The following is a 72,089-nucleotide window of genomic DNA, read 5'->3' on the forward strand; positions in this document are numbered from 1 at the left end:
ATGTTTAATCACTCGTAGTCGATTGGCTTTATGCTTTTCGATGAAAGGTGTAAAGTTGACTTGAACGGTTCCAAGTTCCCAAAAAACTTGGTGGCAACTCTAATTTGTCTTAATTCGATTCGAAAGAACCTCGAGTCGATTATGCCTAGTGTGGATCCCGCGAACACAGTTCCCGAGGGCCTTGTCCACAGTTTGGCGACTCCGCTGGGCAAAAGAGGACTAGTTACACTTTGTTTCTAGGGTCTTTTCCTTCGAGGTGAAACTTGAAAAGAAAGTGTTGGAAAGTAAAACATTACTCATAGTGCTACGATTCATGCATAAACCCTTAAGGATTTTCCCGGGCCGTCCCAGCGTTTCTTTGTGATGCGTGGGGGGCGACGTCCCACTATGCCAGGAACTCGCACATTGCTTGCTTCCGCTCAGCCTCGCGTGGTTCTTGATGGTGGGGATGCTCTTCTAGGTACTCTACCTAAAGGCCCTTGCTCTATAAGACCGCAAAAGGATGGAGGGCATAGACCTTCTTGTAGAAGACTTGCCGAGACTTAGAGATGTCTAGGAGCATACATCATTATAACATGAGAATGACAATGTGCAAGGTGTTTTCCCGAGTCTTTTCAAAATTTTCCATATCGATTTCAAAACCGAACTTTTGAAGAACTTACTTTCAAAATAGCATGGTTTTAAAAACGCGGAATGCTGCCCAAATAGGACTAGAATTTTCGGCCAAAAATAAGCTTTTATAGCCGGCATGCTGCCCATTTCAAATCTCATTTTCAAATCAATTATTCGTTTTTTTCAAATTCAATCCAAAATGTTTCTCGAACTTTAACCAAGCATGAAATGCGTCGAGTCGTGTCCAGGTCCTGGCCGTGTTTGGCTAGTTGTGTTTCGTTCTAACAGTCTAGAACACGACCTTGTTGGGTCACCCAAGCTCACCTCTTGGGCCTTGAGTCATGTTGGTCGACCATTTGGTCTAGGATAGTCCACAGAGACGCCCAAGCTAGGCCATTTAGGGCGTTTCACCCGAACCTATGGGCTATGTTAGTCCAATCACGGTTTTAGTCACACTGAGTCCAGTTTAGAATCGTGCTATGACAGTTTGAGTCATATCGTTTTGTCGAGTCTAAAATGAACCAAGGTCTAAATCCAACCCTGAGTCGAACCTTTGGTTAGTCAGTCTCAAGTCGAGTCTTTGTTTGAGTCAAGTTGGGGTCGTGTCCTTAAGTGTGCAGGGGCTCTTACTTTCGAATATTGACTCAGTTCGGGGTTTTCTTGTAGAAAGGCCGCCAAAAACTCGACGTCAAGCAATGGAAGATGCTGTTAACAAGCTCACTGAGGCCGTGAACCTCATGATGACCCAAATGGATGCAATCGAATCAAAGCTGGGTGAAGATTCCCCTCCATTTACCCCACCTCTGATTGATCTGGAGAAACGGTTCAAGTTCATCGAAGACCGTCTGAAACTCTCCCAGGGGAAGAACATCCACTATGAGAATGCTAGGGCCTATGCCCCAGTTCAGGATAAGTTGCCCACCAACATGGTACTTACTGACATCCCAAAGTTCAAGGGCACCGAAGATCCAGTCCACCACGTTAAGGCCTATAAAGGGTACTTAGCACTGAAGGGAGTACCTGCTGATATGCTCTCTGAAATTTTTGCCCAATCTCTGGATGAACACCCGAAGGCGTGGTTCTATAATCTTGACCTGAAGAACTTCCCCACTTTCGAAGATATTACGGTGGAGTTATGTAAGCACTACGCTGACAATGTTGAGATTCAAACCAACATAAGGACTTTGGAAGTAATGACACAGAAGGAAAAAGAGGGCTTTACTGAATTCCTCGCAAGATGGCGCGCTGAAAGCGTGAAACTAGCTAAGAAGCCTGATGAAGTTGAAATGGTAGATAAGTTCGTGAAGAATTTACGACCTATTTACCGTAATGCTCTGAAATACCAGAATTTTGGTTCTTTCAAAGAATTGATAAGAATCGGGATAAAGGTAGAGGATGATGTCCGAATGGCTGAAGCTGAGAAGCCAAAAGGATACCAAGGGGCCTCGTCATCTAAAGCAAAAGCACCTGCAACGGCCCACTTTGTTGAAACTGTCAATCTCTTAGATGGACAATCAAAAAGGCCTCCGCGCCAGGCTCCGAGGGTATTCACCGATATCGGGTGCACTTACGCCTACGCTCTCAAAAGGCTCATGGCCCAAGGAAAGCTGAAGCCCATTGGTCCAACTCCGGATCCGCCTGCTGAACAACAAGGCAAATGGTACAAACCGAATGCCTACTGTGCCTTTCATCAAGGGAAGGGACACGATACTGAAAGGTGCTTTAGACTAAAGCACGAAATTCAAGATATGATTGAGAACGGAACGCTCCCAATCCCGGCCATAAAGCCCAACAACGTCACCAACCCCTTTGGGGACCACACTAACTTTGTCTCTACCGAAGATAGTGTTGATTACTCTCACTTGATTCGCCCATGTCGTCTAAGAGGGGTTTTCATCGGAAGAATATTCGTGGATTGCTCCGAATTCCTACCAAGCTCGAGAAACGAGATTACATTCGGGGATTTTGTTGTCGATTGTACTCCTTACATACTCCGAAGCGGCAATGAAGTTAATGGCGTTTGGGTTGATGACGAGGACGATGTTTACCTCGTCAAAGGCGCGACAATTCCTCACATCCAAGAAGAAATCTGAAAGGCGAGGCAACATGCTTTAGAGTCAAACCATCTGACTAGATCGGGGCGCTCGTATCGTGTGGAGAAAGCTAAGAATATCCCGAGCAAGGCACCTCTCAAAGAGCCGGCAGTGGTCGAAGTTCTTGGTGAAGGGTCGACCTCCGAGGCTTCTCTCATCAAGCAACTCCAAAATACTAAGGCCGACGTATCTATCTGGCAACTTATCTTGAGTTCTTTCGAACATCGTCAGGCTTTGTTGCAAGCTTTGATGAACATGACCGTGTCGTCAAATACTACTCCTGCTGACATGGTCACTCACATCGCCCAGAATCGGCCTCAGATTACCAACGTCGTGACATTTTCCGACGAAGATTTACCACCGTTCGGGCCCCGACATAACCTGGCCCTCTATGTTGCTACCGTGTGTCTCAACAAGCATATCCCTATGACCTTGGTTGACGACGGATCGGCTGTCAACGTGCTCCCTTTGAAAACAGCGCATATTCTGGGCCTGGAGAAGAATGACTTCATTCCCACTACACAGACAGTTCGGGCATTCGATGGCAGTGTGGGTCAAGTAAGTGGACTTGTCGATCTAGTAGTACAGACAGGGCAAGTGGAAAAGAAAATAAGTTGCCAAGTAATTGACATATGCTCATCCTTCAACTTATTGTTGGGAAGGCCTTGGATCCACGCTACAAGGGCCGTAACATCAACGCTGCATCGAAAGATCAAGGTCCCACTCAACGGTAAAACCATCACTATTGACGCCACGCCACCATCGTGGCGGAGGGGACATTACTTCGAAGTAAGGGTCGAAGCCGCCAATGACGCATGTGGTTTCGAGATTGTCAACATGATCGAGTGAACTCCGGCGAGAATATGGATCTATACACGGAAGTCATGCTCGCGAGGTGATTCTCAAGATCGAGAAGTACTTCGGTTTCTCTTTATATCCTAGAAAGGAGGGTACATTCGAGTTGAAACCGCCAGTAGCTAAAGGAGTAACTTTCGGGCTTGGGTATGAGCCCACTGGGAAAGATCTGCTGGAAAAGAGGGGAAGAACGATCGAAGATCGAGATATTAAAATGGGACCGTATCACCTAACTTTAAACGGTCACTTCGTGAGAGCTGGGGAAGAACTTCTCTGCATGGACTTCCCCGAACCTATCTTTGACCCAAAGAAGAACCTTATGGTCCCAGGAATCAAAGTATTCCAAGATTATTATTACATCCCTGAAGATATTCTAACTGTGATACCAGTAGGGACTAAACCAGATCCCATGAGTGACGACGGAGCCTTGGGTCTTCTTTTCGGTGAAGAGAAGAAATCACCAATACCAAACGAAGATTTGGTAAGCATGATCCTGAGGAGCGAGCGGTTTGACCCATCTACCCTCATCACCGATGTAGATCCTCTTAGGACCAACATGGGATGGCGGAAAACAATCAAGTGGACTGACAACAAGGGACTTCTTTTCAAGTTGACAACGGGAGAAGGAGAGATGTTCAAGCCAGATGATGTTTCCGATTCCGAGTCTGAGTCTGAGTCTGAGTCTGAGTCTGAGTTAGGTCCTAAGATTGAGTCTAAGGAGTCAGGTGTTGAAAATACCCCTCCCCTAGCTTTCCCTTCCTATGCACCTTTTCTTAATGGTGGTATTCCGGGGCCTGTCCCGAATACCCCTATCTCGCCACTGAGCTCTGACCAGTTGGCTCAAATGTTAGCGCATTTCGCGTAATTTCAAATCAATAATAATATGAACCAGTTTGCGTACGACTTGTCTTACTTACATTGCAATTCAAACTTTGAAAATGATTGTTTTAATAATGACATTGAGACTGAGGTCGAGGGTGAACAGTTGGTCGAAGAAGAAGAAGAAGAAATGGAACCACCTCTACAGTTGATAAAAGGGTTAGAAGAGTACGAACAGAAAACTTCGATCATCGAAGATACCGAAACCATCAACGTAGGTACAACCTTAGAACCACAGGAGCTTAAAATAGGAACTACTTTAAGTCCTGCCGAGAGAAAAGGGTTCATTGGGTTGTTACATGAGTTCAAAGATGTTTTTGCGTGGTCCTACAAAGACATGCCAGGCATTGATAGAGAAATTGCGGAGCACAGGATCCCGATCAAGCCGGGATATAAACCAGTCAAGCAGAAGCTGCGCAAAATGCACACAGATTGGTCTTTGAAAGTCAAGGAAGAAATCGACAAGCAACTCAAAGCTGGGTTCATCAAGGTGTCAGAATACTCGGACTGGGTGGCTAACGTCGTACCAGTGCCAAAGAAAGATGGTAAAGTTCGGGTTTGTGTCGACTTCCGAGATTTAAACAAGGCAAGTCCGAAGGACGATTTCCCATTACCTCACATCGACATCCTGGTTGACAACACGGCAAATCACGCGTTGTTATCCTTTACGGACGGATACGCCGGTTATAATCAGATTAAGATAGCGAAAGAAGACATGTACAAGACTGCGTTCAGAACGCAATGGGGAACCTATTGCTACACAGTAATGCCTTTCGGGTTGATAAACGCAGGGGCCACATACCAAAGGACCGCGACAACGTTGTTACATGATATGATGCATAAGGAAGTCGAGGTTTATGTCGACGACATGATTGTCAAGTCAAAGGAGCGTGATGGCCACCTTGGTACACTACACAAATTCTTTGAACGATTGCGCAAGTATAACATGAGGTTGAATCCCCAAAAGTGCGCATTCGGGGTAACATCCGGCAAACTGTTGGGTCACATCGTTAGCCACCGTGGCATCGAGGTGGACCCATCAAAAATCAAGGCCATAATGGAAATGCCTCACCCGAAAACCGAGAAGGAAATTCGAGGTTTCCTAGGAAGAATCCAGTATATAAGCCGGTTCGTGGCAAGGCTAACTATGATATGCGAGCCAATTTTTAAGAAGTTGAAAGTCGGGGAACACGTCGTATGGGATGATCACTGTCAAGCTGCGTTCAACAAAATCAAAGAAATACTATCTTCCCCTCCCGTGCTCAGCCCACCAACGGCTGGGTTACCACTTTTGTTGTATCTTACGATTCTGAATCTTTATGCAATGGGGGCAATGCTGGCACAGGTAGTCGATAAAGAGGAAAGAGCAATTTACTACATTAGTAAAATGTTCTTGGAGTATGAAATCAAGTATACTCAGCTCGAGAAGACATGTTTGGCTTTAGTATGGGCGACAAAGAAGTTACGACACTACATGCTCAGTCATAGTGTCTGCATCCACTCGAAGATGGACCCAATCAAGTACTTGTTTGAAAAACCAGTTCTGAATGGCAGGGTGTCGAGATGGACTTTAATGCTTTCCGAGTTTGATCTAAAATACGTACCGCTAAAGGTGATAAAGGGAAGGGCGGTTGCGGACTTCCTGGCTGATAACCCGATAGAAGAAACCGAGGTTGTAGATACATGGTCGTTTCCCGACGAAGATATCGTTCACATAGACAACGATACGTGGGACCTCTATTTCGATGGAGCATCGAACTGCAGGGGTTACGGGATAGGAGTGCTACTTATTTCACCAGAAGGTGAACATGTTCCCATTTCGATCAAGTTGGACTTTAATGTCACTAATAACGCGGCCGAATACGAAGCGTGCCTACTCGGTTTGCACACTGCTCTCGAGTTAGGCATCAAAAAGCTTGTAGTACATGGGGACTCGTCACTAGTGATCAATCAAGTGGCCGAGACGTGGAAAACCTGAAGTGATAGCCTGGCTCCGTACCAAGCGAAAATAGAGGAACTAGAAAAGTTGTTCGCCGATGTCAAATACGTGCACCTCCCCAGAGATGAAAACCAGTTCGCTGATGCACTATCAAAGGTAGCTTCTCTAATCAACATACCTGATCATATGGATACTATGGCAATATGTGTCGAATGAAGATCGTCACCTGCCTACGTTAATGTAATCGGAGACACAGAAGAAATCGAGGCTGAACCTTGGTATCAAGATATTCTGTAATTTAAAGAATCGGGAGAGTATCCACCTGACATGGATAATCGCGGAAAGCGCGCTATTCGAATGCTAGCCGCTCAGTTCGTTAGAACCAATGATGGACAGTTGTACAAAAAGACCGCGCAAAATATCCTTCTGCGATGCATAGACTCACCAACTGCAAAAAGAGTCATGGAAGAAGTCCATGACGGAGAGTGTGGCCCACACATGAATGCCCATATGCTAGTTCGTAAAATCATGAGATTAGGGTATTATTGGACCACGATGGAGACAGATTGTCGCCAATATGTCAGACATTGCCATAATTGCCAAATCTTTGCGAACATACAACATGTGCCGCCATCACTGTTATATACTTTGACATCACCGTGGCCTTTCTCAACATGGGGAATCGACATTATCGGAAAGGTCAACCCGTCTGGAACAGGTGGGCATTGTTTCATGCTAGTCGCCATCGATTACTTCACGAAGTGGGTAGAAGTGAAATCATACAAGGTGCTACAAGCGAAGCAGGTAGCAAAGTTCATTCAGAATGAAATCATTTGCAGATATGGGGTGCCACATGAGTTCATTAGCGACCATGGCACTCACTTCCAGGCTGAAACTGCTGTAATACTTGAAAAGTATAAAATCAAACACCACAAGTCGTCACCTTATCGACCTCAAACAAATGGCGCGGTGGAAGCCGCTAACAAGACAATCATTGTGATTCTCAGAAAAATGACCGACAATTATCGCGAATGGCCAGAAAAGATACCGTTCACGCTATGGGGATACAGGACGTCTATTCGCACAGCCACTGGAGCAACTCCGTTCTATTTGACATATGGGATGGAAGCAGTTCAGCCTGTCGAATTAGAGGTACCTTCTTTGATAATTCTGTTGGAAAGTCAGGTTCCGGAGGCTGATTGGCTGTAGGCTAGGTATGATTCTTTGGTCATGCTCGACGAGCGACAGTTAAATGCGCTACACCATGTTCAACTCTATCAGAAAAGGATACAAAGAGCGTTTAACAAGAAGGTGAAGCCTCGAGGAATAAAGGATGGGGATTTGGTCCTAAAGTCTGTCCGCGCTTTAGTACCAATCGACCCAAGGGGAAAATTAAAGCCGAACTGGGCCGGTCCTTACCTGGTAAAGAAAATATTATCGGGAGGTGCAGTCAGACTAACGGATCTAGATGGAAACGACTTTGCAAATTCAACGAATTTGGATCAACTGAAGAAATACTATCCTTAGAACTCATTCTCAATGTCATAAAATAAAATTTTGAATTGCAATACTTGCGAGCGAGTCTAAGCCGCGGCACTTTTGCTTCGTTGCTTTTTGTGCGTTATAAACTGATGTTTGTAGCGCATTTGTTTTGTGGAACTACGAGCTCGGTTTGATTCTGTTGACAACAGATACGTAGGTAGCTCTTTATAAGAGTACAACCGACCCTTCCTTTAATAAAATGAAATTTTATGCAGAAACTGGGAATTTTAATAAATAGTAAGTCTTATTAAAATCAGGCGATGCCCATTACAACCTTCAAAAAAAAAAAAAAAAAAAAAAAAAAAAAAAAAAAAAAAAAAAGCAAGCAACAAATGATAAGTAGTAGTATTAAATAATAGATTGGAGTCGAAGGCTCCTACATCTTCCTTTTCCCTTTGCCTTTTGAGTCACGTGACCGAGGCTCCGGCGGAGGAGGGGTAGTCGCGTTCTGTCCAGCACGCTTCTTAGGAGGAATCATCATTTCCTCCCGAGGGCCCAGCCTATCTTTTGCACTCAAGCGAGGACCAAGTCTCCCTTCCAAGGCTGAGCCCGAGTGTGCCTTTGAACCCAACCGTTTCCACACACCTGACACCTGTGAGTCAGTCTTAGAAGTTTTCTCGGTCTTAGCTTCAGGTCCAGATACAGACGAAAGATCATTAGCGAAGAAGTCGCGACTGTTTCTGCCTTTGTCATAATATTTGATGTCGACAAGCTCATCATTCCGACACAAATCCTTGGCTGAGTCAGTTTTCTCATTAAGCCACTTAGTGTAAGACGGGGATACCCAGGTAGTCTGAGGGCGCGCAGATACGTACCAGAAATGCCTTTGATGCCACCTCTCGAGCCAGTCATCACATATAGAGGGATGTAGCTCTCTTGCTCGTCCCAGAACAGCCTCGCACTTGGGAATTACTTGTCTACGGCCCATCTGACGCAGAACGCGGTCGGGGTAAATTTAAATAGACCGTTCCAAACCCAGTAATTGCAAACGTCTGGTCTTATCATCTTCCGGAAGGATAGTAAAAGATTTGAGGCGAAGCCAAGGCATAAACCAACAAAGAGGGCGACCTCCTCCTTCTGTCATCTTGTTCCGCCAATAAGCAAGATCATTTTGATGCTCGTCTTCATACCGCTTAGCACGCATAGTCAGCATACGGGCGAGGTACGAGTTTGGCTCACGCGGCGGAGCAAAGAGCCAAAATCTCTCACAAAGCCACACCTGCAAAAAAAAAGAAGGAAAGAAGAAAGAAAAAAAAACGTGAAAAAAAGAAGGAAAGAAGAAAGAAAAAAAAAACGTGAAAAAAAAAAAGAGAAAAGAAGAAAAAAAAAAAGAGAAAAAAAAAAGGAACGAAAAAAAAAGAAGAGAAAGAAAAAAAAAACGAGAAAAAGAAAAAAAGAAAAAAAGAAAAAGAAAAAAAGGAAAAAAGATAACAGAAGCAAAATCGTGGCAGAAAGCAACAAAATCGTGGCAAAATCGTGGCAGAATGCAACTAAATCGGGGCAGAAACACAGAATTGTGGCAGAAATCGTGGAAAAATATAGATAAATCGTGGCAATAACACAAGAATTGTGGTAAAAATCAAGAACGCGAAATCAAGAGGATAGATTTTGTTACCTGCAATAGAAGGGAGCATGCCGACCAATCAGCACCAAGGTTCATTTTCTTAGCATCTAAACCCCTGATGGTTTTAGCGAGAATAATCCAGTAAGGGTTATGTCTCGTCTCCATCTGAGACACAGTAGACAAAAGCTTCGCTTGTCCTACGCAAGTTGTCTTGTTCATCCTACCTTCGAAGACATAAAGATGTAACATGATCAATCCGAATGCCCTGCGGCAGTACGTTGGCAGTGAAATACTGTTTCGCAAGATGCAAAATTTCCGATGAATAGCAAGAAGGTTGACCTCATCACAAGTAACTATCTCCTCAGACTCCGTCCTGGAAAGGCCAAGACAGTCTAGATATGTTCCACGCCACTCCGAATGAAATTTTGGTATAGCCGGTATGGCCTCAGCATCCCATCCTCCCAGGGCAGAAAACTCTTCGGGTAAAGGGCAGATCTCCCCCTCAGGAAAAGCAAATACATGGTTACAAGGATCCCAATAGTTAAGACAGTGTTCCAACAACGCAGGTTGAAGGCGGATCTGGCGTAAGGGAAGTAATTGCACCAGTTGAGCGGTCTTTAATTCTTGTCTCTCTGCGACAGTGAATTCTGTCTCCCATGCTCACATAGCACTCACTAGATTATTCATAATGATTTATGTTATTTGCACCAGTTTGGGAAAGCAGAATAAATTTTGCAGTGCAACTCTTCCTTATATATAGAAAGTATAGGGGAAGGAAACACCTAGGGTGACACCCCTAGGGTGGCGTTTTTTTTTGGCCGTGTGAGCCTCGGGTCGCGCGCCTCTTAGGCCCGCCCCAGTTCACACTAGTCTTTAGCACGATGCGTCGGGTTTCGCTCGTTCATCGCATCTTTTGGCACCAGAATGGCCAATTTACATTTCTACCCTCAACAAGTCAATATTTGAATTTAAACTCGTGCACACTTACGGTTTTATTTTCTTTTTTTTTTTGTTTTACGGTAGCGGGCTACGCCCACGTTGTTTGCAAGTCATACAGAGTGTCCGTGTCATGTTTCATGCTCACCCATCGTCATTATTCAAAATTTCAAAATTTCAAAATTCCAAAAACTTTTTGCGAATTGTGGATAGATGATCCAAGTAGTAGAAAATTCGGGTCGATGGCCCAATTATTCAAAATTTTCAAATTCTATCTTCGGGTCGATGGCCCAATCATTCAAAATTCCAAATTCAATCTCGAAGGGTCGATGGCCCAACATACATTCGGGTCGATGGCCCAATTATTCAAAATTTTCAAATTCAATCTTCGGGTCGATGACCTAGTATTTCAAATGATCCAATTTCAAGATTGATGATCCAAATGTGCTTATGTGATGATTATTGCTCGTACATTTTCTATGTTTCAAATATAGCAGGATATGCTTCAACTGGGGGATCTAAAGTCTTCGACTTTAGAGCCATTGCAAACTAGGGGCTCTGAAGCCGTTGGCTTCAGAGACCATTATCAAGATGAAAAGGATGACATCCACTCAGAATTCAATACAAGAGTATGAAATGGAAGAATTCCGTAGCTGAAAGCAAATGATGAAAGCGGCGGCAACCTCCTCGGAAAGTCCCGTCCCATTCGGACAAGTGCCAGCAGATGAAAAATTTTGGGCAAATGTCAGCAGATGATGAGTTTTGGACAAACGCCAGCAGATGATAAACTTTGGGCATGTGTCGGCGATTGCTTAGAACTACGACGCGGTTTGATTCCGTCGAAACGGATACGTAGGCGCCCGAGGATAAGGCTCAACCCACCATATATGCAATTTATGGGTCGATGACCAACGATGATAATTTGACGCAATGAAAGCAAGAGTTAATCCCCACGAAGTTTCGGTATGATCTCTTCTTATGGTCAAGCGAGCTTATATACGTAAGTCTAATGGACTATAAACGACCCGCGAAATCCTCGGTCGAGAGGGACTGGGGTATTCTTTGACTTTCGCCTTGTCCAAGCCTCGGTCAAAGTGGGGCTCAGAGATACCCGTATCCGTCGATATTGGAATTTATAGAGAACCCGACAAACACCCGATGATGATAGGACACATGTATTCTTTAGTTGTCATTGTCATTATTTGGGTTCGTTTTACGATGTAGAATGAGCGTTGTCGACGGAGTATTTTATTAATTTAAATGATATTTAAATTAAAGTTTTTTTAAGATAAATTCATTTTATTGCTTTATTTTGAATTTATTTTCTCAAATTCATTTTATTGAAAATAAAATAAATAATTGATTTGAAAAATCATTTTATGAGTATATTTAATTTGAAAAATCATTTATTTTAATGTGTTAATTGTTTTGAAAAATCGACTTAAAAATCGAAAAGAACTCGTTTTAAACACGTGTTTTAGAGCTCGATTATAGCTCGGCTTTTGGGCCCGTTTTCTTTACGAGTTGGCACGAATCTCGAGTACACTAACCAACCTAAGCCTCCACCCATCCAACCCCAGTTCGAACCCCATAACCACGGCCCAAATCATGCCCCAAATCACCCCCAACAGCCCGCACAAAAACACGAGCAGCTCCCCTGTTTTGCAGCTCAAATCCCGAGCCCAAAACCCGCTCCAAATACCACCAAAACCCGTACCCATTAACCCTAACCCATACCCTAGTATCCTACCCGTATTAACTTAGCTTAACCACCAAGAAAACCCCTCTCAAACCCTCACAAAAGCTGCTGGACAGCAGCTATGCGTGAATGAGCCCGTCTGCCTCTCCCCTCTAAAACCCTACCTTAACTCCTTATAAATACCCCCCCTTCACCATACATTCATTCCTCTAAGTTCTCCACACATCCTACCATCACTCACAAGCTTTAAACCCCAGAAACAAACCCTAATTGCCTCCCAAAAACCCTAGACAAAACCGACATACAAGCAGAGAATCAGTTTGTGTGTCTTCTTTGAAACCTTTCGTTCTCCCTTCAAACCTCCATCAAAATTCGAGTTTCTTGTTCCAAATTAACCATACAACATCCATCTACACATTAGACAAAGATTTACGAGCCAAATTGCCCTTGAGAGTACACGAATTCCCTCGAAAAACAGAGTGTTATACACTCTGTTTTCGCGGCTTTTCCAGTCTGTCCAGTTCTGTTTGTGCTCGTTTTTCGTCCCCAATAACTCAAAACGAGCAGGGATTGTTTTAATATCTCTGTTCTCCTCTCTTTCTAGTTTTCAAAACATCTTTTAAATCGAATTTTCACCGTGAAACGAGAGAGAAATCGCTGTTTGAAAGTTGCTGTCCAGATTCGATAAAAACGTGTTGTTTGCTTTGTTTCTTCGTCGACGACGGCCTCTCGAGATAAAATCTACCATCGATTACGACCCAAGACGGTGTCAACGATACATGTAGGTTGAGGGTGCATCAAATCCTCCTCTTTCTCCCTTTTTTTTTTTTTTTTTATGTTTGTTTTTTTTTTATTGTTTCGTTTTATTTCGTTTATCGTTTTATTTATCGTTTAAATTAACTATGAAACTATTTTAGTCCGAGTATGAGTTAAAGTACCGCCATGAACACCCGCGTTGACTTGAGATGGGAAAGAAACCGCTACATCAGTCGGTCGTACACCCCCGTCTCATATACATATCCTCGTGTTCAAGGTAGGGCATTAATAAAACGATTTCTGACTTCGTTCTTCGCTTTTGACCCCTCTCTTCTCTCGTGTGATTCCACCTACCCCTGGACCATTTACATGTTAATATGACCCCTGGTTGTTAACATATAACTCGTTTAGATAATATTAGATCAGTTTAATAACCTAATTAGACACTTTAGGGTACATCGACATAGCTTTTAAAACCAATTAACAATTCTGTAACTTAATTGAATACATCTCTCTCTCTCACATAATTTCTCGCTAGTATAAGAGTGCGTGATTAGCACCTTCTTATTAACACTCGATGAGATAATTTAATTAGCGAACTTGACCTAATTTGACCCCTTAGGCCGTGTAGAATACACCTTTGCGCGACATCCTTCCAATCGATCAACATTGTTTTTAACTCGTTTTCTAACTTGTTTCCTATCCCGTTTCGCAATCATCTATCTAACCTAATGAATCTAACCTAAGGATTAGGGTATGCTAGATCGCGTAGGCCGTGTTTGGCCGTGTCCTTGTAGTCCCTTTCTCGTTATTTTCTCATCTTTATCTCGTTATTTCGTATCTTGTAATTACTTTGTTTATCGAGTTGTGTTTGGTAGTTTGTTTGTAATTTTCAAGTTAGTTTTCTTTTATCGAGTCAAAACCTCTTTCAAAAACCTTAGTCTTGTTTGGTTTGATGGTTGTGCCCTAATGCATGTAAGAGCGTAGTAAATCGCGTGTTGTTTAAAGCAACATGGCCCGATTTATGCTAATGCATGCTTTGGTGTGTGGCCCTATGTCTAACTCGATAAGATTAAGTGAAAGCACGCATCACGAGGAGTGACCCAAGGCCGTGAGTCATGTGAGCCGTGGGTCACCCCCCCTTGTGCACGTTTTTTCTAGGCCGAATGGCCGTGTAATGTGTCATGTACGGTGTTGTATATAGCAATTGTATTTAGATCGAGTTGTATCTTTAATTCCTCGTTGTGTCGGCATGAAATGCCTGGGTTGTATTAGGTAGATCCCAATGGCTCCCCCATTCCCCCTAAGCCTTGTTTGCTTTGTTTTGTATGTTGTTAGATTAATCAACCCACATGCTAAATTACAACTTTGACAAAGTTAGTTTAGTTGCATCTAAAACGACATAGAAATTGTTGTCACATGTTAGGGTTTTAAAACGATGTTTGCATATCATATATCGTAGTAGCTATGACCTTGTTTGAAATCCGACACTTGACTTAGTAGAGGCCGTTATGGACGGGCGGGGTTAGATGTCCTTATGGGCTTCCTAACACGTACCCTCACCCCTTACTCAAGATCTATGGTTTGTGGATCCGTCTAAATACCATTGGATTACGAGAGTCATTCAAATCGAGTGATATAGGGTACAAGTCTTTATCTTTAATCACTCGTAGTCGATTGGCTTTATGCTTTTCGATGAAAGGTGTAAAGTTGACTTGAACGGTTCCAAGTTCCCAAAAAACTTGGTGGCGACTCTAATTTATCTTAATTCGATTCGAAAGAACCTCGAGTCGATTATGCTTAGTGTGGATCCCGCGGACGCAGTTCCCGAGGGCCTTGTCCACATGTTGACATCCTGGTGGACAATACCGCCGAGCACGCCCTACTATCATTCATGGACGGGTATGCTGGGTATAACCAGATCAAAATGGCTGAGGAAGACATGCACAAGACTGCATTCACTACACAGTGGAGTATATACTGCTACACGGTCATGCCCTTCGGTCTAATCAACGCCGGAGCAACTTATCAATGAACAGCTACGACTCTCCTACATGATATGATGCACAAGGAGGTAGAGGTATATGTCGATGACATGATTGTCAAATCAAAAGAGCGGGATGGCCACATCGACGCCCTCGGGAAATTCTTCGCTCGCCTTCGGAAATATAACATGAGACTAAATCCTCAGAAGTGTGCATTCGGGGTCACCTCCGGAAAACTCTTGGGACACTTCGTCAGCAAAAGACGCATCAAAATTGATCCTACCAAAATCAAACCCCTTCAACAAATGCCTCAGCCTAAGTACGAGAAGGAGATTCGGGGATTTCTGGGTCAAGTCCAATACATCAGCCGCTTCATAGCCAAACTCACTATGATTTGCGAACCGATATTCAAGAAGCTTCGCGCCTCCGATCACACCGATTGGGACGATGACTGTTAAAAGGTTTTCGACAGGATAAAGGAAATCCTATCCAAGCCTCCTGTCCTCATGCCACCTCAACAAGGAATTCGCTTATCCCTGTACCTGACTGTCACCGACACAACCATGGGGGCAATGCTAGCACAAACAGTCGACGGCGAAGAACGAGCTATCTATTACATCAGCAAAAAGTTCATCAAGTATGAGACAAGGTACACCCAACTGGAAAAGACATGCCTTGCCCTAGTATGGTCAACAAAGAAGCTGCGGCACTACATGCTCAGCTACACGGTTCACATCTACTCCAAGATGGACCATGTCAAATACATTTTCGAAAAACCCTTACTAAACGGAAGGCTGTCTAAAAGGACACTCATGCTATCTGAATTTGATCTCAAATTCGAACCCCTCAAGGTTATCAAGGGAAGGGCATTCGCCGATTTCCTAGTAGAAAATCCCTTCAACGAGGACCCAACGACCGACACATGGTCACTTCCTGACGAAGACATCCTTTGTGCCGACACCGACGCTTGGGAATTATATTTCGATGGTGCATCAAACTTGAGAGGCTTCGGGGTAGGAATCCTTCTAATATCACCAGAGGGAGAACATGTTCCGATCTCAGTCAAGCTAGATTTCGTCGTCACCAATAATGCCGCCGAATACGAAGCATGCCTCATCGGCCTACAAGCAGCCATAACACTTGGCATCAAGAGATTGAGGGTCCACGGTGATTCCTCACTCATCATCAATCAGGTGTCCGGATCATGGAAAATCCGAAGCGACAGCTTAGCACCCTACCGAGCAAAAATCAATCAAGAGGCCGAGTTCTTCGATCAAGTCGACTACTTCCACTTGCCACGGGAGGAAAATGAATTTGCTGATTCCCTAGCAAAACTTGTCGCACTCATCAACATACATGATGACATGACATCGATGCCCTTATGTCTCGAGAGAAGGAGCGAGCCCGCTCACATCTGCGTCATCAACAACGACGAGGAAACCCATGTCGAACCTTGTTACCAAGCCATCCTCAACTACAAAACCAAAAACGATTTCCCTCTCAACTCTGATACAAGAGGACAGAGAGCCATCCGTTTACTTGCATCACAATTCGTGATAAACCAAGAACAACTATACAAAAGAACACCCCAAGGGATTCTTCTCCTTTGCATTGACCATCACAAAGCCAAAAGAAGTTATGGGAGAGGTCCACGATGGAGAATGCGGCCCTCACATGAGCGCAATGATGCTGACCTGAAAATCCATGCGGTTAGGCTACTACAGGACCACCATGGAAGCCGATTGCAGAAACTACGTCAAACATTGCCACAATTTAAAAATCTTCGCCAACGTACAACACATACCACCATCCCTTTTATACACCATGACATCACCCTGGCCTTTCTCGACCTGGGGCATCGACATCGTCGGGAAAGTCAACCCGGTGGGCACCAAGGAGTATTGCTTCGTCCTCGTCGCCATCGACTACTTCACCAAATGGGTGGAAGCACAGTCCTACGCAATCTTGACCGCCAAACAAGTGGCCAAGTTCATTCATGATAACATCATCTATAGATATGGGGTACCCCATGAAATTATCAGCGACCAAGGCTCTCACTTCCAGGCGAGAACACAAGCCTTGCTGGACAAATACAAAATCAAGTGACATCGATCATCCCCCTATCATCCCCAAGTCAACGGAGCGGTAGAGGCAGCAAACAAAACTCTTGTCACCATCGTCAAGAAGATGCAGGATAATTACCGCGATTGGCCGTGCAAACTCCCATTCGCACTTTGGGGGTACCGAACCTCCATTCAAACACCCACAGGAGCCACAACCTTCTACCTAGCATACGGTATGCAGGAGGTTCAATAAGTAGAGTTGGAGGCCCCATCTCTACGCATCCTACTGGAGAGTCAAGTTCCCGAGGCGGAATGGACCTGTTGAAGGTTCGAACAACTCATGCTTCTAGACGAACAACGACTCAACGCCTTGCACAACGTCCAACTATACCAACGACGTATACAACGGGCATTCAACAAAAAGATCAAACCCAGGAACATCAAAGAAGACGACTTGGTCCTCAAGGCGACCTGGTCAAGAAGATACTTTCGGGAGGCGCAGTGAGACTATATGACCTAGACGGGGAGGATTTCACAAACCCGGCCAACCTAGACCAACTCAAGAAATACTACCCTTGAAACCTAGCAACCAACAGACCTTGCCCTAGTTTTAAAACTAGCAACCACAATATCCCTTTCAAGTCAAGTTCCTCAACTCGTTCTGATTTGAAATTGCATGTTTTATCGAGTCTAAGTTGCGGCACCTTGCCACGTTTCAAACGACCTTTGATCTGTCAAAGGCAACATTCATTTGCACTCAAACAAAAACACCTGAACTACGAGCATGGTTTGATTTCACCTTTTCAGGTGGATACGTAGGCAGTCCTTTCTTACACAAGAAGGATACAACCACAAAACCCAAATAAATTTACAAAATATTTCGAACTACGATCATGGTTTGATTTCACCTTTTTGGTGGATACGTAGGCAGTCCTTTCTTACACGAGAAGGATACAACCATCCCCACAAACAAAAAAAAACCCCATATCACATTCAAAAAAAGAAAAGGAAAAAACATTTCCCTTTTCCACAAAAAATACATAAAAAAGCGTTTCTCCCTTCCCACAAAAATCCCATTTCCCAAGTGCAATGTTCAGGATAATTCAAACCGAATTGCCTTTATAAAATGGATGGAAGAAACAAGCGTTCACAATTTTATTTAACACAAGCAATCCTCTTATTTAATCAATAATGAGAAGGATTACAAATTTGACAACAAATAAAGCTAAGCAAGTCTACAACATGCTGAAGCTAGGATGTCGAATAAGACATCTCACATAGTAAAACTAGCACAAAATACACAATAAATAGCTAGTACAACATAATAAAAACTCACAACACTAATACAACATAGTAATAAAACGGGTAATGTAGGTCTTCATTTTTCCATTATACCCTTGCCTTTTCTCTCGGGGTAAATCTTCCCCTTGTTCTTCTTTCCGGGCCGCCTAGCATGGACTTCCTCTTCGGAACGGATCCTCAACGGATCTACAACGGCGACGGCCCCCGATCTCTTGCATGACCCCATACTCGGCCCAAGACGAGCCCATAAACGGCCCACTACCTCTTGGGGACCCAAGCTTCTCCTCTTTGGTGGCCTCATTACATCCGGGCTAACTCCATCGGCAAAGTCGTCAAAGAAGGCACGGTTGGACTTGCCGACCTCTCTATATTTCAAGTCGACAACCTCGTCCTTATGGGATTTAGACCTTTCCTCCAAGGTTTGAGCTCTTGAACACTTGACATAAGCGGGAGTCACCGATGTCTTGGCAACGGGGTTTGGTATCTCCCAAATCGGCCGAATGGCCCACCACCTTTCGAAGATCTCGACGAGCTCGGAGTTCCGGAAAACATTCTCTTGGACGAGAGTATCTTAAGCGGGCACCTTTTGTTGACGCCCCATTTGCCTCATAAGCCTTTCGGGGTATATGAAGGAAACAACCTTCAAACCCACCACCATCAAAGAACAAGAACTAGCGGCCAAAGCGAGCAACCCCGTGAAGGACCTCAAATGCCACCATGGCACCACCCAACGGATATGAGGACCACCCTCCTCCACCAATCTCGAGGTCCAATAGGCCTCGGTGGATGCAAAATTATCCGAGTACAATTTCTTCCTCATAGTAAGTGATGCGTGCATTATATATAGGTATTTCGTACTTCATTTGCACGCATTTTTATGCATTTTGTGTAGTGTTTAGCTACAAATGTCCCCCGAATAGGCTACTTTGGTTTGTCTTGTATTATTTGCAGGTATGAACCGGAAAGAAGCATAATCAAGCATAAAACATGTCCCTATGCATTAATTTAGGAGATGAGTTGAGTCAGAGCTTGGAAACTACTAATTGTGATGCGCAAAGAAGTAAGATAGCTAGGCGAGCAAAGGAAGAACTTCAAATTACTAGTGCCTAATTTGAAGAGCCATATCTCGAGTTCTACAACAGATTTTCAGATGATTCCAATTGGATATGAAAGCTTGTTCTCCTAGCTTTCTAACGCAACTAGAAACGCTCTGTTTTCCCAAGTAACAAAGAAACGGCAGCCGTTGGAAGTTCAGTGCGCGAAGCAGGAATTATGCGCTGGAAACCACTCGATCGAGTAGAATAGTGTTCGATCGAGTAGTTTAAGTCCTCGATCGAATGGCTTATTTTAGATAGTGTTCGATCGAGTAGGTTTTCTACTCGATCGAGAGGTTTTGCTATAATTTACTCGATAGAGGTGTTTTAAAGTACTCGATCGAGTACTTTTCTATCTGCCGCAAGGTTTTAATATCGTATTAGGTTAATATTTATCTTTCCTATAAATAGGAAAGACGTCATTAGGCTTAGAGAGTTCTTTTTACCTTTCGATACTACGGGATGTTTTGCTACTCTTTTCCGAACCTTAATCCTTGTAATTTTCTCTCTCTTTTATGTTATTTCTCTCTTGCTCATTTCGTTATTATGTTTGTTTCTTCTTCATCTCTTGTTCATATTCTATTTCTATTTATGTTTAGCTAATTCTCTCGCTAAGATTTAGGGGATTCAATGAACTGTTGTTAGTTGCAAATTAGGTTTACAGGTGTTTTGTTGCTATCATGTCTTTGTTGTTAATCACTGCATATAATTGCAATTAGTTGCTTGAGTCAACGTATTTAGCTAATTGATTTGGTAAGCCTTGACCTAGATCGGAAGGTTGGAAGGGGTGAGACCTGCAGTGGACATTAGGTTGCTTTAGTGAGGACGGAAGCTAAGCTAATAGCGTTTTAGGGTGAATTGAGACAGAAAGGAGATATTCGTTGCCCCTTAGACTGGTACACACGACTGATCTGTAACCTAAACTGTGACCATCTGACATACATTGATGAACCGACAATCCTAGTTCCTTCTCTTCGAAGTTAGTCTCTTAAATCTCTTCCTACTTTAGTTAGTTTAGTTTACTCAACTCAAACCCCCCATCTTGTGACATCAGACGGACTAAATTGACAAGTAGATAGTGACCGCCTCCCTGTGGAGATCGACCCTACTTACCACTGACTTCTGTTAGTAGTACTTAGATATTTATTTTTGGTACCAAACAACGGTGTCAAATTTTGGCGCCGTTGCCGGGGAGGCAACTATTTTATTTACTTCTTTATTTTTGTTTGTCTTTAGCCTCAAGGGATTAATTCCTTGAGGCAGTTCTCATCTTTTTCTCTAGTGTTGTTTTGATAGGCCCTACAGGTCCTACCTAGACAGTTCTAGGTAAAAGATCATCAAAGGAAAGGCTTGAGTACCTTTGATCTTCCACCTATGTTCCATCCTATGGCACAGCAGGTGGTTTACTTTGAGAGATGTGGTGCTGCGGGGCACAATGCTGTTATCTGTCTAGCGGGAAACGACCGTATCAAAATTTGGCGTGATGAAGTCTATGCGTTTAGGCAGCGTAGGCAAGCCACTTATTCCTTTGCATATGTGCCACCACATCCGCTTCAGCAACGAGGCTATCAAAAGTCTCCGTTTATCTGGCTCTCGCAACACCAAACCCTTCCTCCCGTTGAAGAGAATGAAGAGGTTGCTGAATTGAAGTCCTTGGTGAAGGCAGTTGCACTTCTAGTGCAAGAATCTGATAAATCTAGAGAAGCTCACCTCAAGCTACTTAAATCTTAACTAGCTCAATTAGCTGCCGAGTCGGATTCAAGTGACTTAGAGATGGTATATGCTGTCTTTACCGACAATAGTCTTTACCATGAAAGACCTGAGTTGTCTATTGATGATGACGACATGTATGACTTGGAAATTGAAGGTGTTAATGAAGATGAAGCTTTTCTCGAATTAATCACCACGGTTCAACATAAGGAGTTCGATCGAGCAGATTCCACAACTCGATCGAACACTTTGGAGGAAGATTTGCTCGATCGACCAGATGTGAGTGTTCGATTGAATATTGTTGAGGAAGAACAACTCGATCGAACGGTAAGTACTCCTTGATCGAGAACTTTTGATGAAGAAACTCCTCGATCGAGCACTATGCATTCTCGATCGAGTGATATGGCCACGGAGAGCATTGCTATGTCACTTTGGTCTGTTTTGGATGACAATATGGACGAAGAGAATGGTTATGGTGAATCCCCCATCTTCAAAGACGAGTTGGATGCTTTAGAGGTTTCGATTTATGGGATAGATCCTACAGAGGAGGGGAATGATAAGGTAGTTGAGTCAGAGAACGCGTTTAGCACGGAAGAGCTAATACATTCTTTTATCAATGATTCCGACGTTAGGAGCGACCGACCTGAGGTAATTAAATATGATTTCATGATTATTGCTATGGCTAAAAGTAAATTACCTCGTATGACTTATGCTATATATTTCAATACTCCACCCCCTCCCAGTTGGATAAATAAGCTCATAAAGTTTCACCATATTTGTCATCGAAAATTTGTTAGGCTGAGACGGTACTTTATATTGCTTTCATATGCTCTTTCTTTATTATGGTGCTACTTACAGTTTTGTGTAGCACATGCGCAGTTATTTGATCGGCTGCTGCGTGCTTTGAGCTGTTTTGACTGGGCTCAATTCGTATGGCTGTTGAAGAAAGAAAAGGTGGTCGAGCTGGGACCTGTCTGAAACTAGCGCTACCCGGGAGGCAACCCGGAGTTTAAATTTTTAGTTGATTTGCTTTTCAGTTTTTGTTGTGTGTGTAATAAATGGTTTTTAAACCATAGGCTGTGAATGATTTAGAATTGGTTTTTGGTCGTCATTTGTCCGCAGGTACCACTCGATCGAGCATTCTTTTTACTCGATCGAGTGCTTGAGCCCTTCGATCGAGCACCCATGTTCCTCGATCGAGTACTTTATTCTTTCGATCGAGTGGGCTTGTTTGGATTCGCTTCCTGTGACGCTGTTCTTGGGCTATTTAGCGACCTCCCATGTTGTTGGCTGGTTTGGAAAGGTCCCTTCTTCGCGTACTCTTGTAAGTTTTCCGCATCTCCACTTTCTCCTTTTTAGTTTGCATTTCCTTTCCCTATTTTTGAGTACAATGAGGGCATTGTACGGTTTGGTTTGGGGAGGTTATGCATCCATATTTGTGTCTGCATGTTGTTTTTACTGCATTTATGTTGTCACGTTTAATTTCTGTATGCATTGTTGTTTATTTTTATAAAAATTCAAAAAACCTCATAAAAATTAAAAATTCAAAAATTTCACGTTTATTTTAGCATATAGTCGAGTCGGAACGGTGGATTTCTATGATTAAATTGCACTATAATTTGTCCTTTGCTTAAGCCTTGCACAAACTAATATCTTTTAGCATTGTCTTATTGCATACTCTACGAGTTAATGTTTAAATTTAGCTGAACGAATAGACTTGACCTGAAATTTTGGCAAACCACTTATAATTTCTAAGGATTAGAGCCTTATATCTGGTGTCATATATGACCAGTTTCATGTAGGATTGTGAGTAGTTACTCCTTACATAACATGTTCATTAATTTGCACATATATGAAATTCAATTGCTTTTTGCCTACATACATTCGGGTTAGTGGTTGGTGTCATATGCAGGGAGGTGCTTACATTCCCTTTTCTTTTATTTTTACGCATTTAACTCCACAATTAGCCAAATTTGCCTGTTGACCCTTAACTACATCCCAAATTTAGCCTGCCTTGTCAAGCTAGTTAGTGTATGTTTTGCGGTATATAATTCATCGTGCCGAGTTTGGGTTGTATTTGATGATTTGGAGTTGGTAATTTATGGAGGAAGGAGGATGACATATATAAAAAAAAAAAAAATTGAAAAATGGAAAAAAAAACGTGAATCAACAAAAAAAAAAAAAAAAAAAAAGAAACCGAGAAAAGAAGAAAAAGAAAAAGAAAAAAAAGAGTTTGTATTGTTGACGGTTTCACTCCTATGCTTTATTTATATTTTATGAGGAGTTGATATTATTCGGTTTGGTGAGTTTGTGTGCCGATTAAGGGCATTGTGCTTAATTTTGATGGATTAGAAATGGATATGTTCCATTTGGTTCTGTTCAGGTACTAGCTTGGCCGCCTATACCCTCACATCTCCAAAAATGTTTTGCCTTTTCTTACCCATTGCCTCACTTTACCGTACTTTTGTAAGCCCTCGGCTGTGACAGACCTTGTTTGGTTGGAATGTATGTACGGTAGTTAGAATTGTCTATCATATTAGTTGCATGCGCATGTTTATGTGGGTCGTAGTTTAGGTGAGCGACTATATTTCTTTCTCTCTTACATTCATATGCTTACCCTTTGCTTCATGAGAGAAGAGTGACCCGTGAGAGTCCATTATCAAAGGTCTTGCAAGGTCGACAGTTCAGCTTTATTATAGACATCCTATAACTCGTTTGCATTTAACTGTTCCGCTATAAGTGTTAGTTTGCTTGCATTAAATTGGTTTAGGTGGACGATTTGTAGCTAGGTCTGAGCTTTACTCCGTTCAATTAGTTTTTCATATAGTTTGCTTGGGGACAAGCAAAGGTTTGGTTTGGGGAAATTTGATGCGTGCATTTTATATAGGTATTTCGTACTTCATTTGCACGCATTTCTATGCATTTTGTGTAGTGTTTAGCTACAAATGTCCCCCGAATAGGCTACTTTGGTTTGTCTTGTATTATTTGCAGGTATGAACTGGAAAGGAGCATAATAAAGCTTAAAACATGTCCCTATGCATTCATTTAGGAGATGAGTTGAGTCGGAGCTTGGAAAATACTAATTGTGATGCGCAACGAAGTAATATAGCTAGGCGAGCAAAGGAAGAACTTCAAATTACTAGTGCCTAATTTGAAGAGCCATATCTCAAGTTCTGCAACTGATTTTCAGGTGATTCCAATTGGATATGAATGCTTGTCCTCTTAGCTTTCTAACGCCACCGGAAATGCTCTGTTTTCCCAAGTAACGAAGAATTGGCAGCCGTTTGAAGTTTAGTGCGCGAAGCAGGAATTATGCGCTGGAAACCACTCGATCGAGTAGAATAGTGTTCGATCGAGTAGTTTAAGTCCTCGATAGAATGGCTTATTTTAGATAGTGTTCGATCAAGTAGGTTTTCTACTCGATCGAGAGGTTTTGCTATAATTTACTTGATAGAGGAGTTTTAAAGTACTCGATCGAGTACTTTTCTATCTGCCGCAAGGTTTTAATATCGTATTAGGTTAATATTTATCTTTCCTATAAATCGGAAAGACGTCATTAGGTTTAGAGAGTTCTTTTTACCTTTCGATACTACGGGATGTTTTGATACTCTTTTCCGAACCTTAATCCTTGTAATTTTCTCTCTCTTTTATGCTATTTCTCTCTTGCTCGTTTCTTTATTATGTTTGTTTCTTCTTCATCTCTTGTTCTTGCTCTATTTCTATTTATGTTTAGCTAATTCTCCCGCTAGGATTTAGGGGATTCAATGAAATGTTGTTAGTTGCTAATTAGGTTTACAGGTCTTTTGTTGCTATCACGTCTTTGTTGTTAATCACTGCATATAATTGCAATTAGTTGCTTGAGTCGACGCATTTAGCTAATTGATTTTGTAAGCCTTGACCTAGACCGGAAGGTTGGAAGGGGTGAGACCTGCAGTGATGATTAGGATGCTTTAGTAAGGGCGGAAGCTAAGCTAATAGCGTTTTAGGCTGAATTGAGACCGGAAGAAGATATTCGTTGCCCCTTAGACTGGTACACACGACTGATTTGTGACCTAAACCGTGACCATCTGACATACATTGATGAACCGACAATCCTAGTTCCTTCTCTTCATAGTTAGTCTCTTAAATCTCTTCCTACTTTAGTTAGTTTAGTTTATTCAACTCAAACCCCCCCATCTTGTGACCTCAGATGGACTAAATTGACAAGTAGATAGTGACCGCCTCCCTGTAGAGATCGACCCTACTTACCGCTGGCTTATGTTAGTAGTACTTAGGTATTTATTTTTGGTACTAAACGACGGTATCAAATTTTGGCGCCGTTGCCGGGAAGGCAACTATTTTATTTACTTGTTTATTTTTGTCTGTTTTTAGCCTCAAGGGATTAATTCCTTGAGGCAGTTCTCCCCTTGAAGTGATCCCGCACATATGAGTTCGCGATTAAGTAGGGAGTGACGACAGATGGCGCGGGCAAAACATTGCCGACCAAACCCGTAACCACAGCGGAAGACACTCTCTCCGGCATCTCCGGGAACTCAACAAGCGTCTCGCCACAGGGGAGGCCCGATATCATGGAAAAGTGAAACGACGACATCGTGTGAAACGACGACATCCCCAAACTCCCCAAACTCCATGTGAAACGACGACATCGTGTCCCAGTAACGGTCCAACATGGGACGGATCAGAGACAGGTTCGACCTAATCGAAGCCCTGTGAATGTCATTCCTATCAGCCACCAACGGCCCCATAACCGACCTCTCTATCAACGCCCTCGTACCGGCCCGGAGAACGTCGTAAAAACCCAGACAAGTCGAGAACCCTGAGAAAGTCCTCATGGCAGCAATCTCCTGAAATTGGGAAACAAACAGCGTCAGAATACCTATTCAGGTCTGAAACAACAAAAACAGCGAAAGCTCGAGAAAGGAGTAAACTCACCAAGCCCTCATGTGCACGGTAGGAGAGGTGAGTGTCTAGCCGCAACAACAGCTGGCTACCGTCAAAACCCTCAGCCCAAGTAGGCGCCACCCGCAGGTTCACCCCCCGCGGAGCTATAACCTGTCTGACATCCCAACCTGCGACGAAAGTGTCATCCGCTTTCGTCTCCGCTCTCCCTCTCTTCTGCCCGCGAGACTCAACACGACGGGGAGGAGGCCTCTCAATGACCCTAACGATGTTCCGAAGCTCCCGTCTAGTAGGCCGAGGACCCCTCCTCCTAGTGGTACTAACACTCCGTCCAGATGTACTAGCCTCGGACACTGTCTGAGCCCTCCCAGCACCAGCAGCTTCAACAATAGGCTCCCTCAACACCAATAACCCCAACAATGGGCTCCTCACGAGCCTCTGTGGTTCCCTCGGCCCTAACAGCCTCCTCGATAGGCTCCTCCTCTTCGGAAGCATCCTCTACCACCACCTCTGGTGCACTCGCCAGAGTACTAACCGGTCCGGCCCCAAACAAGACCTCTAAGGTCTCAGCAACGGACCCAGTAGGCCTAGAACACTCCCCTGCAATCAAGACAAAACAAAAACGTCAACCGAAATTTCGGCATTACGACGGCATAAAATGGACAATTTCAAAAACAAACCACCTGCAAATGCAAAACAAAAACAAGGGCAAACACGCCCAAACCCAACCAACAAAAACACTTCACAAAAACCGCACAAAAAACGACTCGCCCCTCTTTTCAAGCAAAAGACGAGTCAAAACAACAAAAATTTTCAAAAAAAACAACCCAACACCTCAAAGGCCAGACAAGGCCCGCAAAACATCAACAAAAATTCCAGACACAACTGGGTATTTTTCACAGCTCAAAAAGGCAATTTTATGCCAATACGGGCACAAACAGGTCAAAAATTCAAAAACGACCACAACAAAGCAATGTGATTTAATCGCATCTTAAAGTGACCTAAACTACCGTTAAGGTCTATTTCAAGACAAACTGGCTCAATTTGAGCCCAACCGGATGCTCATCTCATCAGACATAAGATTGTCGCAAAAGGCAAAAAACTCAAAATTTTGCTCACAACACCCAACGAAGGTTCAATCTGGCAAACACGGTCTTTCCCGACTACAATACAACCTAGTGGGGCACACAACTCAAGCAAACAAACTTCGCATTGTGAAATAAGACGGTTTTCTCGTCTCACTTACGTTTTTCGAGCACAGGGAGCGGGAACGGGGACCAAAATGCAAACTAAAAGCACCCCTATACTCCTAAACAGGTTTCTAACCTAATGCAATCATCAATTTCACTCGAAAATGGGATAATAAAAAACGCCCAATTCGATTTTCAAAAGGTTAGGGTATCGCCCTAATCCAATCAACAAAAAGGCAAATAAATACAAATGGATTCAAGAGGATTTACATACCTTGAGATGACATGATAACAATGGCACAAAGTCAAGCGAGAAAGCAAGGTCGAAAATGGCGATTTTTTTGTGATTATCGTGTGTTTGATTGAAGAAGATGATGAGAATGGAGAGCGTTTTGTTCTCACGTCTTTTTACATAAAACAGGGAAGCCTCCTTCCTTCGCACAACAGCTCGTGCCTCAATGGGGTGCTCCCCGCTTTATTCAACGAAATTTTGGACTTTGGCCCAATTTCCCACACAAACTTCCAATTTTCAAACGACGGCATTAAAAACCGTCATTTTTCAAATACAAAAACACAATAGTGAAATTCAAATTCGCTATTTTCTCAAAATTTCAAACGACGACATTAAAAACCATCACTTTCCAAATACAAAAACAAAATAGTGAAGTTCAAATTCGCTATTTTCACAAATTTCAACGATGGCAATAAAAACCGTCATTTTTCAAAAATAAATAGCGATATTCAAAATTCGCTAACTCCACAAATTTCAAATCTTCAACGGCAACATTAAAAACCGTGATCTTTCAAGCACGAAATCAATAGTGAGGTTCAAATTCGCTACTCTCACAAAATTTTCAAACACATTTTCAAATCTCAAACAAGCGGCATTAAAAACCGTCAAACCTTCAAAAAAGAGGATAGTGCAATTCACTACCCTACACGAATCTCAAAACGTGAGAGGACGAAATTAAAATCGTCCTCCCCAAACACCCATCAGACGACAGAATACCCATTTCTCCTTTTTCTACAAAACGAACGGCGATAAAAACCGCTATCTCTCTTCGAGAATCAAAATCACCGCCGACCACGGGAGCCAGGCTCACAAGCCTATCCCTTTCCGGTACCACAAACATTAAATATAAACACCGAAATTTCCCAACAGGATATCGAAAGCCCCCTCGCAGAGCCCGCTAATTCAAACAACTTCTCGGAATAGGCCCATCCAACGCGGCTATTTCCCACAGTCGATCAATCGATATTCAATATGGCTGGCAAGCCTCAAAACGCAACACATTCAACATGGCTGGCAAGCCTCACAACGCACATTCAGCACGGCTAGCGAGCCCCTTCATATCCGTAAGCAGTTGGCGAGCCCCTTCATATCCGCAACGCGGCTAGCGAGCCCCTTCATATCCGCAAGCGGCTGGTGAGCCCCTTCATATCCGCAAGCGGCTGGCGAGCCCCTTCATATCCGCAAGTGGCTCGCGAGCCCCTTCATATCCTCAAGCGGCTGGCAAGCCCCTTCATATCTGCCACACAGCTGGCGAGCCTTTGTCCGCAAACAAGAAACGACTAAAGGACATATCCCGAAGACGCCTCAGGTATGACTCCTTCTTATGGCAGGCGAGGCTTTGTACGTACTCTAACGGACTTTAAACGACTCGCACGGACAGACGACAGACTCTAAACTGTTCCCGACAGCAGGTCCTTGATTTGTACCCTCGAGTCGTCTCAGCGTCGCCCTTCCCGACGGCAGGTCCTTGGCCCGAATCCTTTCGAGCCGCCTCGATGCGCCTCGTTCTCTAGGTTGTAATCTTCGATTGACCTGGGGGCTATACTTTGACTTTTGCCCTGTCCAAGCCTCAGTCAAAGTGGGGGCTCTGTAGATACACAATATCAGTCGAGTCACCAACAAACACCCGATGATTATCGGACTATAACATGCGTAGGAATCGCGGCGTTTGATCGACAGTTTATGTACAACTATACGTCGGAAAACTTAAAACGATTTCGAAAATAAAACATTTCAAAACTTTTCAAAAGTACCTGAAGTGTTTAATGCATGACGACGGGGTCGTAATGACACTAACTAGAGTCAAAACCGACACCGGACCAAAACCGACTCAAAATTCAAATGCCGACTCCAACAACGAGTCAAACCGAGTCAAACACAAAAAACAAACTTTTCAAGACCTCCATGTTAAGTATTTCCCGGAATGCTTCATGGTCAAGTACAAATCAAGTTCATCCAAAACATAGGATAGAAATGATCATGATTACAATTGCGTGATAGTGACAAGACACCTCGAAGACCCGCGAATTGGCTCGCGCCTCTTCGAGCAGCCCATGCGGCCACGTCGCTCAAAACGCACACAACCACCCATTTCTCTATAAATACCCCTCAAATGCCACCATTTGAGAGTTACGCGAGTGTCCGTCCTCTCATCTCTGCCTTAAAATTCTAGAGTCGACTTCTCAAGTCACAAACCGACACGTGTTTTCGACCTACCGATCGAAAACACAAGCCTTACACATTGTTTGGTACTGTCATCATGCATTAAATCACTTGACCGACCATCTCGACCAACTACACCATCACTAAACTTAAAACACTCTTTTACATTGCTAAAACGGTTTTCAAACCGAGTTTTCCGACCAAACAAGTTGATACACTTTCGTCGATTTCTCATCTCAAGCCTAGCATGTAAGTATGAGGGTGTAAAAATCCTCTTCTATCATGTTTTTCATTTGTTTCATGACTATTACATGCTAAAACATGCATAACATGGTCCAAACATGGGATAAATGAGCCAAAACCGAATTTTTGGTCGAGACAGGGGTTGCTTGTATAGCAGACAGGCTGGCGCTTAAAGCCCCTCTCAGACCTTAATCCAGCCGTGTTTGGTCTCTTCTTCCCGTTTTATTTTCATTTCATATTTGTAATCGGTTTTTACCATTTCAAATATTTCAAATCATTTTTTTATGACAAACTCACCCTTGGTTCCTAATACCGTGACGGTTTAATCCGTGTTTCGGTGATAATATTTGGTTAATTACATTTTAAAAGGTATTTTAAAACCTTTTATTTCATTTCTTTACATTTTCAAAACAAATGCATTGGTCAAAAATACAAAATCACCCTTGGTCCTACATACCATGTCGGATTTTAACCCGAGTACGTTGATAAAAATTGACTAATTACAAACAAATGAACTAAGAACAATTTGTTTATAATCATTTTCAAAACTATTCATGTCAAGCTTGCAAAACTGAACCCAACATCGAATATTGTCAAAACAATGGCGATTATTCGAGTCTCGTTCTTCACATCAACACAAAAGCGGTCTAAACGACCTTTTTAAATCAAGACGGGTTCAAATACCCTCTTTTCAAACCATTTTACAAACTTTTTCAATTGTCAGAAGACGTCCTACAATCGTCTGTTGACCCGCGCCTAAACAAGCCACTTATTTTCCCATTTTCAAATCAGGAGACGCCTGTTTGTATCGCCGGATGGCTCGCGCCTATTTAGGTTGCCTGATGCAGACCCTGTTTCCTTCCAGCACTTGTCTAGGACGACCCCGACTTCGGTTAACCCGAGTACAAGACGGATCAGATGACAAATCTGCCCATTTTACATTATATTTGCAAAACACCTTACTAAGACAAATGGATCACGTTATGCACCAAAAACCTAACTCGGTAAATGGATGTTTAATTTTTTCTTGCATGCAAATCAACATTAAATCCAACTCGACATCAAATACTTGATACTTGGATTAAACAAGCCGATATAGAAAGCTCACATGTTAGGTTAAAATTTTGGATGCGCATTCATGCATTTAAACCGTATTATCAACATTTGCATTTAACCAACCAAGATCGATCAGTAGAGGCCGCTACCGCGGGTGGGATTGGGTGTCCGATTAAAAGGCTTCCCAATACGTACCTTCACCTCTTACTCAGAAACTTTGGATAGTGGACGACCTTATCCAGGGCGTACGAGAGTCATTCTAGAGATAGGATGCTAAAAAGGGACGACTCTTTATCTTTAGTACCTATGTCAAACACCGCTTTTTGCCTTGGTTGACCTAGGTATAAAGTGGATTCGAACGGGTTCCAAGCATCCAACAAATGCTTGGTGGCGACTCCGAATATCTCTTGCATCGTTTCGAGACCCTTTCTGAGACGAAACCAACCGATCTAAAACGATCCGGTCGAAAGCATTTCTACGCCGCCGAGCGTAGCTTTCAAAAAGACCGTTGCCGCATCCCACAGATCGGCAGGGCGTCGCAGGTGGGCCATGTCCCCACCATCAAATAACGCTTGTCCCGCATCACGTAACAAAATCCGCTAACGAGCGATGTAAGTAAAAATGTTTCCTATCATCATCGGGGGTTTTGTCGGGATTTCTACAAATTCCAATATCGACGGATACGGGTATCTACACTCTCTTTTACGTTTCTCTACTCTAAACTTTGGATCTAGGATTTGTGATCTTTATCTTTCGGTAATTCAATTAACCTTGTTCTTCAATCATTTCTTTCTCTTGTTTCCTTACTCTTCCTTGTTCTTCTTTTATGTTTAATTGTTATTCTCATACTTTCATCTTGCTTAATTTAGTTATCGTTATAATTGTTAGTTTCGTTAATTCGATCATGCGTAGCTAATTTCTTATGTTAGGATTTAGGGAATCCATGAGAAATTAAGGGTTGTTATTAAGGCGATTAGGTCAATTTATCTTGTTAGTCTTTATTGTTAATTGCAATATATAATTTACGATTAATTGATTAAAGGCCACAATTGATTATTTGAATTGTTAAATCCGAACCTAAGATCGAAAGCCCGACGAGGATTAGACCTGTTGCAAACATTAGAGTGCGCTAATAAGTTGCGAGAGCCCATTAGAAGCATTCTAGGGAGAATAGCGATGCGATAGGACCTTGTCACTGCTATTTAGACTTATAATTGAGACTGACCTATGACCCTTCCTTTGACCCATAATAATCCATGGTGAACCGACAATCCTAGTCTTTCCTCTCTATATTTTCACATCTGATATCACTCTCTTTTAATCTTTTATTTTAATTGTTTTAGTTAGTACAGCAAAACAAACAAACCCCAGTTGTTACTTTGACATACTTGTATTAGCAGATAGAACACATATAGCCTCCCTGTGGATATGATCCCGACTTCTTTAGCTGCATAAGTTAGAGACCAGTTGATTAATTTTGATGGGTTGCGACAGCCATGTCAAATTTTGGTGCCCTTGCCGGGGAGACGGTGATATTTTATTTGCTTTATTTTAGTTTGTCTTTTGTCTCGGAGAACTTCAGTTCCTTGAGACCGTTCTCCTGGTACTTACCATTAGGTTCCCGCAGGATGAGAATGAGTCTTTTGGTTCTTATATAGATAGGTTCCAGGAATGGCTTGATACATTACATCATGGAGATTTGTCTGGCCTCCAGATTTGCTTGTCTATTATCCCGGGTATAAATGGCTCTACACAAGCGTACCTCAACTCCATAGGTAAGGGAGACTTTAGTGGGAAACCTGTCGATGAGGTATTGGAATTTTTTGAGTGGTTTGCCACCGAGAGTGTTAAGCCTCAATTTTCTCTTTTTGTGAGTGATAAGAGTAAAGATATGGTGACTGGGCCCAATTTTAACGAATTGACGAGTATTAATACTAGTGAGGCTATTGAGGACACTTGTTATGCTATTGATGTCATTGATGAGTCCGTTTCTTATGTTTAGTCGGGTTCCCTAATGAGGGACCCGTTTGACGCTTTGATGCATTTAGATGCTTGTGCAGGTGAACAAAAAGTCAATGACACTATGTTAGATATGTTGGAAGCTGCTTTAGAAGGAAGAGAGCTTACTAACGAGGAGAGTGAGATGGTAAATAGGTTGATGGCTACCTCGTGTATTGATGAGAATTCATTTGAAGAGAATGATGATTATGACACATCAAAAGGTAGACCACCCGACAGAGGGGAGACATTTGGTGGTGGAAGTATTAGTGCGTTACTTATTGCTATTAGGTGGTGTACTCTGGTTGTTCCCTGTGAGAGCCATCATTGGAAAATTGATAATTTGCAATGGTTTTTTACCATGGTTTTCTTTTTATTCATTTTATGTTGTTGCTATTTATCATTTTGTGTGACTTATTCCCAGATGTATGACAAGCTTTTAAGGGTCTTGAGCGCTTACTTTTACTCATTCTTAGATGAAGGATGTTGATTAATGGCAGCTGGCCACGACCTCCCCATGTTTGTTGCTGGTTTGGGGAGGTCCATTTTGTGATATTGTGAGTCTTCTTTTCCCTTGTTTATATTCATTTACATTTCATTTTAGTTTTGTGTACCCCTTCCCCTATTTCTTGCTCATGCTAGTTGTTTGTTGAACATAATGAGGGAATTGTGCTTTGCTTTAGGGAGGGTATGCATATGTCTGTGTTGCAACCATATGCATATTTCTTGCATTTTCGCATGCATTCATAAAAAACACACAAAACAAAATTGAAAAAATTGAAAATAAATACAAAAACATGTTTGCATTTAGGTAGAGTCTTGGTTGAGCCGGAGTGGTTATGTAATGAAGATGACATTGCTTTTATACTATTGCTAACTCGTTTAAGCCTTGCATTGTTTGACACCCTTATTTTGAGAAATTCATTTGCATTGTCTACGAATTTTTGATAAATTCTACCAAACGAATACACTTGACCTATTATGTTGGCAAACTACTTATACATTCTTAAGTTTAGAGCTTTCATAAGCTGGTGACATTCATGACGGGTTTCATTTAGGATGTGAGTAGTACTCTTTACATGGCATGTAACATCAAATTGCATAAGCATGAAATTTGTCTCTTATTGCCTATATACACTCGGGTTTGTGGTGGTGATACATGTGGAGAGACGACCCTTCCTTTATGTTCTACCCTTTAGCCTCACATTAGCCAAATATGCCTTGTTTTGGCCCATTTATTCAAATACATTCCTATATGGCCTACCCTTGTCAAGCTAGTCTTGTTGGTAAGTTTGGAAGTCTCGTTGTAGTCAATTTATGAAGAATGCTTTTGTGTTGTAAGGAAGGTGGAAAAAATTGATGGATGAAAAAAAGTATTAAAAAAGAAATAAGAAAAAAAAGTCATAAGAAAATGAACTTGAAAAGAAAAAAAAAAAGAGATGGGAATTTCATATTGCTCCTATATTTATCATATTCATTGTATTTGAGGAGCTTAGTTGTTGTTGTGAGTGAATTTATGCCACGCACATTTGACATTGTGTTCAATTTTTGACATATTTGGATTATAAGCGGAATGTGTTTATTTTTTGTTTTGTTTGGTGCTAGCTTGGCTTTTACCTCCACATATCCAAATTGTTTTGCCCTTTCTTACCCAATTACCTCATCTCACATTTTAATGTAAGTCCTTGGCATGTATTTTGGACCTCGTTTGGTTGGAGTGTATATGTACGGTAGCTAGAGATATCTATCATGTTAGACTGCATGCATGCTTTTGTAGGTCGTAGTTAGGTGAGTGACTATTTTTCTTCTTTCTTACAAAATTTGTACTCACCATGTGTTTGAATGAGAGATGAGTGACTCGTGAGAGTCCGACATTGATGTTCTTGTAAGGTCGATGGTTTGGTAGTCTTAGGTCATTAGTATAACTCGTTTGCATTTGAATTTTTGTGCTATATAGCTTTGGAGTTTATTCCTTAGCAAGAGTATACTATTGCATTAAATTGGTTTAACGAGGCTTTTGTATAGCTAGCTCTGAGCTATATGTCGCTCCATAGTCTTCCTTCTATATCTTGTATCTATTGCTTGCTTGGAGACAAGCAAGAGTTTGGTTTGGGAAGGTTTGATAAGTACATTTTGTATACACTTATTGATTCATTTGACATAGCATTTAGCTTCCATATTGCACTTATAAGAGTCGTTTTATATGTCATTTCCCGCGCTTTTGTTACTTTGGTATTGCATGTTGGTTTTTGCTGGAAAAGTGTCCAAAGTATGCATTTACGAGCTGATTCTTGAGCATATAGAGATTTGGAAGAGCTATAGACCAGACTTTCTACTGCTAAGGAAGCTTATCAAATATTTTAAGAGGTTAAGGGGTCAGTTAGACCTTTACTTTGTAATTGGTGATAGTTTGGAGTGACGTTAAAAGCTTCACATTGCTAGTGCCTACTTTGAAGAGCCATAACTCGGGTTCTACAATGATAATGAAGTTATTGAAATTAAACATGAAATATTGTCCTGTTAGCTTTCCAATGCCACCGACACTCTATTTTCTCAACGAAGAAATGGCAGCCGTTTGAAGTTCAGTGCGCATTGCAGGAACTGCGCGATGAAAGAAAAGTCGATCGACTTATCTCCAGTTTGGTCGAAATCTGCTTTATACTTTCGGCCCATTACTCCTCTTATTATTTAAGAAAGACTTAGTAAACATTACTAGGTTATCTTTTGACTGCTTAAATCTTTCCTACATTACTTTTGCTTCAACTTTTGGATCTAAACTTTGTAATCTTTCTCTCTCTTTATCTTTTCCTACTCGGATTATTGGGAATTTAAATTATTCTTTCTTTCATCTTCCTCTACTTTGTTCACTCCCTTTTTCCCCCCTTATTGCTTTTAATTTTATGATTGATTTCTTTTATCATTTTTCCATCATGAATTGTTCCCTTATAATTATTGTTGTTGTTATTGTACATTCTGTCATGCGTGGCTAAATACTCTGCTAGGATTTAGGGGAGCCATGAATGGATGACGGATATTAATTAGGTTATCAGATTGATCAATTGTTTCATGTTTATGTTGTTAATTGTAGCATTATACCATAATTAGTCAGTTACTGCGCATAATTGATTTAATTAAATTGGTAAACCCCGACCTAAGATCGAAAGCCTGGTCAGGGTTAGACCTGCTACAAACATTCGAGTGCCCTAATAAGTTGCGAGAGCCCATTAGAAGAATTCTAGGGTGAAAAGCGGACCAAGAGGACCTTTTCACTACCCCTTAGACCGATATTTGTGACCGATCTGTGACCTAGACTACAATCGTTAGACATTCATTGGTGAACTGATAATCCTAGTTCCCTTTCCTTATATTTTATACTCTTTTATACTCTTTGCTTCTCTTTCTTATTACTTTTAGTTTAGTTAAAACAAAATCAATCAACCTCATTTGTTACCTAGACAGACTTTAGTTAGCAAGTAAATTACATTTTAATCTCCCTATAGATACGATCCCGACTTCCCTAGCTATATTATTTAGAGACCAGTTGGTTATCTTTAGTAGGTATACGACCAGCCTGTCAAATTTTGGAGCTATTGCCGGGGAGACGATGATTTTCTATTTGTTTATTTTAGTTTGTCTTTTGTCTCAAGGAACTTTAGTTCCTTGAGATCGTTCTTATTATTTTCCTTTAGTGTTTGTTTATGCACAGGTCTCACAGGTCCAAACTCATTCCATTTGATCTCGAACCAGAAAAGACATTTTGTGCTAGACGAAACTTTTGGAAGGAAATCCGTCAAGCCGAAGATTTGAGTACGCTTGACTCTGCTTACGCCGACTTTATTGCAGAAACTCAATCCTTTGAAGAGGATACATCCACTGTTGTCATTTCAATCATGCCTAAGCTATCTAGCCAATCCGAGCCTACGATCGATTCGATACCTAAAGGTTTTAAACTCCCTACAACTGAAAATGGCAAATTTGATATCCGCCCTTCCTATATCGGTATGGTGGATCGAAACCAATTCGGAGGTGTGGGAGGTGAAGATCCTGGCAAGCACATGAAAACATTTACAGATTATTGCTCAGTTATCCCTCTTTTTGCTTGGGTAAAAAAAGTCCAGGTGACGGAAACCATGTTTCCTTTCTCTTTGAAAGACTATGCTCGCGAGTGGTATCGCGATTTAAACAAGGAAGCAACTGGGATAACTGACTGGAATTCTTATCACTTGCCTTTTACGGGAGATACTACCCTTCACAGCGAACAAATGCTCTACAGGGACAAATTACTAGCTAGCTTCAAGTAGTCTCCAACTGAAGAATTGAACGAGGCTTGGGTCCGTTTTAGGAGGCTTATTCGCTCCATTCCTCATCACGGTTTTCAGCCATGGTTACTTTGCAACCAATTTTATAAGTGGTTGTATGGCGATCATAGGGCCATTCTTGATGCTTCTGTGAATGGTAGGTTCCAGAAGAATATTGATGATGATAAGGGCTGGAATATTATTTAGGAGATGGCTACCTATACAGTAGAGTATGGAAATCCGAGGGGTAGTGTGCGAGGTAGTAACGGGGATAATAGTGTCGTTGCTACACAATTAGAGGTCATGAATGCAAGATTTGAGAAAGTTAAGTTGAGTCAAGAATCAGGAAGTCAACAGACAGTTTATGCCATGGTGTAACAGGAAGTTTACTATGAGAGATGTGGAGAAGAAGGGCATTCTGCAGCTGGTTGTATGACCGAGAAGGAACAGGTGCTTGCCTTTCAAAATTACAGGCAAGCCAATCCGTTCTCTAACTTCTATAATGAGAGAACTAGGGAGCATACTAATTTCTCTTGGACAAGCAAGATAGTTTTGAATTCAACTCCTCCACCACCCCAACCTCAACAACAAACTTATGTCCCACCGCATCGGAACCAACAACAAGGGTTTCAAAAGCCTCCATCCTTTCTTCCGGCACAACAAAATACACCTCAGAATTTAGGTGAATTGGCCGAGTTAAAAGGTATGGTGCAGTCTCTAATGATACATCTTCAAAAGAGTGACCAAGCGAAGGATGCATCCATTAAGATGCTAAAGACCCAAATGGCGCAGTTGGCACGCAATCAAATAGACAGTCGGGTGCATTACCATATCAACCGGATCAACCTCATGATACTGCTAATATGATACATCTTCGAAGCGGTTTTACATATGATGGACCCGAGGTGCCCAAAATCAGTGACGATGTCATTATTAAAGATTTAGATGTGGATGCGGAAGATAACGCTGCTGTGACGCTTGAAAAAAGTCGATCGACGGCTCCTGTTGATCGATCGACTAAATATACAGCTTTGAACTTCGATGGTAACTAAAAAAGTCGATCAACTGAAGAAAATAGTCGATCGACTGGACCCCTGAGTCGATCGACTGATGCTGAAGGTCGATCGACTTTTGTGACTGACGGAGTTGTTGATCCGTCACCTATTGCTGATGAGACATCTTGATGGTAAGGCATCTAAATCTGATAAAGGGAAGAGCAAGGCTGCCGAGCCGCCAATCATTATCAAACTTCCATTTCTTGGACGATTAAAGAATACCAAGATCGAGCAGCAATTCAGTAAATTCATGAAGGTCATCAAAAAATCTTCAGGTAACTGTACCATTTACTGAGCTAATTACCCAGGTACCCTCTTACGCTATGTTTATAAAGGATATTTTGACCCGTAAGAGAAGCTTCAATGAAATGGAAACCATTGCTTTTACAGAAGAGTGTAGTGCACTCCTACAAATTAAGTCTCCACCTAAATTGAAAGACCCAGGTAGTTTTTGCATTCCCTGTACTATAGGCACCCACGTAATAGAGAAGGCATTATGTGATTTGGGTGCAAGTGTCACTGTCTTGCCCTATTCAGTTTGCGATAAACTGAACAGGGGCAACCTCAAAATTACTAATGTGACTTTACAAATGGCTGAACGAACAGTTAAACGCCCCCTAGGTGTTTTATAGGATGTCCCTGTTAAGATAGGTACATTCTTTATACCTTACGACTTTATTGTATTGGATATGGTTGAGGATACTCAAATTCCTATAATTTTGGATAAGCCATTTTTGCATATAGCAGGGGCTATTATAGATGTCAAACACGGACGTTTGACTCTTAAGGTGACCTTTAATTTGCCTAACACACTTGCCAGACCCATAGTAGAGGACACTTATTATGCTATAGATATCATTAACGAGTCGGTTTTTAATGTTTGGTCGGGCTCCCTGATTAGGGACCCGTTAGAGGCTTTGATGGCTCTTGATGATTATGTAGAGGGCGTACATGTTGATTTCAACACAATGAATGCTGCTCTAAAAGGTCGGGAATTCTTTATTGAGAAAGGTGAGACGATAAATGCTATTATGGAAACCCATAATGTTGCTGAGGTAAAGAAACTCGAGCTCAAACCTTTTTATTTTCACCTCAAATATGTCTTTCTAGATGAATCAGAGCAGTATCCTATCATTGTTAATGTTAAGTTAAATGATAACCAACTTTCTGCTTTGTTGGTTGTTCTCAAGAAGAATAGGAAAGGTTTGGGTTACAGTTTGGATGATCTTAAGGGCATCAGCCCTGACATTTGTATGCATATGATTGAGTTAGAGGAGGACCATAAGCCTTGCAAACAGGGTTAGCGTAAGTTAAACCCGAAAATGCAGGATGTTGTTATGGCGGAAGTGATGAAATTATTGGCGGCAGGTATCATTTATGCCGTTGGCAACTTCAAATGGGCAAGTCTGGTTCAAGTAGTTCTGAAGAAAGGGGGAGTACAGTGGTAAGAAATGATAAAAATGAACTAATACCGAGTAGAGTTATAACAGGTTGGCGGATGTACATGCTTATGGATAGTTAAATGCCGCAACAAAAAAAGATCACTTCCCTCTCCCTTTTATTGATCAAATGTTAGAGAGATTGGCCTTACATAAATTTTTCTGCTATTTAGATGGATATTCAGGTTTCTTTCAGATCCCAACCCATCCTGATGACCAGGAGAAGACTACTTTTACTTGCCCGCATGGTGTCTTTGCTTATCGCAAGATGCTATTTGGATTGTGTAATGCCCAAGCTACTTTCTTAGGTACAACGATGTACTGAGGTTAATTTGGTTTTGAATTGGGAGAAGTGCCATTTTATGGTCAATGACGGAGTTGTCCGTGAGCACTTAGTATCTGATAAGGGCATCCAAGTTGATAAAGCAAAGGTGCAAGTGGTATAGCAATTGCCTTCTCCAGTGAATGTTAAGGGAGTTAGAAGTTTCCTTGGTCACACTGGCTTTTATCGCCGGTTTATCAAGGATTTTTCTAAGTTTGCTAAGCCACTTACACAGCTGTTGCTTAAGAATGCCCCATTTGTTTTTACCGATGAATGTCTTTCTGCTTTTAATAGGTTAAAGCAGGCTTTAATTATCGCACCGATTATTCAGGCTCCAGACTAGGAGCTACCATTTTAGATAATGTGTGATGCTAGCGATTATGCACCTGGCGCGGTGCTGGGTCAAAGAAAAGATAAAGTTTTGAGTGCAATTTACTATGCGATCCAAACTCTGGATGAGGCTCAGGTGAAATATGCCACTATAGAGAAGGAGTTGTTAGCTGTAGTGTACGCGCTGGAAAATTTCGGTCCTATTTATTAGGTTCGAAATTTACTGTATTTTCTAACCATGCAGCGCTGAAGTACTTTCTTGCTAAGAAAGAAGTCAAACCAAGATTGTTGTGATGGATACTCCTTCTTCAGGAGTTTGATTTGGATATTAAGGATAAGAAGGGCGCCGAAAACTTGGTTGCTGACCATTTATTGCGCTTACCATCACAAGAAGGGGAAGATTCTTTGCCTATTAATGATTCTTTTCCTGGTGATATTTTGATGGCTATTACTAATGCTGAAAGCCCATGGTATGCTGATTATGCTAATTTTATTGTAGGTGATTTATTGCCCTCCTGATTTGTCTTATCAGCAGAGGAAGCGGTTTCTTCATGATGTGAAGCAATACTTTTGGGATGATCCTTATCTATTTAAGGAGTGCACTGACGGTCTTTATAGACGATGTATACCACAGTGGGAGACCAAGGCTATTCTAGAAGCTTGCTATTCCTCATCCTATGGTGGTCACCACGGTCCATCTAGGACTATGGCTAAGGTACTTCAATCAAATTTTTATTGGCCATCTATGTTTAAAGATGTTAAAGTTTTTGTTTCAGCTTGTGATGCGTGTAAGCGGACGGAAAATCTATCTAGGAGGCATGAGATGCCTCAAGTTGGCATATCGGAAGTTGAGAATTTCGATGTCTGAGGTATTGATTTTCAGGGCCCATTCCCGTCTAGCAAAGGTAACTGGTACATTTTGGTAGTTGTGGACTACGTGTCCAAGTGGGTAGAGGTCGTTGCTTCGGTCTATTGTGATGAAAAAACTGTCATCCAGCTTTTCAAAAAGGTAATCTTCCCTCACTTTGGTGTCCCTCGGGTTGTCATCAGTGATGGAGGTATGCACTTTAAAGAGAAACAACTTTCTGCTCTTTTATCTAAATATGGTGTTTCACACCGTCGTGGTTTGGGGTATCATCCTCAAACTAGTGGTTAGGTAGAGGTTTCCAATCGGAAACTTAAAGAGATTGTGTCTAAATCACGAAAAGATTGGAGTCTTCAATTGGATGACACTTTATGGGCTTATAGAACTGCTTTTAAGACACCGATTGGCGCCTCGCCGTTTCGATTGGTCTACGGTAAGTCCTGTCACTTGCCTGTAGAGTTAGAGCATAAGGCATGGTGGGAAATTCATGAACTGAATTTTGATACTAAACTGTGTAGTGAGAAGCGTTTATTGCAGATGGATGAGCTCGAACAATTTAGGCTAAATGCCTATGATAGTGCTAGAATTTACAAAGAAAAGACAAAAAGATGGCACGACAAGAGAATCATACCACGTGAGTTCAAAGTTAGGGAGAAAGTGTTGCTGTTTAATTCCCAACTACGCCTGTTTCCTGGTAAGCTGAAGTCCATGTGGTCTGGCCCATATATGGTTACATCTGTTTTGAAGTTTGGGTCAGTTAAGCTAGAGAACTCAGCAGGAGAAAATTTTAAGATGAATGGTCATCAAGTAAAGCATTACTATGGCCAAGATGATTTTATCGGAGGTGGTTGAGGTGTTGCACCTCGAACCCGTTACCAAATCTGCTAATTGTGGTAACAAAGGTCATGCGGGACCGTATAAACCAGCACTAACCGGAAGGCAGCCTGAATTCTAGGCATCTTGTAATTTAGCAAAAGACGCTTAGTTTGTTTAATTGTTTGTTTTATTCGCGTTTAATTAGGACTTTTATTGTGTATGCCATTGAAACAATTGAGACAATTACTTGGGTATTTTTTGGAAAAGCGTGTGTAATTTTTCAGGTATATTGACAAAGAGATAAACTTCATTGGCGAGAATCACGCATAGGAAGAAGAAATTACGCTGAGCTAAAGAGGAAAAAGTCGATAGACTAATTATACTTGTCAATCGACTGAAATCTAATGCAGCACAGGAGGAAAAAATCAATCGACCAACTGTTACAGTCGATCGACCAAAATCAAGCAATACTAAGTTGAAAAAAGTCGATCGACTAAAATTCGCAGTCAGACGGGATTTAATAGGGAGTTTTCTTTCTCTTTTTTCCATTTGTATTATCCCGATTCTATAAAGAGGCAAAGAAAAAGAAAGAAATTTTTTTTCTCTCTCTCTAAAAAATTTTTTCTAACAAACTTTTTTTCCTAAAAACTCTGTTTTTCTGCCATTTTTTTCTTGCTTCCATGGCAAAAACTAGGGGCCGATCTGCCAAATCGAAGACGGCGATCTCTTCTACGAGAGAAGAAGAATCTATTGGTACACGCATCTTGGAAAATGGGGCAGATTTAGCTGAGAGTTCTCCTACTAAATCTACTCGTGGGCAGGGTACTGTCAATGACGTCATAATTTCTGCCATTGCTGCTGGTAAACCTTTTACTTCTACATCTCCTATCAATTTGGTCGGGTCTGGAACATTAGCCAAGGACCCGACGATTATTTCTCCTTCAATTGTTCCTGATACTGTGAATAAAGTTGTTAATTCTGTTGTTCTTGAGGAAAACTCTAGGGTTTTGATGTGGTCGAGGTCATCACTCATCCAATCAAACACATTTATAATACTCAACAAACAACTAGTTAGCGGTAAGTCGAGGTCGATCCATGGGACGGTGTGCTTTGGGTTCTAAGTCTATCTATCTCAATTTATGCTAGTGTCACAATTTGTTTGGGTTTCTAGTTGTGTCCTAGGCTAATACAAGCAATAAAGTAAAACAAGCAATAAAAGGAAAGATGTAAACAATTGATTAAAAGTGCTAGGATATCATGGGGTCATGGGGGATTCATGGTGTTGATCATACAAACATGTTTACAAGGTTGCAAGCAATTAATGTTGTGGGGGAACCGAGTTGGGTTATGTCTTACGGTTCATAGGAAGAGTTGGGTCCCGGAGCCGAATCGATTAGATTGTACAACACCTACAAGTCGACTTACTTTCCTCCTAATCAACTTCTATTCATGGTCTAACGAGACTCGAGTTGGTTTATATCTTACGAGTCAAGTTGAGTAGATAAGAGATGGTAAAAATGCAAGGATTCATAGGCTTAGCATTTCATCAAACATGACATGTGCATAAAGTTGACATCACAACAAGCAAGCAATTTAATCATGTGAACATATTAGATTAAGCATGAATCAATCCCATGTTGGTTTCCCTTAATTACCCACTAATCCTAGCTAAGAAACTACTCACTCATTGTCAAGTTTAACATGCTAACAAGGTTGTCAATCATATTAGCAAGGTAAATCATGATGAACAAGTAAGAAAGATTAACAATAATTAAAACAAGGATTAAGAGGATTATACCTATGGAGATTCCAAAACAATAATGCAAAGAATAATAGAAGAAATTGATGATTGATGGAAGGTTGTCAATCTCCCAATAATAACCCAATAATCTTCAATTACCCAATAATAAACTTGAATAATAAACTTGAACAATAATTATGGAAAGATTAATGTGTAATTTGTGGAAAGATTAAAGAGTAATCTATTCTAATCTACTACTAATCTAATCTAAGAGAATTTCCTCCTAAAAATCACACACTTGATTAATTTACAAAATGGGATATTTATAGTGGAAATTAGGTGGATGCATTTAGGGTTAACTAAGGCTAAAATAGTAATTACACTTTTTAAATGGAGCAGGGAGGAGCCGGTATTTTTCGAAGGAAGGGCTTCTTTCTTTGTAGTTTGGAGAAGACAAAATTATGCTGTGAAGGAATCCGGGCGTATTGGAATGGGGACGGGCGGATTCTGTCGGTGGAAGACGAGCGGATTCAAAAGAATCCGGGCGGATTCTGGTGGTGCAATCCGAGCGTCTTTGGAGGAACCCGCTCGGATTGTGCTGTGGGGAGACGGACGGATTGTGGACAATCCGCTCGGATTGTTCCTCAGCAATAATTTCTTCTTCTTTTCTTCACTTCCATTTTATTCTTGTGGGATTGGTCTTTAGTCCTTGCTTCCTCTTCATACTAGTCCATCTAGTATCGTCAAGTAGCTTCCGAGTAAGCACGAAACACGGGAATTTCCGCCTTATTATCTCCTTTTCTACAAAACATATGAAATGCGATAGAAAAGCAAATAGGAAGGTTTTGACGGATAAAATGGCCATGAAATGCTATAATAGTATGCAAAATAGGCTCAATTAGGGGACTAAATGTGCGCAAATATTGGTCACATCAGGTTTCCCCCACTCCTATTATACCTTCAATTGTGGATAATATTGTGATTAACACAACAAAAGATACAGTTAATACTTGGTCAAATGTGGTTAAACCCAAACAGCCAGTTGGAATAAGTCACTTTTACTGTCAAAATAGTGATAACTCTGATGCCATTAACATCGAGGAAACTGATTTTGTTCAAGAATTGAAGTTTTGGGAATTTACTCTTATGGGTAATGTCATTGGTGCAAAACCCACGCTTAAAATGGTTCAAGATTTTGTGTCAAAGCATTGGAGTTCTTTTGCTAACCATGTTGTCCAATACTATCGCAAAGGATGGTTTTCATTCAGATTTGACAGTGAGGAAGCACTGTCTCGAGGAATGAAGAGGGATCCTTAGATGATTGGATCCAATTCTCTATTTCTGAAGCAATGGTCTCCCTTTTATCTCAGGAAATGGACAGGGTAGCTAGGGTTCCTGTCTGGGTTTTCTTTCCTGATCTAGATCATTATTTGTGGTCTGGTATGGTGCTTAGCAAAATAGCAAGTAAACTGAGTAAGCCCCTCTTTGACGTAGCTGCTACCACAGCTAAGTCCAAACTCTCTTTTTCTAGGGTTCTTGTGGAGATAGATGTTTCCAAAGAATTACCTGATTCAGTGGTTATCAATTTACCATTCTTAGGCCAAGTTAGTCAGAAGGTGGTCTATGAATGGTACCTTTATTTATGTAAGGGTACGGTTGTAGTAAGCTGGGACACACTCTTTCTACCTGTAAATGGAATAAGGATAAGGTAGTGGCAGCTCCCAGGGTCCCTACCATTGCTCCCAAACCTATCCAGCTTGAGGGTCCTCAGGTTCCAAATTTGGCCAATGGAACTAAGCAGGTTGATATTTCTCCCTCTTCCCCTGAAGTGGGGCAGGTTACTCTTGCAGCTGGTCCTGAACTAGGTGGTACCTCTACTTCTCAATCAGTGTGTTCTCCCCTTGAGATGAGGAATGTAGACTCGTCATGCAGGAAGCTAGGTCAGAAATCCTCTTCCAAGGTTGATGAAACTCTAATGGCAGATGTAGAAATGCACTCAGTATGTTCTCAAAACCAGCCGGTAACCATTATGGATCTAGGGGAGATTATTTCTCATAGTGACACAAATTTGCAGCCTGAGCTCTCAATTAAGTTCCAAGTACAGGAATCAGATACTGTTGATCAGATTGATCATGTTAATGATAGTGGAGAGATTTCTGAACAAGGTGGTCACAAGGAAGGTTCTCAGGGAGAACGGGTTGTTGTTTTAAGGAATGTAGTCTCAGGATGCTTAAGGCTAGGCCAGATATCCTTAGAATCAGCACCTGTTCTATCCGGTAATCCTCCTGTCTCTCACTCAGATTGTTCAGAGGTTTTGTTAGTGGATAATCCAAGTGTCACAGTCCCTCCTGACAAAGTTTCCCAATGAAGATAGCATCCTGGAATGTTCATGGGTTTAATTGCGCTGTCAAATATAGTGAGGTTAAAAACTACTTGTTGACTAATAAAATCGATATTTAGCAGTTTTGGAAACTAGAGTGAAAAGTGCAAAGGCTTCCAATATTCTTAGGACCACTTTTAAGAATTGGGATGGGTTTTGTAACTTTGAGGAGCATTTCAATGGTAGGATTTGGATTCTCTTTAATCCAAAAACTGTTGCAATAAAGCATAGAGTGGTTGCAGCTCAATTAATAACCTGTAAGGCTCATCATTATGAGTCTCAAAAAGATTTACCTTTAGCTGTGTCTATGAGAGTAATGATGCAGCTAAAAGGGAAGAACTATGGTATGGCCTCAGAGCTACTGTCACTTCTGATCCTTGGATTGTTCTTGGAGATTTTAATGTGTTCAGGAGCCCAGAGGAAAAATTAAGTCCTATACCTCCAGTTCTGCAAGAAATGGTTGCTTTTAACTCTTGTCTTTCAGATTGTCAACTTGATGATATTAGCAGCACAGGTTGTGACTTGACTTGGACTTACAAGCAGGAGCCCCATGCAAGGGTTTGGTCAAAACTTGATAGAGCCCAAGTAAATCCTTCATGGCTTTCTACTTATCCTACCTCTTCTCCCATTTTCCAGGAGCCTGGTATTTCAGATCATTCTCCTATTTTGGTTAATGTTTCTGCTGACAAGCCTATTACTAGGAGATTTAGCTTTTTAAACAGTTGGATTGATCATCCTGATTATATCCCAATTGTTCAGGAAGCCTGGAAGTCTGATAAGCCTGGTAATCCCACCTTTAGGTTTTTTGATAAGCTAAAAAATGTTAAGTATCCTTTGACTCATCTTCATAAGAATCATTTTAGTAATATCTCTCTAAGAGCCAAGGATGCTAAGGAGAAGTTTTTGATCTCTCAACAGACTCAATCTGGATCCTTATTTTGAGGAATGCATTCATGATGAAAAATTTTGGACTAAAGAGTACTGCAAATTTAAAAAAGCAGAACTCAATATCCTGCAGCAGAAATCAAAGATTAAGCATATTCAGGCTTCTGACAGCAATACTAAATTTTTTTTGCTAAGATTTCTGAAAGGCACCATCAGCAAGTAATAGGGGCTATTAAAAACAAAGAAGGAGTAATACAGCAAGGAATTGACAATGTTGCATTTGCTTTTGAAGATTATTACAAGAACTTATTGGGTTAAGAAGTTAGAGTCTCTAGTTTAGATGAAGCTTTTCTGGCTCAAGATAGCTGTGTTTCAGAAGATGATAAAGTCTCTTTGGTCCATGTTGTTTCTAATGAAGAGATTAAGAGGGCTGTGTTTGGTATGGACTCTAGCAGTAGTCCTGGAGCTGATGGTTTTTTAGCTGGGTTTTTTAAATCAACTTGGGCCATCATTGGGAAAGATTTTTGTAAAGCAGTGCACTGTTTCTTTCAGTCTGGCAATATGGCAAAGCAAGCTAACTCTACTCTTCTTTCTTGAATCCCTAAGAAACATATTCCAAGCAGTGTAATGGATTACAGACCTATTTCCTACTGCATAGTTTTCTATAAAACAATAAGTAAAATTCTAGCAAATAGGTTGCAGATTGTCCTTCCTCATCTTATAGGGGATGAGCAAGCAGCTTTCGTCAAAGGTCGAAATATTTTTGAGAATATCTTCCTTTCTCAATCTCTGGTGAAGGGTTATAATAGAAAAGGAATTTCCCCAAGATGTCTAATAAAAGTGGACATTCAGAAAGCTTTTGATTCCTTACAATGGAATTTTGTTGCTGACATGCTTAGAGTGTTTGGGTTTCCCTCTCAGTTTATCAGTTGGGTCAGAGGTTGTATAACCAGTCCTTAGTTCTCTTTAAAGATAAATGGGTCAGTCTCTAGGTTTTTCCAAGGGAAGAGTGGGATTAGACAAGGGGACCTCCTGTCCCCCTATCGTTTTGTGCTTAGTATGGAGGTCCTTTTAAGGTATCTAAGGGTTTTGAGTTCCAAAGAGCAGGTATCTTACCATCCCAAGTGCAGCCAAGTAAACCTCACTCACTTGATTTTTGCAGATGACTAGATGATATTTACTAGAGGGGATGTTCCCTCTGTAAGAGAAGTCAAGGATATTTTGCTTAAGTTTGCTCGAATTTCTGGTTTAAGGGTCAATGTTGAGAAGACAAGAATTTACTTTGGAGGGGTTTCTCCTGCAGTAATCAGTGCTATTATGCAAGAAACTGGGTTTTCTGAAGGTAGCTTTCCTTTCAGATACCTAGGGCTCCCCCTTAATACTTCTAGGCTCTCAGGCAACATGTTTGACTCTCTTACTACTAAGATTCAGCACTCCATTCAACATTGGACTTCCAGCTTATTGTCTTATGCTGGTAAAGCTTAATTGATTAATACAGTCTTATTTGGTTTGGAAAATTATTGGTGCTCCAGTGTCCTCCTCCCATTAGAAGTGGTGAAGCTTATAAATAGGACTTGTAAAAATTTCTTTTGGGGGATCCATACTGGTGGTAGAAAACTGGTGTTTAAACGCTGGAAATCCATTTATGCTCCTTGGGATAAGGGGGGATTTAATATCAAAGACCTGGTGAGTTGGAATAGATCTCTCCTCTTGCAATGGGTATGGAAATTGTCTAATTCCCATGATAGCTTGTGGACAAAGTGGGTTAAAGCATATGTTCTAAAGCACGGGGATATTTGGACAATAACAGTTAAAGACCATTTTTCTTCAAGCCTTAAAGGGACTATTGCAGCTAGGGATGGATTCATAACTCAGGTTGGTTCTGTTCAGTCTGCAACTAGTCTCATGAATTCTTGGATCGTGGGTTCAAAACTCCAACTCGGCAACATCTATAATTGTTCTTTCTCCTTGGAATTTTGGACTGGGCTGCTCCTCTGGATGCAGTTACACAGGCAGGGTAAAGACACAATAGAAGAATTGAAATGGTTAACTGATGCAGGTAGTAGCAAACGTTGGAGGACAGTTTAGTTTCAAGTAACCTTCACTGCTGCAATTTATTGTCTATGGTTGGAACGCAATGCGAGGATATTCAACCAAAAGAAGCTTTTTGTACTAAGTATAATAGCAAATGTTAAATTCATAGTTATAGTTACAATGTTAATGCTAGCTAATGGCCCTTGTTATCAAGAGATGCTTGATAATTTGTGTAGATAGAGAGTTACTTTCTCTAGTACTTTAATGGATATACTTGCAAAACTTGTACTTTCTTTTCTAAACGAAATAAAATGATAATATTTTGCAAAAAAAAAAAAAAAAAAAAAAAAAAAAGACCTATCTTCTTCAAAGAGAGATTCCATCTTTTCTTCTTCTCATTCACTCCCAATCTTCATCTAATCTTTCTTCTCAACCTAAATTTCTTTAACACAAGTACTCTTTTCCTTATCCCATTCTTTGTTTTCAATTTACAATTGAAATTAGGGTTAGGGTTTGTCTTAATTAAATTGGGGATTTTTGAACACAATTCAATTACTAATTCAATTGTTTGCTTTGTGTAATGAATTAGAATGGAAGGAAGCAACAGGAGGAGGAATGCAGGCCAACAGTCACGGCGTGCGACGACCGTACAATCGACGGGCAGCAGTAGCGGCGTCCCATTTACACCTCAACCAAGCACCGATCTGATACCATACACGCCTATTCCGCCTATTGAAGGTCTTCGTGACTACACCGAGGTAATTTTCTCCTCTCATGTGCAAAAGGAACGACTTAGTGCACTTATGGAACATGCTATAGTTCCGACCCATTTTTTAGACCGCGACGGTCAAATTGCTTTAGATATTTACGAACCCGTTATTGAAATTTTGAATGGTACGGGTATGTCCAGTCTTGTCAGTATGAGAGAATATACTTATCAGACACCCACCCTTGAGTTTTTAGTAGTTTCAAAATTTATGGGGGTGATTATGACCAGGACGCCAACTCCACTTGCGTTCATTTTCGTCTGTTTAGTCGGGATTTTGCATTGACTTTAGCTTAGTTCAGCCGTCACCTTGGCATACATAGTCAGGGACCTTACACTGCCCCTCGGAAGCTAGTTGAGCCCATGTGAGCCGCTATTTCTGACAATTTTGAGGGTAGGCAGCGGGGTAGGTTTGTCCCCCATTCGCGTCTAGCTCCGCCTTATCGGCGGTACCCTTTTTGTTAGGAAAAAGTCTAATAATGTGAATGCTTAGGAGTTTTCCATTTTATCTGGTTACTTGAACACTGATAATGGCCCTCAGTATGTTCTTAATATTGCTTACCTAGTTGCTCAGCTATTCACTAATGTCGCGACTGGAGCCTTGTCTTCCATTCACTGTGGGGGGGTTAGTCACACATATTGTCCGCCGTCTTTTTGTTGATTTCTCCCGGGGCATGCTGCCAATCGGTCACGAGGACCCATACCTTGATGATTTGTGTCTATTTACTGTCTCTTATATGAAACACCCGAACTGGCTCATCGATGATTGCACGAGTGGCTCGACCTCCGTTTCCTACATACCATGTGCCTTACTCGCTGCCCGAGAAGTCCACTTATCGCTCTAGGCAGTCTACTCAATCCACTAGAGAGGTGGGTCAGTCCTCAAGGGCCCCACATTCTTCGCCACGTGTTGATTTTACCCCTACCAAACTGAGACTGGACCTGAGCTGGTCTATTCGGCTCATTTTATTCGTCCCCCTCCTTTTGTGCCCCCTCTGGTCATGGACCAGTGGCACGTGATTACCTTTTACTTGATAAGTGCAGGCGTACATGTAGATACCCAATATCTGTTGATTCCCCAACACACCTGATGATTATCGAACTACAACATGCTTAGGAATCGATACGTTCAATCGACAGTTTTGTATAACTAAACGTCGGAAAACTCAAAACGATTTTGAAAACAAAAGTTTTCAAAAGTACATGGAGTGTTTAATGCACGACGACGGGGTCGCAGTGACACTAACTAGAGTCAAAACCGACACCGGACCATAAACCGACTCAAAAATTCAAATCCCGACTCCAACAACAAGTCAAACCGAGTCAAACACAAAAAACAAACATCACAAAGTTTTCATGTTAAGTATACCCGGTATACTTGAATGGTCAAGTACTACAATCATGCCATCCAAAACCTAGGATAAAACAAGCAATGATTGCAATTGAGTGATAATGACAAGACAGCCCATGCGGCCACATCGCTCAAAACGCCCACAACCACTCAGTCTTCTATAAATACCCCTCAAATGCCACCCTTTGAAGGTACACAAGTGTCGCCCCCTTATTTCTCCCTTAAAATTCTCGACTCGACTTCTTAAGTCACAAACCGACACGTATTTTCGACCTACCGATCAAAAATACTAGCCATACACATTGTTTGGTACCGTCATCGTGCATTAAATAACTTGACCGACCATCTCGACCAACTACACACTCACTAAACTAAAATAAACACTCTTTACATTGCTAAAACGATTTTCAACCGAGTTTTCCGACCTAACAAGTTGTTAAACTTTCGTCGACTTCTCATATCAAACCACGCATGTAAGTATGAGGGTGTAATAATCCTCTCTTTTCATGTCTTTTTATCTGTTTTTATGACCTTAACATGCTAAAACATGCATAACATGGTCCAAAATATGGATCGAATGAGCCAAAACCGAGTTTTGACCGGAGACAGAAGGCCCTAGTCACCACTAGGTACCTCGCGCCTCAATCGGGTGTCCAGGTCAGAACTCAAACGTGTTTGAGTTCATTCTTTCCATTTTTATTTTCATTTTACAATCGGTTTTTACCGTTTCAAATCATTTTTATGATAAACTTTTTAACCATAAAATATTTTCACCCGTGGTTCCTTATACCATGACGGTTTAATCCGTGTTTCGGTGATAATATTTGGTTAATTACAACTTAAAAGGTATTTTAAAACCTTTTATTTCATTTCTTTACATTTCAAAACCAACATATTAGTCATAAATGCAAAGTCATCCTTGGTTCTACATACCAAGTCGGTCTTAAACCCGAGTACGATGATAAACATTGACTAATTACATATAAATGAACTTAATACAATTAGTTCATAATCATTTTTCAAAACTATTCATGTCAAGCTTGCAAAATCGAACCCGGCATCGAATATCGTCAATACAATGATGATTATTCAAGTCCCGTTTCTCACATTAACACAAAAGCGGTCTAAACGACCTTCTCAAACAAAGACGGGTTTAAACACCCCTTTACACACCGTTTTTACAATCGTTTTCAAACAGTTAGAAGACGTCCTTTGGACAGTCAGCTGCCTCGCGCCTAAACAAGCCAACTACATGTTTTCTAGTTTTCAAACCAGGACAGGCCTGCTTGCATCGCCTGACGGCTCGCGCCTCAATAGGATGCCTGATGCAGGTCCTGCTTCCTTTTCAGCACTCGTCTAGGACGATCCCGACTTTGGTTAACCCGAATACAGGACGGATCAAATGACGAGCCTGCCCTTTTGCCTTGTTTTTGCAAAACGTCTTTCTAAGACAAATGGGTCACGTTATGCACCAAAAACCTGACTCGGTTAATGGATGTTTAATCTTCGTCTTGCATGCAAATCGACACTAAATCCAACTTGACATCAATTACTTGATATTTGGATAAACAGCCGACATAGAAAGCTCACATATTAGGCTTTAAACTTGTGGATGCGCATTCATGCATTTACCCGTTTTATCAATTTTTGCATTTAACCAACCAAGATCGATCAATAGAGGCCGCTACCGCGGGTGGGATTGGGTGTCCGATTAAAGGGCTTCTCAATACGTACCTTCACCTCTTACTCGGAAACTTTGGATAGTGGACGACCTTATCTAGGGCGAACGAGATTCATTCTAGAGATAAGATGCTAATGCGGGACGACTCCTTATCTTTAGTACCTATGTCAAACACCGCTTTTTGCCTTGGTTAACCTAGGTATAAAGTGGATTCGAACGGGTTTCAAGCGTCCCACAAATGCTTGGTGGCGACTCCGAACATCTCTTGCATCGTTTCGAGACCCTTGCCGAGACGAAACCGACCGATCTAAAACGATCCGGTCGAAAGCATTTTTGCGCCGCCGAGCGTGGCTTTTAAAGACCGCTACACGTCCACATATCGGTGATCCCTAGATGGTGAGACTCGAACGAGGTCTTGGTTAAAAGGCATTATTTGATATTACGGTCATACGTCGAGTTCCTTGTCACAACCTAATCTTTTTCGACCAATTGGCTCGTCCTGTCGGCGTGAGTTTTCTCATCCCCGCGTTTTGAATCCCGATTGAGTCAAACATACCGTTGACGTTACACATTTCTGTTTCGTCAAAGATCTTTCATTTCCTTCATGCACGAGGCTAGGGCACCCTCCTTACACATTTTGTTTGGATTGGTATCCCTCTCGAAAATCGGGGTTTGATCGCTTGGTGTGTAACCCACCCTTTTAAGCCAAAACCCGTGTCAACATTATGCATAGTATAATGAAACTGCGAGTGCTTATGTGTTATGTGATCATAAGTCCTTCCGCGTCTTTTCAAACTTTCAAAAAACACACTTTTGCGCCGTTATAATGGTCATTTCAAACCTCAGTATTTCGCTGACCGTTGTACCCCTCTTTAGGCCGTCGTAATGACGATTTTCAAACCCGGTTTTCTATAACCACTTCAAAAAGCTCGCCTTTTTAGGCCGTCGTAATGACGATTTTCAAACCCGGTTTTGTACAACAATTTCAAAAAGCACGGCTTTTTAGGCCGTCGTAATGACGATTTTCAAACCCGGTTTTCACAAACCATTTCAAAAAACACATTTTTACGCCGTTATAATCGCCGCGTCAAGACACGGATTTCAACCCGTCTCGCGCTGACACAGTGGCTCTTTCGAAACCCGAAAATGGCACACACCCTTTTTCGAGGCTTTTCAAATCCCAAGGACCATACACCGTCCCTGGGACCACAACCTTTTCAAACCTTTCAAAACTCGATTTTCAAAACGTACGATTTTGGATTTCAAAAACCGTCTTTGGAAACAGCACATTGTTTTCAGAGCCGCCGCAACTCGAACTCAAACCGTCTTCTAAAAACAAACTTAAGACAACTTTTCAACTGATCGACTTTTGAAGATCCCTACTCTTCGAAAGTCATCCATAAAACGACAAATGAACCTTTTTTGAAAATTTTTATTTTCGAAAATTTCAGTCCACCATTCCAATTCCGCCTCGTGTCTATCGAGTCGAAGCAAGCGTACTTATGGGTCTTTAAGTTTTTCATCGAACAGGGGGTCCAAAAGGGGGCATTCTTATCCCCATTGGGGCACTCTCAACTGGCATATTCCCTTCATCAGACAAGGAATTTATTGTCGTTTCCTGGTGTTTTTGTTTTTATGAGTCATCTCACCTCGAGACTCGTTCAACGGCGTCACGCCCTTACGTTGAACGCGAGTCAAAGTCCGGTCTAGACTGTCATTCCATAAACCGAGTCAGCACCAAGGCACCACACACGGTTAACCTCGTCTTGTTGAGTCAAAAGTGTCTTTCCGTCTTTTGTGTTGTCTGCGTTTAGTCGTTAAACCGTGTCGGATTGGGATGTAACGTGAGCCATTTTCTGCCTCAGAGCCATGACCCCGTCTTCAGCATCATCCAACGACAACGATGACAGTAGAGATTTTACGACTGCTCGGCTAGCCAGCCTACTCACCGCTCTTAAGGTCACCCTGGACCGTGTCGAGACCCGTATCGACACCTTGGAAAACAAGGAAACCGGAGAATACAACACTCCGCCTTTGACTGAAACTGAGAAAAGGCGCAAGCTCTTGGAAGAACAACTCCTAACCCGTGGTAACAACATCCACCTTGAGAACAATCGAAGATTCGAACCCGTTGGGGATCAACTACCCGACAACTTTACCCTGACTGATGTACCCAAGTTCAAGGGAGTGGAGGACTCACTCAACCACATTCGGGCCTTTAAAGATTACATCTCTATCAAGGAGGTCAAACAATAGCTCTTTACCCGGATCTTTCCATCATTCCTTGAACCAATTCTCCGCCAATGGTACTATTCCCTCAACCCCAAGAGCATTACCACTTGGGACGAAGTCGCCGTTGAATTTGCCAAACAGTACGCCGACAACGTCGAAATCCAAGCCAACACCAACCACAAAAAAAACTAAACGTCCTCAATGGGTATTCACAAACTTGGAAACCACCTATGCCAATGCGCTAAAAAGACTAATGGACCATGGGAAACTACAGCCAATTGGGCCCACTCCGGACCCGTCCGAGGCCAAGAAAACCCGTTTCTGGAATCCCAATGCCTACTGCCAATACCACCAGGGTAATGGTCATGACACAGAGGCCTGCTTTAAAATGAAGCACGCCATTCAAGATATGATTGAGAAAGGGTAACTACCTTTACCTCCACCAACAAAACCAAATAACAAGACAAACCCCTTGCGAATCCATGCAATCTCTAATGACGAGCCAACTTTGGATTGCTCACACCTCATCCTGCCTATTGATGACGAGGTGAATGCCTTGGAAAAGGATACCCCGGATGGGATATTCGTATTCAGCGCTGCGACCATGCTCACCATGTTCCAACAAGTTGAAGAAGGCATAGCAAGTCTCTCAGAAAGGATTACCCAACTTGAGGACGCCTACCACCGGTTGATTTTCAACCCACCAACATCACGCCCTAGGGAGGGTCCTCCAAGCACCTAAAACTCCCTGTTCCAAAAAGGATTGCTTCCGTGACCATTCTGGCATGCACCCGATAATAATCAACCCCACAATAATTGATCGGAGCCATTTGGTGTTCACAATTAAACATATGTGGTCGTTGGTCAATGGTCGATACAAAACACAATTTATACTTCACAAACAACTCTACAATTAGTAAAGAGGCAAGTAAAGGTCGGATCCCAAGGGACGGGTATTGAAATGAGAATTCTATTGTAACTAGTAGTGTCTAGGGGTGTCACAAATTGGGTTGATGTAGAAGGTTACTAAACTAAAATAACAATGAAAATAAACTAGCAAGATGAATAAAATGAGGGGTGTAAACAATTGATTAAAGGCACTAGGGTGTCATGGGTTCATAGGGGAATCATGGGATATGATCATACAAACATGTTCTCAAATTATAAGCAAGCAATTATTGTTGTGATGGGTTGAGTTGGGTTATATCTTACAATCCTAGGAAAGTTTGGGTCCCGGAGCCGAATCGATTAGATTGTACAACACCTACAAGTCGACTTAATCTTTCCTACTCAACACATGCATGGTCTAACAAGACTCGAGTTGGGTTATGTCTTACAAGTCTCATTGAAAAGATAGGAGATGATAGTAAATGCAAGGATTCATAGGCTTAGCATTTCATCAAATATAACATGTGCATGAGTTAAGATCAAAACAAGCAAGCAAATAAGATTATGAAAGCATATTGATTTAAGCATGAATCATTCCCCATGTTGGTTTCCCTAATCACCCATTAAACCCTAGCTAAGAGACTACTCACTCATTATCATATTGATCATGCTAGAAAGGTTGTCAATCATACTAACATAATGAAACATGATGAATAAATGAAAGTAATTAGCAATAATTAAAAAGGGATTAAGAGATTATACCTACTAATGATTCCAATAATAAAGCAAAGAATAATAGAAGAACTTGATGATTGATGGAAGGTTGTCAATCTCCCAATAAACCCAATAATCTTCTAATTACCCAAAATAAATGAAGAACAAGAGAGAGATTAAAGAACTAAAACTTGGATTAAAACTTGATTAATACTTGATTACAATATTGAAGAGAGATTTGATTGATATTAACTACTCTAATTATTGATAAGAAGAACATGCTCCTCTAATTAGACTAATGGGGTATTTATAGTGAAAATTAGGGAGGATGCATTAGGGTTAACTAAGGGCTAAACTAGTAATTACACTTTCTAAGTTGAGCAAGGAGACTCCGGTATTCTCCGAGAGAAGGGCTTCTCTTATCGTGGCTTGAAGAACGAAAACGTGCTGTGCTGCAATCCGTGCGGATGGGAGTCGGGACGTGCGGATGGGAGCTGAGGAATCCGAGCGGATCCTTGGGCAAGACGCTCGGATTGGCGAGGGGGAATCCGAGCGGATTCCTTTGAGGGACGCTCGGATTGGGCTTGGGCGGACGGACGGATTGTGCACAATCCGTTCGGATTGTCTGGCAGCATCTTTTCTTCTTCTTTTCTTCCCTTTTCTTCATGAATTCCTTGGGGATTTCCTTGGGGACTCAAGGATCCTTTTCTCAACAATGCTCTTCTACTATGCTATGTACAAAGGCCTTCTAGTCTTGTCTCTCCTTGATGCTTGGTCATTGAATACGATCAATTTAGCCTCGTTTTGCCATGAAAATGAAAGATTCTTACTCCTTTCCTACCAAGGGATCAAAATCTCAAAGAATATGCAAAACAAAGAACTAAAGATAAGAAATGATCCAAATAGGCACTAAAAAGCATGGAAACAATGGTAATTCGGGGGCTAAATATGCGCCAATTATGGTCACATCAAATATCCCCAAACCGAACCTTTGCTCGTCCCGAGTAAAGAGGTGACAAAGACTAGGACCAATACTAACCTAACCTAATAATAATAGCCGATATGAGACAATTAGCGGGTCTCACTCCGCCCCTTCAACTCACAACAAGACAACCATGAGGTAGGATGCCTTCTTGCAAGGCAAGGTGGGTCTTGCCAAAATGGCGACACATCCAAACATTAAGCACATAAAACCAAGTAATGGATGCATCTACAAAAGGAATAGCCACTTTCCTCATCTAAGTGGCGGAAATTATCTACAAGGGAAGCAATTCAAGGGTACACAATCCTTCATAGATGCAATTTGTTCAAACTACTAAGCCTAGAAGGATACCAATAAATCACCTCCAAAATGTGTCAAGCTAAGGTACCTTTGTCCTCAATCGTTAAATGCTTTTGTCAAGAGTAGACTCCCTATGGTGTTAGAAACACTGGAGGATCGCGGAATTCCCCCTCTTGCCTAGACAAGAAGAAGGGTCGTCCCCTCTCTACCATACACAAAAATGGATACGATGGATAAAGGGATCAATAGATATTTGAGTTTCATTTTGGGAGTTTGCTTTCATTTTTGTTTTTCCCCCCAATTTCATTGGCATTTGACATTTGAGAACACTTTCTTTGCCATTTCTTTTTGATTTTTGGCATTTCAATACTTGACAACTTTTTGAATTTCTTTTTGAACATTTTCAAAGTCACCCCAATTAGTAACGAGGGTGCCTTGTATTTGAAGCTTTAGGAGTTCTATTTTTGCTCCTCTTTTCATTTGATGCATTTTTGCAAACTTTCTTTCACTTTTCATTTCATTGAACTCAAATTGATTTCTTTTTGTGCCCATTCCCTTTGATGACAAAAATGTGTGGTAGAACATGGATGAATGATAGAAGTATGCATGGTTTCAAGGGTCACCTTGGAATAAACGGTAGCCAAGGAGTTATCACATCACAAGGTACTCTTGACTTGGCCTTAAACCATGGGTCAAAGGATACTAGCATGACACATCCTAGGGTGTTTTACAAGCATTCTAACAAGCAAAGTCTTAAGAATAAAAAGCATCTACAAGGGCCTATATACACTTGTCAAGCTTCCCAAATAGACGGTTTCACAAAATTTTCTAACATGCAAACTACATGCCATGATGCAACTAACATATAAACATCCTAATGCATATGATTCTACCAACTAATATGACATATAAACTAAATGCAATCCTAAGTTCACATTGTTTTTACCGCATCAATCAAAATAAAGCCACATAGTCATTAACATAAAGAGGAAAAAGGAGATTGGAAAGATCATACCATGCGGTCTTCAATATCCTCATGTCTCGGATGTGGCGTAGTCAATCAAAGTGAACAAGGATAAAACAAACACAATATATACAAGACAATATATACAAAGGAAATGAACTTGTTTTTTGGTTTTTCAATTTTTTCAATTTTTATGATTTTTGAAATTTTTCAATTTTTATGGGTTTTTTGAATAAAAGTTAAGTGTTAGAATTCCCATCCCCACACTAATATGGGCATTGTCCTCAATGGCCAAAATGATGGAAATTATGCAAAGATGATGCATGATTTCTATACTAAATGCAATTCTACACTAAGCTATACTACATGATGCATGGTTTTTGTTATGACGGAGAGGATAATTTAGATTACCTCCCGTTGTGTATGCATTAACTTCCCCAAACCAAATAAGACACTATTGCTAATGTCAAAGCATGGGTATAGTTCATGCACACACTATGCTATGCATGAAACTAGATTGTCATTTTGGATTTTCAAAAATGGGAACAATAAAGAACACCTCAATGGTACCGAGGTGTGAGTCCTTTGATGTTGCTAGGACTAAACCAACAATGATCAAAATGAAATAAAATACAAAGAGATATAGACAAACCATGGGAGAGTAGGAGTCTCCAAGGCTAGTCTTCCATCATGCTATCATCATCACCACTTCCCTCATGAGAAGTGGTCACATTGCCACTTTCCTTGGCACTTTCTTCATCACTTTCTTCATCATCATCTTCACCATTATCTTCACCATCTCTTTCTTCATCTCCACTTGCTTCTTCCTCGATATTATCATCAATTTCTTCACCATTTCCAACAACCTCATTGTCTTCCACCATGTCCCTAGATGCACCCGGAAATAAGGCTTCTCTATCCGCCCAACTAGGCAAAGGACAAGATGGATCAAGGAGTCCTTGCCTAGCTAGATGTAAGAGGGGAGGATATTGAGCCAAATAAGCATTCTTCCGGTCTTCATAAGCTTGCTTGTGCATGGCTTGCATAAGAAGAGTTACATAGTCTTTTCCAATTTCAACTCCTTGCGGTTTGAACTCTTCATACACAAAGGGGTAAGGCGGTATAACAATGGAAGAGGAGGGAGTTTCATGATCACCCTTTTGTTGTTGAATGATGTACTCGGCTTCTTCGGATAGGGGAAGTAAATAGTTGGTCCGGTGGACACTAAGACGGCAAATCTTTGCGGGTAAAGTGAATGATCGAGCCTCACTAGTAAGCCACCCAAATTTGGTGTCAAGGGGATTGTGAGCAACCCACTTAAACTTGTTAATCATGATGGACATATCAATAAGATGGCCACCTTCCTTTGCCTTGTACTTGTTATCCTTATTGAAATTAGGATCAAAGTGCTTGGCTAGGACCGTGACTAGGCCGCCATTAACAATAACGGTTGTACCCTTCTTCCCACTATCAACATGAAGCCATCTATCAACCAATAGCCTCAAAGAATTGTAAGGCTTGGTGTGAATTCTTCCAATATTCAAAGTTGATTCAAGGAGAATAAAATCGAGTCCCGTGAAATGATTGGTGTCTTTCCTAGCAATTATGGTATTTCCCACAACTTTGTGCCATACTCTTATGCCCGGATGATGGACCAAAAGAGAACGACAAGCATGAAAATCTTCAAATTTCTTCCCGGAGATTGCCTCCCAAAGAGGCTCGGGGTCATACTTCCCATATTGCTTATAATATTTATGTTCATCGCTAAGACCCAAAATTCCACCCAATTCCGGAAAGGTAATGCGTCTACTAGTGTTAGCTAGACGAAACTCAATATTTTCCCTATTCTCAACTTTTGTTACTTTTAAAGAACTTAAGAATTCCAAGACAAGGGAGGGGTATGTTACTTCCTACATTTCAAACAATTTCTTCAAACCCATGGCATTGAAAAAGGCTTTTGTTTGTTCAAGAACACCCAACTTCTCTAAAGCATCTTGACAAATGAATTTGGTGGATTGAATTTGTTTCATAGCAAACTTGACAAATGTATTTCTATGGGTATCGGAAATGAAAGTTACCTCCGGATAATGCAAGAGTTGATCGATTACCGGAGTAGAAGGTGATGCTCCCATAGAAGTTTGTTGTTGTTGTGGTTGCACTTCCAAGCTTGGTGTTGATACCACCATTGCCAAAGCTTTCTTTGCTTGTAGAGCTTTTTGCCTTTGAGAGAGAGCCTTTGCTTTTGGTGCCTTTGTTGCCTTTGTTGCTCCCTTTGTTCTTGCCATTTGATGAACTAACCAAGTAAAGAGTCAAAAATCTTCAATTTGTAGAATGCCCAAATCGATTTGAAGGTGAAAGGCTTTGCCTTTATGAGAACAAAAATCGACTCAAAGTTTGAAGAATTTGTGCTTGGTTTTGATTGTTGTTGAAGATGGAGTGATTGATTTGTTGTTTGAAAGATGGTTTGATTTGATTTTGGTGGATTTTGTTGAGGGTTTTTGTTTTTGAGATGGAGAGGATGAGGGTTTTGGTGTTGTGGGTAGTGTTTATGAAAGAATGAATGAATGAATGAAGGTGGGATGGGTTATAAAGAGCTCGACATTTTTCAAAACGCAGGGACAATCCGTGCGGATTGGGCGCAATCCGTGCGGATTCTACAGCTTCAAAAGTTTCAAAATCCCGCCTAGAGACGGGCGGATTTTGGGGAATCCGCTCGGATTCTTCTGAGATGGGATGGGCGGATTTCGTGCAGGACGGACGGATTTCGTGCAGGACGGACGGATTCTAGTCCAGAGATTTTTCTTTGTTTTTCTTCAGCTTTGAGACGGGCGTCTTTTTCAAAAGACAGACGGATTCTGTGAGACGGGCGTCTTTCCAGAAATCCGCTCGGATTCTTTGACAGTCAAGAATTTTGCAATTTCAGCTCAGCCCAAGACGGGCGTCTTCTCAGCAGGACGCTCGGATCTTCTTCAGACGGGCGGATTCTCAGGAATCCGCTCGGATTGGTCCTTGTGTACACGGATTCAGTTCCATCCGTGCACAAACGCATTCCCTTATCATTCTTTCTTTCTTGCTTTCGAAACTTGTGTTCTTCATTGTGGGGGCACTACTAAGGCATGAATAGCCTAGGCAATTGCCATCCCCACACTAAGGTAAAGCACTACACATCAATTAAAATTGTTAATCCCTCCCTCACTTCTCTCTTTTCATGACAATTATTTTGATCAAAGTAAATAAAATCCAAAAATGACAAAAATGCAATACAAAAATTTAAAAGTAAGTTAGGGAGTTAGAAATATTTACAAGTGGTGGTTTAGGGAGGACTCCACCAAACTCTCATTCTTGATGAGATGTCAAGGGGGCATGTTCAAGGTGTTGTTGATGTTGCTTAACACCTTGAAAAAGTAATCAAAAGCTTGTTCATTGTTGTGGTAGAGGTCCTCAATAGACCGTGGCCCTTGTTGTTGATCATGATCGATGGCATGCCCAATGTAGGGATTAAAGATCCCTTCAAATTCGTCGTCCCAAAGACCACAAACTTCATTGAGTTGATCATTGAAAATCTCTTGCTTAGATGGAGACAACTCTCCCAATTTCTTCTCATGGCCAATGAGGCCATCATCTTCTTCCTTGGTTGATTTTGATGAGCTTTGCAAGCTCTCCTTGTCACAATTCACTTGCTCTTTGAATGGAGCATCTTCAACTTTCTTCCTCCATTGGAGTTCCGATTTCTTCTTTTTATCTTTTCGGCTATAATGATCAATCATGAAACATGGCTCATGCAAACGAGGAGCTCTCATGGTCTTGTCAAGATTAGAAGTTATGCTTTCATCTCCCACTTCTAGAGTGAGCTCTCCATGTTTCACATCAATCACCGCACCCGCGGTGTGTAGGAAAGGTCTTCCTAAGATGATTGGGATGTTGGAATCTTCCTCCATATCAACAATGACAAAGTCCACCGGGATGAAAAACTTCCCAATTCGCACGGGGACATCTTCCCATATCCCTAATGGTGTCTTCGTCGATCTATCGGCCATTTGAAGAGTGATATTGGTGCATTTAAGCTCTCCCATTCCCAACCTTTTACTTACCGAGTACGGCATGACACTCACACTAGCCCCTAGATCACATAAGGCTTTGTTGATCGTCGTGTCGCCAATGGTACACGGTATTGAGAAGCTTCCCGGATCCTTTAACTTTGGAGGCGAACTCCCTTGAAGTATTGCACTACTCACCTTAGTGAAGGCGATAGTCTCAAGTTTTCGGATCGACTTCTTCTTTGTGAGGATATCTTTCATGTACTTTGCATAGGCCGGAACGTGATTGATTAATTCCGTGAAAGGAATTGAGACTTCTAAGTTCTTCACAATCTCCATGAACTTTTCAAGTTGATCATCAAATTTGGGCTTGGCTTGACGACTTGGAAAAGGAAGTCTAATCACAATGGGCTCCTTCTCTTTGGTTTTGTCTTCATTTTTCTTTGAACTTTCTTCTTTTGATGATTCCCCTTCTTTGGGACCTTGCACCACAACTTCATTCTCACTAGCTCTCACAACTTCATTCTCAACTTGCTCCTTCGGTGCTTCATATCTTGTACCACTTCTCAAGTGAATGGCACTAACCGTTTCATGTCTAGGGGGATTACCTTGAGGTGGTAATTGCCCCTTTTGTCTTTGTGAGCTTGAAGATGCTAGTTGGGTCAATTGTGTTTCCAACATCTTGGTGTGAGCTAGAATGTTGTTGATGGTGGTGTCTTTTGCTTGGCTATCTTTTTGCATTTGAGTGAAAAATTCTTGTTGATTCTTTTGCATTTGGAGGACCGCTTTTTGGACATCAAAACCTTGGTCATTTTGGTGATTGTATGGATTTTGATTTTGGTAGCCTTGGTTTTGATTGTAAAAGGGTCTTTGATTTTGATTTCTCATGGGTGGTGGAGTGTATGTTGTTTGAGGGTTTTGAACATTTTGGCTTTTGTATGAGAGATTTTGATTTCTTCCATTGGAGTTCCGACTTCTTCCTTTCATCCTTCCGGCTATAATGATCAATCATGAAACACGGTTCATGCAAACGAGGAGCTCTCATAGTCTTGTCAAGATTAAAGGTTATGCTTTCATCTCCCACTTCTAGAGTGAGCTCACCATGTTTCACATCAATCACCGCACCCGCGGTGTGTAGGAAAGGTCTTCCTAGAATGATTGGAATATTGGAATCTTCCTCCATATCAACAATGACAAAGTCCACCGGGATGAAAAACTTCCCAATTCGTACGGGGACATCTTCCCATATCCCTAATGGTGTCTTCGTCGATCTATCGGCCATTTGGAGTGTGATATTGGTGCATTTAAGCTCTCCCATCCCCAACCTTTTACTCACCGAGTACGGCATAACACTCACACTAGCCCCTAGATCACATAAGGCTTTGTTGATCGTTGTGTCGCCAATGGTACACGGTATTGAGAAGCTTCCCGGATCCTTTAGTTTTGGAGGTGAACTCCCTTGAAGTATTGCACTACTCACCTTAGTGAAGGCGATAGTCTCAAGTTTCCGGATCGACTTCTTCTTTGTGAGGATGTCTTTCATGTATTTCGCATAGGCCAGCACGTGATTGATTAATTCCGTGAAAGGAATCGAGACTTCCAAATTCTTCACAATTTCCATAAACTTTCCAAGTTGGTCATCAAATTTGGGCTTGGCTTGACGACTTGGAAAAGGAAGTCTAATCACATTGGGCTCCTTCTCCTTGATCTTGTCTTCATTTTTCTTTGAACTTTCTTCTTTTGATGATTCTCCATCTTTGGAGTTTTGCACAATTTCATCCTTATCACTAGCCTCCACAACTTCATCCTCAACTTGCTTCTTCGGTGCTTCATACCTTGTACCACTTCTCAAGTGAATGGCACTAACTGTTTCATGTCTTGGGGAATTACTTTGAGGTGGTAGTTGCCCCTTTTGTCTTTGTGAGCTTGAAGATGCTAGTTGAGTTAATTGGGTTTCCAACATCTTGGTGTGAGCTAGGATGTTGTTGATGGTGGTTTCCTTTGCTTGGCTATCTTTTTGCATTTGAGTGAAAAATTCTTGTTGATTCTTTTGCATTTGGAGGACCGCTTTTTGGACATCAAAACCTTGGTCATTTTGGTGATTGTATGGATTTTGATTTTGGTAACCTTGGTTTTGATTGTAAAAGGGTCTTTGATTTTGGTTTCTCATGGGAGGCGGGGTGTATGTTGTTTGAGGGTTTTGAACATTTTGGCTTTTGTATGAGAGATTTGGATGGAATTTGGTGTTTTCATTGTAATAGTTGGAATAAGGGGTACCACTTTTGTAAGCTTGGAAAGCATTGACTTGTTCGGTTGTTCCCCTACATTCACTTGAGTCATGACCCAAGGTTCCACAATTCTCACATATCCCGCTTGGGATTGATGAGGATGCCGTCATGGCATTGACATGATGCTTTGATGTTTTTGAGTTTTCCTCAAGTCTAGCAATAGCTTGTTCAAACTTCAAGTTGATTGTGTCAATGTGAGCACTAAGTTGAGCACCCAATTGAGTAACGGAATCCACTTCATACTTTCCTCCTCTAGTAGCCTTGCGAGGTCTACTATATTGCGAATTATGGACCGCCATTTCCTCAATCTTGTTCCATGTTTGATTGTCATCAACTTCAGTGAACATTCCATTTGATCCCATATTGAGCACGTTCCTTGAATCTTCATATAAACCATTCCAAAATTGTTGCACTAAAAACCATTCGCTAAGTCCATGGTGAGGACATGAGCGACAAATACCTTTGAACCGCTCCCAAGCTTCATACAAAGATTCTTCATCCCTTTGCTTAAAACCCGTGATTTGAGCTCTTAGCATGTTGGTCTTTTCCGGTGGGTAGAATTTTTTGTAGAAAGCTAGAGCTAACTTCTTCCAAGAATCTATTCCAAGGGTGGCCTTATCAAGGCCCTTCAACCATTGCTTTGCGGTGCCGATTAACTAAAAAGGAAATAAGACCCATCTTATTTGGTCTTGAGTCACGCCCGTTTGAGAGATAGCTTCACAATAATCGCAAAAGGTTTCCATATGAGAATGAGGGTCCTCACTAGGCATTCCCCCGAATTGGCTCCTCTCAACTAGTTGGATGAAGGCGGACTTGGCAATAAAGTTTCCGGTGAGATGTTGTGGGGTAGGAGTACCATTTGGTAGATCCTCCTCGGTGGGTATAGAGTGTGACGAGAATTTAGGCATTGTAGGTGGATTTTGTGTGGTATTGTTTAATGGGTTTTCTTCTCCTTCTATTGCGAAAGGATTGACAAACTCACTAGTGGGTTGAACAACTTCACCAACACCTCCCAAATTCCTCCTAACAAGTCTCCTATTATTCGTCAAGGTTCTTTCGATTTCACGGTCAAAAGGTAACAAATCTCTTTGTAACCTTCTAGACATGCAAAATATCAAACAACTAGAAAACAATTAGAACAAACCTTGAGGAGTTTTACTTCCCCAAGGTGAAAAAGACACAACTAATAACAATAAAAGAAACCTTAAATCAATTAAACACCGTCCCCGAAGAACGGCGCCATTTTTGATCGGAGCCATTTGGTGTTCACAATTAAACATATGTGGTCGTTGGTCAATGGTCGATACAAAACACAATTTATACTTCACAAACAACTCTACAATTAGTAAAGAGGCAAGTAAAGGTCGGATCCCAAGGGACGGGTATTGAAATGAGAATTCTATTGTAACTAGTAGTGTCTAGAGGTGTCACAAATTGGGTTGATGTAGAAGGTTACTAAACTAAAATAACAATGAAAATAAACTAGCAAGATGAATAAAATGAGGGGTGTAAACAATTGATTAAAGGCACTAGGGTGTCATGGGTTCATAGGGGAATCATGGGATATGATCATACAAACATGTTCTCAAATTATAAGCAAGCAATTATTGTTGTGATGGGTTGAGTTGGGTTATATCTTACAATCCTAGGAAAGTTTGGGTCCCGGAGCCGAATCGATTAGATTGTACAACACCTACAAGTCGACTTAATCTTTCCTACTCAACACATGCATAGTCTAACAAGACTCGAGTTGGGTTATGTCTTACAAGTCTCATTGAAAAGATAGGAGATGATAGTAAATGCAAGGATTCATAGGCTTAGCATTTCATCAAATATAACATGTGCATGAGTTAAGATCAAAACAAGCAAGCAAATAAGATTATGAAAGCATATTGATTTAAGCATGAATCATTCCCCATGTTGGTTTCCCCTAATCACCCATTAAACCCTAGCTAAGAGACTACTCACTCATTATCATATTGATCATGCTAGAAAGGTTGTCAATCATACTAACATAATGAAACATGATGAATAAATGAAAGTAATTAGCAATAATTAAAAAGGGATTAAGAGATTATACCTACTAATGATTCCAATAATAAAGCAAAGAATAATAGAAGAACTTGATGATTGATGGAAGGTTGTCAATCTCCCAATAAACCCAATAATCTTCTAATTACCCAAAATAAATGAAGAACAAGAGAGAGATTAAAGAACTAAAACTTGGATTAAAACTTGATTAATACTTGATTACAATATTGAAGAGAGATTTGATTGATATTAACTACTCTAATTATTGATAAGAAGAACATGCTCCTCTAATTAGACTAATGGGGTATTTATAGTGAAAATTAGGGAGGATGCATTAGGGTTAACTAAGTGCTAAACTAGTAATTACACTTTCTAAGTTGAGCAAGGAGACTCCGGTATTCTCCGAGAGAAGGGCTTCTCTTATCGTGGCTTGAAGAACGAAAACGTGCTGTGCTGCAATCCGTGCGGATGGGAGTCGGGACGTGCGGATGGGAGCTGAGGAATCCGAGCGGATCCTTGGGCAAGACGCTCGGATTGGCGAGGGGGAATCCGAGCGGATTCCTTTGAGGGACGCTCGGATTGGGCTTGGGCGGACGGACGGATTGTGCACAATCCGTTCGGATTGTCTGGCAGCATCTTTTCTTCTTCTTTTCTTCCCTTTTCTTCATGAATTCCTTGGGGATTTCCTTGGGGACTCAAGGATCCTTTTTTCAACAATGCTCTTCTACTATGCTATGTACAAAGGCCTTCTAGTCTTGTCTCTCCTTGATGCTTGGTCATTGAATACGATCAATTTAGCCTCGTTTTGCCATGAAAATGCAAGATTCTTACTCCTTTCCTACCAAGGGATCAAAATCTCAAAGAATATGCAAAACAAAGAACTAAAGATAAGAAATGATCCAAATAGGCACTAAAAAGCATGGAAACAATGGTAATTCGGGGGCTAAATATGCGCCAATTATGGTCACATCAATAATCAATCCCACAATAATCAATCCCACAATAATTAATCCCACAAAAATTACCCCCACAAAAACTTCCCCTGTAAAAACTACCCGCCGAGGAATACCCCTCCAAGGTACCCTGGCGATTCCGAAATCAACAGTATCTGGAGAGACGATGCAGAGGATATCTACATCGCTTCGGGAAAGGGCAAACGGGCAAAAGAGATCAGTCACCTTACCCGGTTCGGGAGTCCCTACCAGAATTCGAACAATTCAACAGCCATTCCAATAACGAATGACCAGATCGTCCCGGACGAGATTCCCTCCTAATTGTTGCACCCAAGACTTGTCCGAGATATGCCCTTGTGCTAGAACGTGTTCTCCGATTGCCTTGCAATATTGGGAGAACTTATGTGAGTTTTTTTCGAGATGAGAGATCTCAGTTTCAGAGAGAAAAATTAATCTCTGAAACCCTAATTATTTTCACTAATGACGATTAAGTTCACATCAAGGAGGAGGTTCTCCTTTTTGTTCTCCTAATTCGGCCAAGCCGAGTCCATGGGGAGGAAATGGGCTTTTCCATTTCCTCTTCTATTTGACTTGTAGTCCGAACCCTAATGGCTAAATGTATATGACGCGGTCTGATTATAAACTGTTATCGGTTATCGGAAATTAAGGCATCAGCTAATAATACGGGTTAGCTAAATTATTAATACGTGTCCGACAAAACAGTATTGTATAATTATATTCAATATACATTAAATATAAAACGCTTATATTTAATTTTACGAATTAACTGGTTAATTCGCCTTAGCCCATGATATTTAATCCGTATTAAATATGATATCTCAACATCACATATTTGACTAATTACTAGTCAAATAACTCGGACTAACTGGTTAGTCAATTTTGGCATCTACATGACAGTATTTTCATACCGTCACATCTCTCGAACGTATCCTATAGGTGTGACTTTTAGGGACCAGTTGATCACCGCCATCTGTATGACAATAACGTCAAACTTATCTAGCAAGCCAACCGTTATTGATAAACGTGGATCAACTGATAATAATACCAAAGTATGCCCTTTGATCCTTTTAGAGGTTTATAAGTCCTTGCACTAACTGTTAAGGACACCAACCCCAACAGTATGCGCCTTGAATGGGCCCTGAAAATCAAGAAAGAGGTAGACAAATAGTTCAAAGCCGGATTCATCAACGTGTCCAAATACTCTGACTGGGTGGCCAACATAGTCCTCATACCCAAGAAAGACGGAAGAATTTGGCTTTGCGTCGACTTCAGAGACCTGAACAAAGCAAGACCAAAAGACGACTTCCCTCTGCCACATGTTGACATCCTGGTAGATAACACCGCCGAGCATGCCCTATTATCATTCATGGACGGGTATGCTGGGTACAATCAGATCAAAATGGCCGAGGAAGACATGCACAAGACTGCATTCACTACACAGTGGGGTACATATTCCTACACTGTCATGCCCTTCGGTCTAATCAACGCTGAAGCAACCTACCAAAGAACCGCCACCACTCTCCTACATGACATGATGCATAAGGAAGTGGAGGTATATGTCGATGACATGATCGTCAAATCAAAAGAGTGGGACGGCCACATCAGCGCCCTTCGTAAATTCTTCGCTCGCCTTTGAAAATACAACATGAGACTAAATCCTCAGAAGTGTGCATTCGGGGTCGCCTTCGAAAAACTTCTGGGACACGTCATCAGCAAAAGGAGCATCGAAATTGATCCTACCAAAATCAAAGCTCTTCAGCAAATGCCTCGGCCTAGGAACGAAAAAGAGATTCGAGGATTTCTCGGTCAAGTCCAATACATCAGCCGCTTCATAGCCAAGCTCACTATGATTTGTGAGCCAATCTTCAAGAAGCTTCGTACCTCTGATCACACCAATTGGGATGACGACTGTCAAAAGGCCTTTGACAGGATAAAGGAAATATTATCCAAACCTCCTGTCCTCATGCCACCTCAGCGGGGAACTCCCTTATCCCTATACCTGACTATCACTGACACAGCCATGGGAGCGATGCTAGCACAAACATTCGGCAGTGAAGAACGAACCATCTACACATCAGCAAAATCTTGATCGAGTACGAAACAAGGTACACCCAACTGGAAAAGACATGCCTTGCCCTAGTCTGGTCAACAAAGAACCTGCGATATTACATGCTCAGCTACACGGTTCATATCTACTCCAAGATGGACCCGGTCAAATAATCTTCGAAAAACCTGTACTAAACGGAAGGCTGTGTAGATGGACACTCATGCTATCCTAATTTGACCTCAAATTCGTACCCCTCAAGGTTATCAAGGGAAGGGCACTCGCCGATTTCCTAGCAGAAAATCCCATCAACGAAGATACAACGACCGACACATGGTCACTTCCTGACGAAGACATCCTTTGTGCCGACACTGACGAATGAGACCTATACTTCGACGGTGCATCAAACCTGAGAGGCTTCAGGGTAGGAATCCTCCTAATATCACCAGAAGAGGAACACATTCTGATCTCAGTCAAGCTAGACTTTGTCGTCACCAACAATGCCGTCGAATACGAAGCATGCCTCATCGGCCTACAAGCAGCCATAACACTTGGCATCAAAAAGTTGAGGGTTCATCAATCAGGTGTCCGGATCATGGAAAATCCGAAGCGGCAGCCTGACACCCTACCAAGCAAAAATCAATAAAGAAGCTGAATTCTTCGACCAAGTCGACTACTTCCACTTGCCACGAGAGGAAAATCAATTTGCTAATGCCCTAGCAAAACTTGCCACGCTCGTCAACATACCTGACGACATGACATCGATGCCTATATGTGTCGAGAAAAGGAGTGAGCCAGCTCACATCTGCGCCATCAACAACGACGAGGAGAGCCATGTCGAACCTTGGTACCAAGCCATCATCAACTACAAAACCGAAAAGGAATTCCCTCCTAACTCTGATACAAGAGGACAAAGAGCCATCCATTTACTTGCATCACAATTCGTGATAAACCAAGAACAACTTTACAAAAGAACACCCCAAGGGATTCTTCTCCTTTGCATTGATCACCACAAAGCCAAAAAATTCATGGGAGAGGTCCACGACGGAGAATGCGGCCCTCAAATGAGTGCAATGATGCTAGCCCGAAAAATCATGAGGTTAGGCTACTACTGGACCAAAATGGAAGCCGATTGCAGAAGCTACGTCAAACATTGCCACAATTGCCAAATCTTCGCCAACATAAAACACATACCACCATCCCTCTTATACACAATGACATCACCCTGGCCTTTCTCGACCTGGGGCATCGACATCATCGGAAAAGTCAACTCGATAGGCACCAATGGGCATTGCTTTGTCCTTGTCGCAATCAACTACTTCACCAAATAGGTAGAAGCACAGTGCTATGCAGTCTTGACCGCCAAACAAGTGGCCAAGTTCATCCAGGACAACATTGTCTGTAGATATGGGGTACCCCATGAGATCATCAGCGACCAAGGCTCCCACTTCCGGGAAAAAACACAAGCCTTGCTGGACAAATACAAAATCAAACGGCATCGATCATCCCCCTATCGTCCCCAAAACAACGGAGCGGTGGAGGCGGCAAACAAAACTCTTGTCACTATCATCAAGAAGATGCAAGATCATTACCGCGATTGGTCGAGCAAACTCCCATTCGCACTTTGGGGATACCGAACCTCCATTCGAGCACCAACAGGAGCCACACCCTTCTACCTAGCATACGGTATGGAGGCGGTTCAACCAGTAGAGTTGGAGGTCCCATCTCTACGTATCCTACTAGAAAGTCAAGTTCCTGAGGCGGAATGGACCCGTCGAAGCTTCGAACAACTCACGCTTCTA

At 41.6% G+C, this 72,089-nt stretch overlaps 1 protein-coding gene and 1 non-coding gene across 2 annotated transcripts; both read left to right on the forward strand.

Moving 5' to 3' along the window:
* Nucleotides 1-45,085: 45,085 nt before the first annotated feature.
* Nucleotides 45,086-47,598, forward strand: LOC141651145 (uncharacterized). Its single transcript, XM_074458870.1, has 4 exons — nucleotides 45,086-45,340; nucleotides 45,439-46,052; nucleotides 46,416-46,900; nucleotides 47,321-47,598. The coding sequence occupies exons 1-4, from the start codon at nucleotides 45,086-45,088 to the stop codon at nucleotides 47,596-47,598; spliced, it is 1,632 nt and encodes a 543-aa protein (XP_074314971.1).
* An 18,069-nt stretch (nucleotides 47,599-65,667) lies between these two features.
* On the forward strand, nucleotides 65,668-65,774 carry LOC141617780 (small nucleolar RNA R71). Its single transcript, XR_012531209.1, has one exon. It is a non-coding gene; the product is annotated as a small nucleolar RNA R71 (small nucleolar RNA).
* The last annotated feature ends 6,315 nt before the right edge of the window (nucleotides 65,775-72,089 follow it).

This window comes from Silene latifolia, chromosome 1 (assembly GCF_048544455.1).
Source record: "Silene latifolia isolate original U9 population chromosome 1, ASM4854445v1, whole genome shotgun sequence".
NCBI classification, from domain to species: Eukaryota; Viridiplantae; Streptophyta; class Magnoliopsida; order Caryophyllales; family Caryophyllaceae; genus Silene; species Silene latifolia.

Bases quoted from the DNA above. Each gene is read 5' to 3' on its own strand.
- LOC141651145 (XM_074458870.1), top strand. From the start codon at position 45,086: ATGGTCTCCCTTTTATCTCAGGAAATGGACAGGGTAGCTAGGGTTCCT. The intron at 45,341-45,438 runs GTTAGTCAGAAG...AAATGGAATAAG, and splicing joins ATTTACCATTCTTAGGCCAA to GATAAGGTAGTGGCAGCTCC. The intron at 46,053-46,415 runs GTTAGTGGATAA...ATTTACCTTTAG, and splicing joins TCAGATTGTTCAGAGGTTTT to CTGTGTCTATGAGAGTAATG.